Raw genomic sequence first — 72,089 nt, 5'->3', positions numbered from 1 at the left:
GTGGAGTGAATCGAATTGGCTGACAACCGGCTTTTGAGATGATTGCAAATACTTTAGCCTTGTCTTTTGCACTCACGTGCTGGGCTCCACCATCATTGAGGATGGGGATATTCATGGTGCCTCCTCCTCCCGTTAGTCTTTTAATTGTCCACCACCATTCACGACTGGATGTAGCAGGACTGCAGAGCTTTGATCTGATTCATTGATTGTGGGACTGCTTAGCTCTGTCTGTAGCATGTTGCTTCTGCTGTTTAGCTTGTATGTAGAAATACCACCAACGATGCCTCCGCCAGATCCTACAAATCTCCTGGGAGGACAGGCGCACCAACATTAGCGTCCTCAACCAGGCCATCATCCCTTGCATTGAAGCACTGACCACACTTGATCAGCTCTGCTGGGCAGGCCATATCGTTCGCATGCCAGACACGAGACTCCCAAAGCAAGTGCTCCACTGGAAACTCCTTTACGGCAAACGAGCCAAAGGTGGGGAGCGGAAACATTACAAGGACATCCTCAAAGCTTTCCAAGAAAAAGTGTAACATCCCCACTGACACCTGGGAGTGAGCTCCTCGCCAAAGTCCGCCCTAAGTGGAGGAAGTGCATCCGGGAGGGCACTGAGCACCTCGAGTCTCATTGCCAAAAGCATGCAGAAACCAAGCGCAGGTGGCGCAAGGAGCGTGCGGCAAACCTATCCCACCCACCCTTTCCCTTAATGACTATCTGTCCCACCTGTGACAGGGACTGTGGCTCTCGTATTGGACTGTTCAGCCACCTAAGGACTCATTTTAAAAGTGGAAGCAAGTCTTCCTCGAATCCGAGGGACTGCCTATGATGATGATGATGATGAGTCCTGTGTTGTAGCTTCCCAGGTTGGCACTTCACTTTTAGGTACGCCTGGTGCTGTTCCTGGCATGCTCTTTTGCACTCCTCATTGAACCAGGGTTGGTCCCCTAGCTTGATGGTAATGGTTGAGTGAGAGATATGCCGGGCCGGTGAGGTAACAAATTGTGGTGAACTACAACTCTGCAGCTGCTGATGGCCCACAGCTCCTCATTGATGCCCAGTTCTGAGCTGTTAGATCTGTTCTGAATCCATTTAGCAGGGTGGTAGTGCCACACAATAAGATGGAGGGTGTCCTCAGTGTGAAGATGGGACTTCGTCACAACAAGGACCGTGCCATGTTCACTGCTACCAATGCTGTCTTGGACAGATGCGTCTGCGACATTTAGTTTGGTGAGGATAAGGTCAACTAGATTTTTTTCCTCATGTTGGTTCTCTCACCACCTGCCACAGTCCCAGTCTGCAGCTATGTCCCTCAGGACTCAGTCAGCTCGGTCAGTATTGGTGCTAATGAGCCACTCTTAGTGATGGACATTGAAGTCCCCCAACCAGAGTACATTCTGTGCCTTTACTACTCTCAGTGCTTCTTCCAAGTGGTGTTCAACATGGCGAAGTATTGATTCATCAGCTGAAGGAGAGCGGCAGATGGTAATCAGCAGGAGGTTTCGTTGCCATGCTTGACTTGAAGCCATGAGACTTCATAGGGTCAGGAGGCGATGTTGAGGACTCCCAGGGCCACTCCCTCCCGACTGTGTACCACTCTGCCACCACCTCTGGTGGGTCTTTCCTGCCGGTGGGACAGGACATACCCAGGGATTGTGAGGGAGTACTCTGGGACATTGAATGAAAGGTATGATTCTGTGAGTATAGCTATGTCACGCTGTTGTTAGTTTGTTTTATCTTGTGTCGTAGGCTCTTACACCTGTTCACCCAATCTCTCACATGGCAGCACTAGGGCTATTTTTTACTCAGTTTCCTAATTTTAGCAGAACACTACAGAACATCTTTTTCTTTCACTAATAACAACCACAGAAAAATATATCCCTTAACCATACAAATATTAATAGTGGTTTAACATCCCCGGCAATAAGTAGAGATCACATCACAAAATAATGTTGGATATTCATCTGGATATTGAATCCAGTTTAATAATGCATTTATTGTCTAGATTTGCTGTGGTTGGGGGACTTCAATGTCCATTTGCTGTGATAAACCAATCAGTGGCTCTGCTATTTAACCTCCCTTGTACCTCCAGTGTTTTATAGTAATTAAGCCATTCTTGGGTAATGGGTTAGAATAAAGGTATATTCTAAAATTTTGAGAAATATGGATATTTCAAAATAGTAGAATTGCTTTTCCAACTTATAGTTTATCTGACACATCAACTATGTTATCATATTAATGGAAAGCACAGAGTAAAGAGTTTCATTATTTCTTGCTGACTACCAAATTCAGTTTGCAAATATAGCCACTTTTACCAGAAAATATTTTCTTTTTCTGAAAAACCTGCTCATAATGTAGGAAAATTTATATCTTATTTTTGAATTTTAATGCCTTTCAATTATCTGGAGCATTTTGGAGTGCTTGTTCCTAATTATATTGTTTCTTGCAAGACATTGGGAGGAATTTGTCACAAAATTGTCAATTACCCAAGCAATGGCTGCGTGATATTTGTATTTAGCGATCGTGGATGTGGATGTGTGTGTTCAGCATTCTGCTTAATTTAAAGGGAATCAACTTTCAGGATTCCACCAGTGGATGCATCAGTGTATTTCTCACTTCAAAGTATTGAGTGTAATTTTGACTTTGGGTGACAGTGTAAAACAGGTGATATTGATTCAGCTCTCTGTTATACATCCCTCCTGATTTTCATTCCTATCGATTTCCATGGCAATGAAAATCAGGAGAGATGTATAATGGGCGGCTGAATCGATATCGTCCGTTTTACACTGTCGCCCAAAGTCAAAATTACCCACATCATTGCGACAGTGAAAACATGTGCAAGAGCTAACTTTTCAGTGAAATGTCACACTATTTAGTAAATATGGATTTCATGTTGATGTTTGCTACTTTATACATATGCAAAGTTATCCAAATAGTTTTACCAATCTCAGAGCCAGAATCTTTCATTTGATTGCATTGCCACTTAAAAGTGAAGGTTTAGTTTCACGGTTTAATTCATGGTGACGTGTATTGACTTTGAAAATAAGACAAGTACATGCCATTTGTGCAAACTGCAGCAATGAATGATGTCATTTATCCCCACAACAAGCTGGTCTTTCAGGTCGAAGTTCATTGCCGAGACCAAGCTCATTATTCCAAATGAAGGAGAAGATGTATGGGTGAAAAACCTGTGATTGAAAAATATCTGTATTTTGGGAAACGAATGAGAGAGTAAACAGTCAATTATTTTTTTTAAGTTACAGCAATGGTGCATTACCAGCTTAGTACTTAGGGGGTCCTTCTAGCTACAGCAAAAAGTCTCCATTAAGACTGCGTTTAAGACTCTAGAAAGTGTACAATAACACCATTCATTACTCACGAGCAAAAATGAATTACATAACGGTGCTATAAACTGACATTTGTACTCATCAATCAATGACTATTATGAAAAGTATGGCATATGGAAATCACTTTTAAATTGTTAGTATAATATTAACAAAATCTGTTTAATGCATGAATCAGTAAGATTCTCCTGGTCTCTGTAGAGGTAAAATTATCTTGATGTAGATACTAGTAAATCTCTCTTCAACTGCTTGCATTGGTGAGTCTTTCTTTAAATATCTGAGCAAAGTCATAGTTTGTCTAACGTTCGATTTGGGTCACATTAGTCTCACAGCTTATGCTGGCAACACTTGTGTGAACTCTAAACAATAAAATAAAACACCTGTATAATTTCACTTACTGGAATTTTTCAAAATTCTTGTTGATGATACATCAAGACTGTGTGTTAAAAGCTGGAAATGCTGGGAATCCAAAGTAAAACAGAGAATGCTGGAAATATATAGCAAATCTGACAGTCCATCTTCAACTGAAAAAAAGAGATTGGTTAATAATTTGGGAGTAGTTCTGATGAAGGGTCTACAGACAAAATGTTAAACTGTCTCTTCTTTTCAGATGATGATGGATTTATTCTGGTAGGGTAGAAGAATTTGCCCACCCAGTACATAGATCCACGGGATGGGGATGTGAATCTGTAAAATTGATCCTGACACATATTTCCAGAGAAACTACAAAAGGCAATCATTGGCTATGGTGATATCACAAACTGTGAAAATGAAATGAGAATAGTTTAAATGGCCACGAGAAAGTTAGAACTTTGTTACAGCCCATTGCTCATCCTTAGCTATATTTTTAATTGTATTTTTACATTTTTGTGGAATTCTTCTCCTTTCTTGGTTCTTATAAGAACATAAGGAATAGGAGCAGGAGAAGGCCATTTCGCCCCTCGAGCTTGCTCTGCCATTCAATAAGATCATGGCTGATCTGATCATGGACTCAGCTCCACTTCCCTGCCTGCTCCCCATAACCTTTTATTCCCTTATCACTCAAAAATCTGTCTATCTCCGCCTTAAATATATACAGCTCTCTGAGGCAGAGAATTCCATAGATTTACAATCCTCTGAGAGAAGACATTTCTTCTCATCTCATTTTTAAATGGGCGGTCCCTTATTCTAAGACCATGGGCTAGATTTTCCACTTTTTTGGCATGCATAACACCCACTTAAGGTCCATTTTACCGCTGAAATGAAGTATAATGCACAGATGTCACCCATTTAGCCACAAAATGGAAACTGACACCCATTTTTCAGAGCATTACTTTCCCCATGTGCGTAACGCCGGGAATAAATAATACCGCCCGCCCACTTTTTTTTGGGCTGAATCATCAGAATGGGCGAAATCAATGCCCATAATACCGCCCGGTGTTAGTTTCCGCACATAATTAACGCCGAGATTCAATAATACCGACCGCCCACTTTTTTGTGTCGTAAAGATCACATTTGCCAAAATTAACGCCCAGGAGATCACCCACTGTCGCTTTCACCACCTCGTACACATCTCAACCACAATATCGCTTGCCCAAAACATTGCTCAGAAAAAGTCGAACTGTTCTGAACGATTCACAGCGGTGTGGGCGCCATTTTTTAAATCGCAGGTTGTTTCATTGAAAAGGCTGCTTCAACTTCGGGGGCGTTTGGATTGATCCTGGAATTTTTCTCAGGTGAAGTGACCATCTCAACAGACATATTTTCAGACTCTGGACTATTGAGGGTTTACTGCAGGTGTATTTTAGTGTGGAAATTATTGCTTCTGATCAATCGCTATTAAACTTTCAATGCAATGGGGCCAGCCATTTCTCAGCCTGCATCGATTAATACGCAGATGCTGCAGAGTGCAAATGGCTCAATGTCTGATGCACATTATGTGCCCATTTTAAGACGTGCCAGAATGAGGGTTATACACCCCACACTTACAGGGAAAAGAGGTCTTACCTCAACGTGTCTGCCTTTGGAGACTGCGGTTCCACAAGGTGATAATCAATGAAATATGCGAGCTCATCAGGTCAGATATGCAGCCTGCCATCAGGACATCAGTGTCGGTCAAGCTCACCACGGCAATGTCTTTCGACGCGTCCGGTTCCTTTCGGGCCTCCGCGGACGAGATTTCCCCTCTATCTCACCATGCCACACATCGCTGCATTAGACAGGTCACGGAGGCCCTGTACGCGCAAAGAATGGACTTTGTCAGCTTCCCCATGACCACGGAGGCTCAAACTGACAGGGCTGGAGCATTCTACCGCATTGCTAGCTTCCCCAGGTGCAGAGAGCACTCACATCGTCATGTGGTCATTTTTTCAGGACCCAGAGCTTTTTCACAATAGAAAAGGATTTCACTCCCTGAAGGTCCAACTAGTTGTCGACCACAAGCAGATCATAATGGCAGTGAATGCCAAATGTCCAGGCAGCTTCAATGAGGCTCACATCCTGCGTGAGAGCTCTGTCTCTGACATGTTTAAGAGTCAGCCACAAGGACAATGCTGGATGCTTGGTGACAACCGATATGGCCTAGCCACCTGGCTGATGACCCCACTGTGTGACATCCACAATGAGGCAGAGAAACGATACGACCAGAGCTGCAGAGATACACACAATGTGGTCCAGAAAACAATAACTGTGCTTAAGCAGCACTTCAGATGTCTGGACCACTCAGGAGGGGAGCTGCATTACAACGCTGAGCAAGTAGCTAAATTTATGGCCATGTGCTCCATGCTGCACAACCTGGCTATCACGAGCAGCCAAGAATTGCCAGAAGGGACTGATGGTCCATCTCAGGAGGGACAGAAAGAGAAGGACGAGGGGCTGGACGCTGACCTAGGGGCAGACTATCAGGCTGGCTATGCAACCATGCCCACGGCCCCCTCCAGACCACAGGAAAGGGCCCGTGGTGGCTACATAGCTGCAAGACTCTTACGTCAGGAACTGAGATCTGAATGATTTGCCTGAAAGAACGTTGCTGTGAGTGACAACGCTGACACACTGCTGTGTGTGTGCAGCTCAGACATCACTGGTGCCCATCAACTTGGTGAAAGTTAAACTTTACGTTGATTGAAGTTGTTTTATTTAAACCTTTCATGTTAAGGAATCACCAGTGTGTAACCGTCCAGCTATCTGAGACAGTGCGCAACAAGGTTATGTTCAATGAAAAATTTTTAATACCAATATTGGTCTGAAATCATAAGTATCACAGGCAAAAAGATCCCACCCCGGCCCACATCCCACATTTTTCACCATTGACATCAATCAAATGGTCAACATGTCCAGCAACACAGAATAGAAATGCAAAGCAGAAGGGTGTTCCCCTCCCCCACCATACATTACAACAAATTGCATACACTCAGATGGAGATATAACATAGTCATCACCTGCGGACATGCACCTCATTTTCCTTTCCCCCTCTACTTCTTCTCCCCACCTCTACACTTAACCCTCATCGCTTCACGCCGCCTGGCTGAAGAGCTCCTCAGGCGGTGCCTCACTGGGGGGATGAAGGCAGAGGCGGTGGTTGGACAAGTACGACAGCAGGCAGTGCCGAGAGGGGAACATTCTCTGATGCAGAAGCAGGATCTTGGTCCTGCCTCTCATCTGTCGTTGGCAGTGGTGCTGCGGAACCTAGGGATGGAGTGCCGCGCTCTGGGACCACTGGGAGGCCTGTGTCAGCAGTGTTCCTACCAATCGTCTCCAGGGCCTCCACCATCCGCGGAATGTACTTAGTCATGGTGGCCAGGTGTTGGGATATGCCCCCAATGCATCGGGGCGCTGGTCACCAATGTCTACAGTCCTCCTGGACAACTGTACCATCTCTCCGCTCTCATGTCGTGCTTGTGGACCAGACCTGCCGAGTCCACGAAACCGGCGCGGGGTTGGCATCGTCCTGGGGACAAATGGGGTGCCCTGTGGCGAGGTGCTTGGGGCCGGTACCTCCAAAGTGGAGGCGGGAATGACCGGAGGAGCACTAGATGGCCTTGGGATGGAATGGCATCTGGAGCGTGGCGATGCAGGTTCCTCAAAGTCTGCACTGTCATCCGTAGAGAACAGACCCAGCTGATTGACGGGCGAGAATCGGAGCTCCTCAGGATCATCCAGAGAGTCGTGACCCGCGCCCCCACCTTCTGGCTTCTGTGGTCTTTCCTGCGGCCGCGCTGCTGGCTGAGCTGCAAAACACAAATGAGGTTATTGGAGGAGAAGGAGGTTCTAGGGTCACAAGGTGATTCCAGCACTACACACAGCATATGCACGACAAAAGCACCATTGCTTTCAAGATTATCACAGACATCACATATCATGACTATCAACACATTGTGCATTGCAATGATTTTCATTAGGCCAGCATTATTTCTAGGGCAATTTTATAAAGCATCTATCATATATAACTGTTCCAAAAGAGTGTGTGTAGCATCTATTGACTTTACATCACGCAATGATGTAAGCTTTACTCACGTGGCATCACTTCATGGTCTGCAGATGACCCGTGGCTGTCCGTGTGTGCTTCCCCACGAGTGCGAGCATCTGCTCCTCCATCTCAGTGATGGCGCTGGGGACTGGTGGCCCCCCACCAATTCGCCTCTGCACGGACCTCATCATCGACAGCTTCTTCTGTAAAAGGAAAGGACGACATGGCATGAAATCGTTGCGTGATATCATTGCTAGGTATTATCACAGAGACTGATACAACACATAACCGACAGATGTATTCATGATTATTATGATAATTAGCATTCTTTACCTAAAGACGTGCACTGTGACGGCAGGCTTTGAGTATAACATTCCCGGTAAAAGTGAAAGACCTCACATCTGCTGATAGTCACTCATGGCTGTTACAAATCAAATTATATAAATACATAAGTACATGTAAATAAATGTAATACTTACTCTTGCGGATCCGACAAGGTCGTTCCATCGTTTGCGGCATTAGTTGCCCTCACGCTCCTCGTTGGTCGCTGACGAGATCATCTCTGCTATCTCGGCCCATATCTTCTGGTAGGCCTTTGGGGTGGGCCTCCCATGCCTTCCCTGGATCAAATCATCCCAGCGTGTCTCGACCTTCTGCAGGAGCGAGGATTTGCCTCGTCCAAGAACCTCCTCGCTCTTTTGCGCCCTCCAACGTGCTCCTCTCCCAGCTCACTGCTCTCGCTACCCTCAGTCTCCACAGCGTACTGTGACGCCTCCTTCTCCCTCCATTATAGAACAATTTCGGGGAAATACCTGGCTGGTAACAGCTAATTTTTGTTTCCCTATTTGCTGTAAAGCTCTAAAGTCTCCCTCCTTCCTCCCAAAGCAGCCACACCAAACCCACACACGCCTTCAGTCCCTCTCAGTCTCTTTCTCTCGGTCTCCTCTTCTGCGCATGTCATGATGACATTTGACCTCCTGAATGGCGGGAATTGAGCGTTGCCATGCCATTGCTGAGGACGGCCACACTTTACGGCAGAAGGTCAGAGAGATTTAATGATAACGGCCATTTCATATCGCTCGCGGTAACACCCAATTTCAAAAATGGAGACAAGGGGCTTTGAGAATGGACGACAAGCCGGCAATCTGAAAACCCATTTTACTGCTCATGCCGGAAATACTGCCCATTTTTGGGCAATCTGCACAAAAGTGTAAAATCTAGCCCCATGTCCCCTAGTTTTAGTTTCCCCAATGAGTGGAAAGTTCCTCTCTGCATCCACCTTGTCGAGTCCCCTTATTATCTTAAAAGTTTCAATAAAATCACCTCTCATTCTTCTGAACTCTATTGTGTATAGGCCCAACCTATTCAACCTATCCTCATACGTCAAACCCCTCATCTCCGGAATCAACCTAGTGAACCTTTTCTGAACAGCCTCCAATGCAAGTAAATCCTTCCTTAAATATGGAGACCAAAACTGGATGCAGTACTCCAAGTGTGGCCCCACCAATACCCTGTACAGTTGTAGCAAGACTTCACTGCTTTTATACTCCATCCTCTTTGCAATAAAGGCCAACATTCCATTTGCCTTCCTGATTACTGGCTATACCTGCATACTAATCTTTTGTGTTTCATGCACAAGTACCCCAAGTCCCTCTGTACTGCAGCACTTTGCAATTTTTCTCCATTTAAATTATAATTTGCTTTTCTATTATTTCTGCCAAAGTGCATAACCTCACATTTTCCAACATTATACTCCATCTGCCATATTTTTGCCCACTCACTTCAACAGTCTATATCCCTTTGCAGATTTTTTTTGTCCTCCTCACAATTTGCTTTCCCACCCATCTTTGTATCATCAGAAAACTTGGCTACATTGCATTCGGTCCCTTCATTATTATAGATTATAAGTAGTTGAGGCCCCAGCACCGATCCCTGCGGCACCCAACTAGTTACTGTTTGCCAACAGGAAAATGACCCATTTATCCCGACTCTCTGTTTTCTGTTTGTTAGCCAATCCTCTACCCATGCTAATATATTATCCCCAACCCCGTGAGCTTTCATTTGTGCAGTAACCATTTATGTGGCACCTTATCGAATGCCTTCTGGAAATCCAAATACACCACATCCACTGGTTCCCCCTTATCCCCCTGCTCGTTACATCCTCAAAGAGTTCGAGCAAATTTGTCAAAAATGGTTTCTCTTTCATAAAACCATGCTGACTCTGCTTGATTGAGTCATGCTTTTCCAAATGTCCCGCTATTGCTTCCTTAATAATGGACTCCAGCATTTTCCCAATGACAGATGTTAGGCGAACTGGTCTATAGTTTCCTGCTTTTTGTCTGCTTCCTTTTTTAAATAGGGGCATTACATTTGCAGTTTTCCATTCTACTGGGACCTCCACAGAATCCAGGGAATTTTGGCTCCTGCGTTTACTTTGTGTTTATCCATAATTATACTAAAACTACCTGAGTGATGATCAGTGCCACACAATGCAGTCCCACTGAGAATCTGTCCAGCAGCCCAGCGCCATTGCCCAGCCTGGGGAGGGTGTGGGAGCAGGGCGGTGCCCGGGACAGTGGCTGGTAGTCTGGGGCCTGCGGGAGGGGCCTGCGGCTCAGGATATGGTCCCGGGCCGGGCCTCGCACACCCCCGCCCTACCCCAACCTGCTGTCCGCCCCCAGGCCCTCTCTCTCCCTCCCCAACCACCCCTGCCGCCACCCCCCTGAGCCGTGTAGTCCCTTTCGCTGCCCCCCGGCATCAACAAGCCTGTTGCCCGCCGCCTCTCTCTGGCCTTCCTGCCCCAACAGCCCGGCATGCTGCCTGCCAATCATGCCACACAACTTCATTGCCCAAGAAGGTAGGTATTGAACAAAACTCTAAAACCTGTTATTATGCTTAGGATGAATCTCTTTTCAATTTTCTCTCCAGCTCTGTGAGGATTACATGGTTACCACTCTATAGCTTTGTCTGGCAGCCAAGTTGAGCTGGGATACTCAAAGTGTGAAGAACTACAAAGTGCGAATCCACCCCATGTTGCAGATTTGTTATTTGACTTTCATATTTCCTGTTGCTAGTGCCAGTCACAATTAAGGAACTCAGTTTAGTGATATCACACATCAGAAAGAGGGTAATTTTCAAGGGGGAAAGAGGGTTTTGCCTTCAGTTGGCTAGGCTCTAACATAAGAATATAAGAACGTAAGAAATAGGAGCAGGAGTAGGCCATTTAGCCTCTCAGGCCTGCTCTGCCATTCAATAAGACCATGGTTGATCTGGTCTTGGCCTCAACTCCATTGCCCTGCCTGCTCTCCCTAACCCGTGACTCCCTTATCATTCAAAAATGTGTCTATCTCCATCAAATATATTCAATGACCCAGCCGCCACAACTCTCTGAGGTAGAGAATTCCAAAGATTTACGACCGTCAGAGAAAAAAGTCCACCTCATTTCTGTCTTAAATGGGTGACCGCTTATTCTGAAACTATGATCCCTAGTTCTAGATACGCCACGAGAGGAAACATTCTCTCTGCATCTACCCTGTCAAACCCCCTCAGAATCTTATATGTGTCAAATAGATGAAAGCAGTGACAGGATCAGTCCAAGTCAGCACAGATTTATGAACGGGAAATCATGCTTAACAAATCTTCTGGAATTTTTTGAGGATGTAACTAGTAGAGTGGACAAGGGAGAACCAGTGGATGTGGTTTATTTGGACTTTCAAAAGGTTTTTGTCAAGGTCCCACACAAGAGATTGGTGTGCAAAATCAAAGCACATGGTATTGGGGGTAATGTACTGACGTGGATAGAGAACTGGTTGGTAGACAGGAAGCAGAGAATCGGGATAAATGGGTCCTTTTCAGAATGGCAGGCAGTAACTCGTGGGGTGCCGCAGGGCTCAGTGCTGGGACCTCAGCTCTTTACAATATACATTAATAATTTAGATGAAGGAATTGAGTGTAATATCTCCAAGTTTGCAGATGACACTAAACTGGGTGGCGGTGTGAGCTGTGAGGGGGCCGCGAGAAGACTGCGGGGTGACTTGGACAGGTTAGGTGAGTGGGCAAAGGCATGGCAGATGCAGTATAATGTGGATAAATGTGAGGTTATTCACTGTGGGAGCAAAAACTCGAAGGCAGAATATAATCTGAATGGCGCCAAATTAGGAAAGGGGGAGGTGCAACGAGATCTGGGTGCCATGGTTCATCAGTCATTGAAAGTTGGCATACAGGTACAGCAGGCGGTGAAGAAGTCAAATGGTATGTTGGCCTTCATAGCTAGGGGTTTTGAGTATAGGAGCTTGGAGGTCTTACTGCAGTTGCACAGGGCCTTGGTGAGGCCTCACCTGGAATATTGTGTTCAGTTTTGATTTCCTAATCTGAGGAAGGATGTTCTTGCTATTGAGGGAGTGCAATGAAGGTTCACCAGACTGATACCCGGGATGGCGGTACTGACATATGAGGAGAGACTGGATCAACTGGGCCTTTATACACTGGAGTTTAGAAGGATGAGAGGGGATCTCATAGAAACTTATAAGATTCTGACGGGACTGGACAAGTTAGATGCGGGAAGAATGTTCCCGATGATGGGGAAGTCCAGAACCAGGGGACACAGACTTAGGATAAGGGGTAAGCCATTTAGGACTGAGATGAGGAGAAACTTCTTCACTCAGAGAGTTGTTAACCTGTGGAATTCCCTACCGCAGAGAGTTGTTGATGCCAGTTCATTGGATATATTCAAAAGGAAGTTAGATATGGCCCTTATGGCTAAAGGGATCAAGAGGTAGGGAGAGAAAGCAGGAAAGGGGTACTGAGGGAATGATCAGCCATGATCTTATTGAATGGTGGTGCAGGCTCGAGGGGCCGAATGGCCTACTCCTGCACCTATTCCCCCATTATTTCTTGATTTATACTCTGTCCTTCAGTGTACCTACTGATAGGGGGGGGCCTATCGACTACTCCCACCAGTGACTTCTTTCCATTCTTGTTATGAATGTTGCATATATTCAGATAAAGAACCTTTAATTTTGTCTTGTTACCATTTTTCCCTCCTCTGACCCCACTTTCTGATGCGCTCTTATGTTTATACACTCTGTCCCTTCCTGTTACACTCTGGTTATCATTACCCCTACCACTACCCTGCACTATTGCCTTCTCCTTTCGCCTTGACTTTTTAATTTCCACTGACTTGATCCTCCCCCCCCACTATTTAGTTTAATGCCCTATCTGCAGCCCTAGTTATTCAATTTGCCAGCATACTGGTCCCAACATGGTTCAAGTGAAGCCCGCCGCAACAGAACAGCTCCCTCTTATCCCAGCACTGGTGCCAGTGCCCCATGAATCGAAACCCATTCCTCCCACACCAATCTTCAGCAGACGGATGGCCTTTTCTACCTCATGCTGGCTGGGGTTGTGCTGAGATGGTGGTGGGTAGCATGCTGCGGAATGGAGTTGAGGGGTATTTGACAATTCAGAAAGACAGATACAGAAAGGAAAAGGAGGTGGGGTAGCTCTGTTAATAAAGAATGAAATCAGTGCGTTAGTGAGAAACAATATTGACTCAGAAGATCAAGATGTTTCATCAGTTTGGGTGGAGATATGAAACAATAAGGGGAAAAGTCGCTGGTGGGCATGGTCTATAGACCTCCTAACAGTAGCTACACTGTAGGGCGGAGTATAAATCAAGAAATAATGGAAGCTTGTAGAAAAGGAACGGCAATAATCATGGGTGATTTTAAACTTCATATTGATTGGACAAAGCAAATTGGCCAGGATAACCTTGAGGAAGAATTCAGAGAGTATCCGGGATAGTTTCCTTGAACAGTATGTTGCAGAACCAACCAGGGAGCAGGTGATCTTAGATCTAGTACTGTGTAATGAGACAGGATTAATAAACAATTTCCCAGTAAAGGATCCTCGAGGAATGAGTGACCATTAAATGGTTGAATTTCAAAGTCAGTTGGAGGGTGAGAAATTTGTATCTCTCACCAGTGTCCTATGCTTAAATAAAGGAGACTACAAAGGAATGAATTCAGAATTGGCTAAAGTGGGCTGGGAAAATAGACGGTTGATGAGCAGTGGCAGACATTTAAGGAGATATTTCATAAATCTCAACAAAAATATATCCCAATGAGAAGGAAAGGCTGTAAGAGAAGGAATAACCATTCGTGGCTAACTAAGGAAATAAGGGATGGTATCAAATTGAAAACAAGGGCATAAAATGTGGCCAAGACTAATGGGAGGCCAAAGGATTGGGAAACTTTTAAAAGCCAGCAAAGAACTAAAAAATTAATAAAGAGAGGGAATATAGATTATGAAAGTAAACTAGCACGAAATATAAAAAGAGATAGTAATAGTTTCTACAGATACATAAAAAGGAAAAGAGTGGCTAAAGTAAATGTTAGTCCCCAAGAGGATGAAACTGGGGAATTAATAATGGGGAACAGGGAAATGGCAGAGGCTTTGAACAAATATTTTGTATCGGTCTTCACGGTAGAAGACACTAAAAACATCCCAATAGTGGATAATCAAGGGACTATAGGGAGGGAGGAACTTAATACAATCACTATCAGTAAAGAAGTAGTACTCGTTAAATAATGGGACTAAAGGCGGACAAGTCCCCTGGACCTGATGGCTTGCATCCTAGGGTAGTAAAAGAAGTGACTGCAGAGATAGTGGATACATTGGTTGTAATCTACCAAATTTCCCTGGATTCTGGGGAGGTCCCAGCAGATTGGAAAACCGCAAATGTAACGCCCCTATTTAAAAAAGGAGGAAGACAGAAAGAAGGAAACTATCGACCAGTTAGCCTAACATCTGTCGTTTGGGAAAATGCTAGAGTTCATTATTAAGGAAGCAGTAGCAGGACATTAGGAAAAGCATAATTCAATCAATGGTTTTAAGAAAAGGAAACCATGTTTGACAAATTTGCTGGAGTTCCTCGAGGATGTAACGAGCAGGGTAGATAAGGGGATGTGGTATATTTGGATTTCCAGAAGACATTCGAGAAGGTGCCACATAAAAGGTTACTGCACAAGTTAAAAGTTCATGGGGATGGGGGTAATACATTAGCATGGATTAAGGATTGGCTAACTAACAGAAAACAGAGAGTTGGGATAAACGGGTCATTTTCCAGTTGGCAAATAATAACTAGTGGGGTGCCATAGGGATCGATGCTGGGGCCTCATCTGTTTACAATTTATATTAATGATTTGGATGAAGGGACCGAATGTAATGTAGCCAAGTTTGCTGATGATACAAAGATGGGTGGCAAAGAAAATTGTGAGGAGGACACAAAAAATTTGCAAAGGGATATAGGGTCAGACTTTCCATAAGTTTTACATCGCGACTGCCCACTTAACGTCCATTTTAATGCTGAGATGAGGTATAACGTCCAGATATCGCCCATTTAGCAAAAAAAATGGAAACTTAGGCCCATTTATAGCTCATTTAACGCAAAGCGTTACTTTCGGCATATAGTTATGAATGAATAATACTGCCCGCTTATTTTTTTTTGCCGTAAACATCCGAAAAATGGAAATAGCGCCCATTAGATCGTCGAGCGTTACTTTCGGCATCTCGCCCTCATATCGCCGAAAATATCGCTCACCGAAACAAACGCTGAAAAAAAGTTGCCCTCACCTGACCTTTACCCAGTGGTATGGACGCCATTTTGTAAATCGGAGGACTTTTCATATAAAAGACTGCTTCAACTTCTGGGGAGTTTTGATATAATCTGGAGTTATTTTAAGGTAATTTGAAAATCTGAACAAACATCTTATCACACTGTGGACAAATTGAATTTATTTTAGATGTTTTAGTAGGTAAATTATTAGTTTGTGAACAATAGGTATAATACTGTTTGCTATTGTAATGGGGCCTGTAATTTCTCATCCTGTCTTGATGATTACGCACATGCTGCAGACTAGAGACGGCAGAAGGTATATTGAAGACATTATGTGCCCAATCAAAGAGGTGGCAGACTGCAGAGGAGGACGAGAACTTACACCCGACGCACTTACATGGAGAAGCAGTCTTACCTGAACTTGTCCAATAACACGTGCCTTTGGAGACTGCACTTCTGGAAAGAGGTCATCAGTGAGATATGCCAGCTCATTAGGACAGATCTACAGCCTACCAGCAACATCAGGACCGCACTGTCCGTTGAGGTCAAGGTAACTGTGGCTCTTTCCTTCTATGCATCGGGTTCCTTTTGGGCTTCAGCTGGCGACATTTGCACTCTATCTCAGCATGCCACACACTGCTGCATTCGACAGGTGACTGAAGCCCTTTACACACGCAGGATGAACAGGGAGCCACAGACTGAGAGGGCTTTAGGATTCTCCAGATTGAAAACTTCCCCAAGGTACAGGGAGCAATAGACTGTACGTACCTCGCCATGCGGGCACCTTTTCAGGATGCAGAGTTTTTTCGGAACCGAAAGGGATTCCACTCCCTGAATGTGCAACTCGTTGTCGACCACAAACAAATTATAATGGCAGTAAATGCAAAATTTCCAGGCAGCATCCATGATGCTTACACCCTGTGTGAGATCGCTGTATCTGACACGTTTACCAATCAGCCACAAGGTCAATGCTGGATGCTTGGTGACAAAGGATATGGCATTGCCACCTGGCTGATGACCCCCCTGCGTAACACCCAGACAGAAGCCGAGAAGTGATTCAACGAAAGCAACATAGCCACACGCAATATCATCGAAAAGACCATTAGAGTGCTTAAGCAGTGCTTTAGATGCCCGGACCACTCCGGAGGTGAGTTACAATACCACCCAGAGCAGGTAGCTCAATTCGTGGTGGTGTGCTGCATGCTGTACATCTTGGCTATCAGGAGGGGACAAGAATTGCCAGAAGGGACTGCCGGTCCATCTCAGGAGAGAGAGAGAGAAAGAGGAGGATGAGGAGGTGGACGATGACCATGGGACAGGCAATAAGGCTGATGATGAAACCATGCCCCCACCCCCCAGTGGAACGCAGGAAAAGGCCTGTGGTGGCTACATAGCTGCAAGACTCTTACGTCAGCAGCTCATAAATGAGTGCTTTGCTTGAAATAACGTTGGTGGTATTTACAAAGCTGTAAGACTGCTGTGTCTGCAGTTCAGTTAAAGTTTAAGTTGATTCAAGTGACGTTGAATAATCCACTTTCATGTTAAGGAATCACCAGTGTTTAACATTATAGCTATCTAAGAAAATGTGCAACAATGTTATGTTAAATTTTTAAAAATTAATGATAACACTTGTGTAAATTTATAAGTATAACTTTAAAAAAACACCTCACCCCACCGCCACCCAACCCCACAACAAATTTATAACATTTATAACATTTTACCATTTCCAATAACACTAATAACACAAAAAACACAAATGCAAATACAACAAGGTACACCCCTCCCCCTCTTCCCTTCCCCCAAACCTCCCAACATTTATTAACTAGCAACAAAAGCAAGAACAATACTGTCACAACTCGAACTCCTGCGGCCATGCACCTCATTTTCTTCCCCCCCCCCCCACCCCCACGTCTTCTCCCCACCTCTACCCCTTCCCCTTCCCTTCCCGACTCCAAGCCACCTTGCCGCAGTGCTCCTCAGGCACTGCTTCATTGGGAGGGATGACGGCAGATCCGCTGGTTGACCAGATGCTGGAGAGGATGTTCCCGTGGAGGAAACGTCCTCTGAGCCAGAAGGAAGAGCTTCCTCCTGGCTCTCATGTCTCATTAGCAATGGGGCTGCAGCACCTTGGGGTTTAGTGCCGCATTCCGGGACCACTGGGAGCCCTCTGGCACCAGTGTTCCTGGCTATCACCTCCAGGGCCACCGTCATCTGCAAACATATACTTGGTCATGTTTGCGGAAATGGTGGCCAGCTGTTGGGATATAGCCCCCCTATTATCTGGAGGATCTGCTGAACTATGTCAACACTCCTCCTGGACAAATGTACCATGTACCCGCTGAGATCTGCCAATCGTGGAGCAGTCCTGCTGTGTCGAACCAATCTCCACGGGAACGTCCTCTCCAGCATCCGGCCAACCAGCGGATCTGCCATCATCCCCCCCAATGAAGCAGTGCCTGAGGAGCACTGCGGCAAGGCGGCTTGGAGTCGGGAAGGGAAGGTGAAGGGGAAGGGGTAGAGGTGGGGAGAAGACGCGGGGGGGAAAGGAAAATGAGGTGCATGGCCGCAGGAGTTGGAGTCGGAGACACTTGGGGTGCCCTGCGGCAAAGGGCTTGGGCCCGCTACCTCCACGGTGGAGGAGGACATGGCTGCAGGAGCACTGAATGTAATCAGTGTGTTTGATATGGAACTTGTTGCTGCAGCCTCCTCCAACTGCTCATTGTCGTCAATGAAGAGGCCAACCTGCAGCTCAACGGGCGACATTCGGGGCTCTTCACCACCAGAAGCACGATCCACTGCAGACGCCGCCACAGGCTCATCACCTCACCTCAGTGTTGTAGGCAGTCTTGGCTGAGCTACAAAACATAATGAGGTAATTAGAGGAGAAGTGGGTGCTCGGGTCACAGCGTGATTCAAACGCTACACACAGCATATGCACAAGATCAGCACTACCGCTATCAAAAGAATCACAGACATCACATTTAATGAACATAAACAAATTCTGGATCACAATGATTTTCATGAGCCCATCATTAATTACATTACACTTTCATCAATCATCTATCATATATTGTACGGATATGAGTGGGTGTGGCATCTATTGACTTCACGTAATGGTGTATACTTTACTCACGTGGCATACTGCTGCTGCACGCGTGACCTACTGGGTGTGGATCCCCACTAGTGTCAACGCCCGCGCCGCAATGTCGGTCAGCTCACACATCACTGGTGGGCTGCCTTATTCTTCGAAAGCCTCTTCCGCAAAAAGTAACAACAGCATGACATGGCATAAGTTCATTGCATAAGATCATTGCTAGGTACTATCACAGATACTGATACAACACATAACGACAGATGTTGTTATTATTATTATCATTATTAACCTAAACACATACACCGTAAACGTACGATTTGAGTAAAACATTACTGGTCTAACTGCAACACATCAGATCTAAATTTATTTGCTCATTATACTTACAATTCAAATTATATAAATATATAAGTAAATGTAAATAAATGTAATACTTACTCTGCCGGAGTCAACAAGGTTGTTCCATCACTTGCGGCACTGGTTGCCCTCACGCACCTCGTGCGTCACTGACGGGACGTCAGTGATCTCGGCCCAAATTTTCTGGTAAACCTTCGGGGTAGACTTCCCACGGCCACCCTGGGTCAATTGACCCCAATGTGACTCCACCTCCTGCAGGAGGGCAGCACTTGCCTCGTTCAAGAATCTCCTCGCTCTTTTTCATCCTCCCATCTCCAAATCCTCTCCAACCTCATTGCTCTCACCAGCCTCCTCCACCTCCACATCATGATCTCTCACCTCCTCCATGCCTTCCATGTTATTTTTGTTTTTGTGACTGATATTTCTATGTCACAAAACTAAATAGTGCTTTTTTATATTTTTGCTCCTCAGAAAAATTGTTCCAAACTCCCACACCTGCCAAACAAACCACAATCACCTACACAACACATACACACAAGCTGTCTCTTCCTCTCTGCTCTCTCTCTCTCTTTTTCTCTCTCCTCTTCTGCGCATTTATTGATAACGCCCGACCTCCTAAAACACGGGAAAAGACCGTTGCTATGGATGCTGACATTTTACAACAGAAGAAACAAAAACGCTAACGCCCATTTTATAAAGTTGAAACTAGGGGGTTTGATAATCCGACGATCTCAAAACCCATAATAAACGCCAATGCTGAAAACAATGCTCATTTTTGGGCGATCTGCACAATAATGGAAAGTCTAGCCCATAGACTGGCTAAGTGAGTATAATGTAGGAAATTGTGAGGTTATCTACTTTGGCAGAAAAAATAGAAAATCAAATTATAATTTAAATGGAGAAAAATTGCAAAGTACTGCAGTACAGAGGGACCTGGGGGTCCTTGTGCATAAAGCACAAAAAGTTAGCATGCAGGTACAGCAAGTGATCAGGAAGGCAAATGGAATGTTGGCCTTTATTGCAAGGGGGGTAGAGTATAAAAGCAGAGAAGTCCTGCTACAACTGTACAGGGTATTGGTGAGGTCACACCTGGAGTACTGTGTATAGCTTTGGTCTCCGTATTTAAGGAACAATATACTTACATTGGACGCTGTTCGGAGAAGATTTATTCGGTTGATTCCGGAGAAGAGGGGGTTGACTTATGAAGATAGGTTGAGTAGGTTGGGACTCTACTCATTGGAGTTCAGAAGAATGAGAGGTGATCTTATCGAAATATATAAGATAATGAGAGGGCTCGACAAGGTGGATGCAGAGAGGATATTTCCACTCATAGAGGAAACTAAAACTCGGGGGCACAGTCTCAAAATAAGGGACCGCCCATTTAAAACTGAGATGAGGAGGAATTTCTTCTCTCAGAGGATTGTAAATCTGTGGATTTCTCTGCCCCTGAGAGCTGTGGAACCTGGGTCATTAAATATATTTAAGGCGGAGATAGACAGATTTTTGAGCAATAAGGAAATAATGGGTTATGGGGACCGGGCAGGGAAGTGGAACTGAGTCCATGATGAGATCAGCTATGATCTTATTAAATGGCGGTGCAGGCTCGAGGGGGTCAAATGGCCTACTCCTGCTCCTATTTCTTGTGTTCTTGTGCTTGCTTCGAAGACAGAGTCTCGGTTAAGGAGATCTTCAAAATGCTCCTTCCAACAGGCACGGACTGTCTCTCTGTCCTTGATGAGTACCTCACCGTTTTTGGCCAGCAGTGGGATAGGGCCTTGTATGCTTGGGCTGTAGGTGGTCTTGACTGCACTGAAGAATCCTCACACGTCGTGGTTCTCGGCTAGTTGCTGGATCTCCTGCGCTTTCTCCACCCACCATCTGTTTTTTAAGTTGCGATTTTTATGTTGGACCCAGGCCTTCAGCCATCTGTAGAGCTGCTTTCTTGCTCTTGAGCTGGGTTTAGCTCCTGGATCTACTGGTCGTTCTCGTCAAATCAGACTTGATGTTTCCTGGTCAAGTGACAGAGCGTTTCTCCACAGGTGCTGATTATGGAGGCCTTGAGGACAGACCAGGTCCTGTGGACAATCTGCGTCTCTGGGTCAGCGGGAGTCGCCAGGTTGGCAGTGGGTGCTGGCTGAATAGGACTTTCTTATCAGGGTCTTTAAGTGCCTCAGCCTTGATTTTTCTGTGGCATTGTTTCTGTTGCTGTCGCTGCCTTGGCACTAACATCTCAACACCAGCGTGCAGAAATCAAGCGCAGGCAGCGGAAAGAGCGTGCGGTAAACCAGTCCCACCCACCCCTTCCCTCAACGACTATCTGTCCCACCCGTGATATAGTTTGTGGCTCTCGTATTGGACTGTTAAGCCACCAAAGAACTCATTTCAGGAGTGGAAACAAGTCTTCCTCGATTCCGAGGGACTGCCTATGATGATGGCTTTGGGGCTATATTGATGTTGATGACAGAGTAGATTAGGCAGTGGTCCATCCAGCAGTCATCAGCTCCTGTCATGGCGCGGGTGATGCGCATGTCCTTGCGGTCCCTCGCTCAGACGATGACGTAGTCGAGCAGATGCCAGTGTTTGGAGCGAGGGTGCTACAATGAGGCCTTGCACTTGCCGTTACGAGGTTGTTGACTGAAGGAACATGGCATACTGCTAGTGCCGGCAGTATGTACTGTCAGAAGTGACTGCTGAGAATTAGATGGTTCACTGAGATGTGATTGCAAGGTGACCAGGACTGGGAATTAAATATTCAGGGGTATTTGACAATCCGGAAGGACAGTCAGAAAGGAAAAGAAGGTGGGATAGCTCTATTGATAAAGGATGAAATCACTGCAATAGTGAGAAACGATATTGGCTCAAATGATCAGGATGTTGAAACAGCTTGGGTGGAGATAAGGAATAATAAGGGGAAATAGTCTGTAGGCCCCCGAACAGTAGTAACTCTGTTGGTCGATGCATAAACCAGGAAATAATGGGGGCTTGTAAAAAGGGAACAGCAATAATCATGGGTGATTTTAACCTCCGTATTGATTGGACAAATCAAATTGGTCAGGGTAGCATTGAGGAGGAATTCATAGAGTGCATAAGAGACGGGTTCCTTGAGCAATATGTAACTGAACCAACCAGGGGACAGGCTATCTTAGATCTGGTCCTGTGTAATGAGACGGGATTATTAAATAATCTCCTACTAAAGGATTCCCTTTGAATGAGTGATCATAGCATGATTGAATTTCAAATTCAGAAATAGGGTGAGAAAGTTGGATCTCTAACCAGAGTACTAAGCTTAAATAAAGGAGACGATGACGGTATGAGGGCGAAGATAGCTAAAGTGGACTAGGAAAACAGATTAAAGTGTAGGTCGGTTGATGAACAGTGGTGTACATTTTAGGATATATTTCACAACTCTCAAGAAAAATATATTCCAGTGAGGAGGAAAGGGTATAAGAGAAAAGATAGCCATCCGTGGCTAACTAAAGAAATAAAGAACGGTATCCAATTAAAAACAAGGACATACAGAGTGGCCAAAACTAGTGGGAGGACAGAAGATTAGGAGGCTTTTAAAAGCCAGCAAAGAATGACTAAAAAAATGATTAAGAAAGGGAAGATAAACTATGGGCTAGATTTTACACTTTTGTGCAGATCACCTAAAAATGGGCATTATTTCCGGCGTGGGTGGTAAAATGGGTTTTCAGATCACCGGCTTCTTGCCCATTCTCAAAGTCCCTAGTCTCCATTTTTGAAATTGGGCATTACTGCGAGCGATATGAAATGGGTGGTAGCGTTAAATCTCTCTGACCTTTTGCTGTAAAGTATCGCCGTCCTTAGCAACAACATGGCAATGCTCGATTCCCAAGATTCAGGAGGTCAAGGGTCATCACGACATGCGCAGAAGAGGAGACAGAGAGAGAGGGAGCTGAATGAGACTGAAGGCGTATGTGGGTGTGGTGTGGCTGCTTTTGGAGTAACGAGGGAGAGTTTCGAGCTTTAGAGCAAATAGCGAAACAAAAATTAGCTGTTACCAGCCAGATATTTGGCTTATAATGGAGGGAGAGGAGGAGGCAACACAGCATACTGTAGAGACTGACGCTGGCAAGAGCAGTGAGGTGGGAGAGGAGCACATTGGAGGGTGCAAAAGAGTGAGGAGGTTCTCGGACGAGACAAATGCCTCCCTCCTGCAGGAGGTTGAGTTACGCTGGGGTGATTTAACACAGGGAGGGTGTGGGAAGCCCACCCCAAAGGCCTACCAGAAGATATGGGCCGAGATAGCAGAGGTGGTCTCGTCGGTGACCAATGAGGTGTGTGAGGGCAACCAATGCCGCAAATGATGGAACGACCTTGTGGGATCCGCAAGAGTAAGTATTACATTTATTTACATGTACTTATGTATTTATATAATTTGATTTGTAAGAGCCATGGGTGACTATCAGCAGATGTGAGGTCTTTCACTATTACTAAGAATGTTGTACTCAAAGCCTGTGGTCACGGTGTACGTCTTTAGCTAAAGAATGATAATTCTCATAATAATCATGATTACATCTGTCGGTTATGTGTTGTATCAGTCTATGTGACAGTAACTAGCAATGATATCACGCAATGATCTCATGCCATGTCGTCCTGTCACCTTTTACAGAAGAAGTTCTCGACGATGAGGTCCATGCAGAGGCAAACCGGTGGAGGCCCACCAGTTATCAGCGATATCACTGACATGGAGGAGCGGGTGCTCACACTCACGGGGAAGCAACCCCGGACAGCCATGGAAGCATCTGCAGACCCTGAAGTGAAGCGTTATGAGTAAAATTGACACCATTCCGTGATGTTAAGTCAATAGATGCCACACCACTCATATTCGAACAATCATATAGATGATTTCTAAAATTGTCCTGGAAATAATGCTGACCGAATGAAAATCATTGCAATGCACCATGTGTTGACGGTCATGAAATGTGATGTCTGTGATGATCTTGATAGTGGTGGTACTTTTGTTGTGCATATGCTGTGTGTAGCACTGGAATCACCTTGTGACCCTGCACCCCCTTCTCCTCTAATAAGCTCATTTGTGTTTTGCAGCTCAGCCAGCAGCGCAGCTGCAGGGAAGACCACAGAGGCCAGAAGGTGGAGGCGCGGGGCCAGAATCACCGGACGATCCTACATCTGTTGACGAGCTCCGATTCTCGCCCGTCAATCCGCTGGGTCTGTTCTCTATGGATGAGAGCGCGGATTTTGAGGAACCTGCATTGCCAGGCTCCAGAAGCCATTCCACCCCAAGTCCATCTAGTGCACCTCCAATCATTCCCGCCTCCATTCTGGAGGTACTGGCCCCAAGCACCTCGCCACAGGGCACCCCATTTGTCCCCAGGACGGCGCTGACCCCACGGAGATTTCGTGGACTCGGCAGGTCTGGTCCATGAGCACCACATGAGAGCGGAGAGATGGTACAGTTGTCCAGGAGGACTGTAGACATTGGTGACCAGTGCCTCGATGCATTGGGGGGCATATCCTGACAGTTGGTCACCATGACTGAGTACGTTCCGCGGAAGCGGAGGCCCCAGAGGTGATAGCCAGGAACACTGCTGGCAGAGGCCCCCCAGTGGTCCCGGAGCGCGCCACTCCTCACCTAGGTTCCGCACCACCACTACGAATGACAGATGAGAGGCAGGACCAAGATCCTGCTTCTGCATCAGAGAATGTTCCTTTTAAGTATCGAATAACTCCACGAGGCTCAGTACGGTGAGCTAGATCAGGCATGACCTTATTCCAGTTTATTTATTCTCAAAGTGAGGATTCAACATGGCTGCCAACATTATATACACGGCTTGCACATGTCTGCCAGTGACCATTAGGACTCCGACAGTCACGACCTCCGGTGGCAGGTAAAACCCAGTTATCATACATAACATCATTCCCCCCAAATTCCTTGGTACTGGTTGTATTTACAAGTTGAGACGGTCCAGGGCCTTCCGTTCCCTGGTTTATCTTCTCAGTTAGAACCCAAACTTGGGTGAGTTAATAGGACCATTGCTGCATTGCGGAGCAGTCGGTCTGACAGGACTGTTGGGGATGGTAGGTTCGTCTTCGTGAATGACACAAGGGTCAACTGATGGTTGGATGTGTGTTGGTTGGTTGATGATGATGTCATCTTCAATTTGCTCTGGGTTGTCTGTGAATCGCAGTTTGGTTTGGTCGATGTGCCTCTTGCACGTTTGGCCATTTAACAGTTTGACTACAAACACCCTGTTCCCCTCCTTGGCCAAAACCGTGCCAGCAACCCACTTTGGACCATGACCATAATTCAGGACAGGGTCATGAACAGCAATGTCACATGATATGGCCGCATGATCGTGGTACCATTGCTTCCATTGCCTTCTGGTTTTGACATGATTATTGAGATCTGGGTGTACAAGGGAGAGCCTGGTTTTGAGGCCTCTTTTCATTAACAGCTCGGCAGAGGGACCCCGGTGAGCGAGTGGAGTTTCGTCCGGTAACTGAGTAGAATGCGGGACAAGCGGGGCTGTAGGAGCTGTGAGTCACGCGTTTTAGGCTCTGCTTAATGGTTTGGGCAGCCCGCTCTGCTTGATCATTAGATGCGCGTTTGAAAGGGGCAGACCTGACATGCTTGATCCCATTACGGGTCATTAACTCGTGGAACTCCGAACTCGTGAAACACAGTCCGTTGTCGCTGACAAGGACGTCGGGCAGGACAAAGGTGGTGAACATGGCCCGGAGGCTTTCAATAGTGGCTGTGGACATGCTGGATGACATGATTACGCATTCAATCCATTTTGCGTAAGCATCCACAACCACTAAAAACATTTTGCCGAGAAAGGGGCGGCAAAATCTATGTGGATCCTTGACCACAGTTTGCCATGACCACAGACTCAGCAGAGCCTCCACAGGTGCGTTATTCAGTTGCATGCAAGTGTTGCACTGATGCACGCATGACTCCAAGTCCGAGTCAATGCCGGGCCACCAAACGTGAGACCTGGCAATGGCTTTCATCATGACAATGCCTGTGTGGGTACTGTGTAAATTTCGCACAAAAGTTTCCCTGCCTTTTTTTGGCATATCATCATGATTACCCTGTTATATATGTGGACTTATATTTACTCTGTACAGCCACCAGAGGGCTCATCCCCTGGAGTCCCAAGGGATCCCATAATCCCTTGGAAGCACAGGTATTTAAGGAGGCTTCACAGGTTGGAGAGGCACTCTGGAGACCTGCAACAAAAGACTAAGGTCACACTTTACTTTGAGCTCACAGTTTTCAATCTGACTCTTTCTCCATACACAATATACCCCATAACAGACAATCAGACTGAATAGACAATTCATCATTGCGGCGGCTATAAGGCTTAATTTCATCCTGCATTTCCCTGGGAATGGCAGACCAATTTCCACTTAGGACACACCTTTTTACGCTTGACAGTACAGGATCCTGGCTGGTCCAGGTCCTAATTTGGCGAACCATGACGGGTGACCGCTCGTTCTCGAAGGCATCCATGACCAGCAGCAAGTCTGTGGGCTGCGTCATTTCCACCCCGGTTGTGGGCAATGGTAGCCGGCTAAGCGCATCAGCACAGTTTTCAGTGCCTGGTCTGTGGGGGAAGACAGAATCATAAGCGGATAATGTTAGTGCCCATCTTGGGATGGGGGACGAGACATTGGTGTTTATATCTTTGCTCTCGGTAAAAAATAAAATGAGCGGCTTGTGGTCTGTTTCAAGTTCAAACCGAAGCCCAAAGAGGTATTGGTGCAATTTCCTAACCCCATATACGCATGCTAAAGCTTCTTTCTCTACCATACTATAGGCTCTTTCAGCCGTAGACAGACGTCTGGATGCGTATGCAACTGATTGGAGTTTGCCTAATACATTGGCTTGCTGGAGCACACAACCGACCCCATATGATGAAGCATCGCAGGACAGCACTAACTGCTTGCATGGGTCATAGTGTACAAGTAATTTATTGGAACATAGCAGGTTCCTAGCTTTCTCAAAGGCTCTGTCTTGAGATTTGCCCCAAACCTAGTCATTACTCTTTCTCAGCAACATGTGCAAGGACTCTAGCAATGTGTTCAAATTGGGGGAAAGTTACCAAAATAGTTGAGAAGACCCAGGAACGAACGCAGCTCCGTCACACTCTGGGGTCTGGGTGCATTCTTGATGGCCTCTGTCTTCGAGTCCATAGGCCTAATGACGTCTGCTGCAATCTTTCTCCCAGGAATTTGACTTCTGGTGCCACGAAAAAGCACTTGGAGCGTTTTAGCCTGAGTCCCACTCAGTCCAGACGACATGGAAACTCTTCCAGGTTGTGCAGGTATTCGATGATGTCGCGACCAGTGATCAGGATGTCATCTTAGAACATGACGGTTCTCGGGACGGACTTCAGCAAACTTTCCATGCTTCTCTGAAATATGACTGCCGCCGAGCGAATTCTGAAAGGACATCTGCGGTATATAAACAGTCCTTTGTGCGTGTTGATGTACGTCAGTTTTTTCGATGATTCAACCAGCTCCTGTGTCATGTAAGCAGAGGTCAGGTCCATTTTGATGAACGACTTCCCCCCTGCTAGCGTTGCAAACATGTCGTCAGCTTTGGGTAACGGGTACTGATCCTGTATCGAGACTCGGTTGATCGTTACCTTATCGTCGCGCAGAACCTGACCGTGCCATCACTTTTCAACACTGGGACAATTGGACTGGCACATTCGCTGAACTTGATTGGTGATGAGGTGTCCTTACAGCTCACTATAGAATCACACGAGGCATGTACTGCAGACAAGATCATTACGTGACCTGAACCTTTATTCCCAGGACCAAGAAGTGCTGACCCTGCGTGGGACCTCCCTTTATATACCTGGATGACCAGGTGAGGAGTGTCTCCCACAAGTTCACCCCCTGTGGTCAAGGTGTGCATTTCTCAGGTGCATACAGTGTACAGTGTTGTTACATAAAGGTTACAGTTATGTGAAGGTTACAAACATGACATCACCTCCCCCCAACGTCTTTGGGTCAAAGATTAAGTCTTTCAGGCGGTCGACGCTCTCTCGTGGAGCGTCGCAGTTGGGGCTCTGGTGGTTGAGCCTTGGCATGCGTCTCTATCGCCTGAGGTGATTCCGGCCTGTCTGGGCTGGCCACGGGGACTGTGCATGCTGGTGAATGTCCTTGTTGCTCATTCACTGGCAGTGGTGTGGGTAACATCTCATGATCTTCCTCAGGTTCCTCAGTATCCATGCTGAACCTTTCTTTACTTGGTCCAGATGTTTGCGGCATATCGGCCCATTGTTAAGTCTGACCACTATGACCCTATTCCCTTCTTTGCCAATTACAGAACCCTCAAGCCACTTGGATCCCAAAGCTTGATTGAGAACAAATAAAGGGTCATCAATTTCTATGCATCTCCCCACTGAGTTGCGATCATGGCACTCGATTTGGGACTGGCGCTTGCCCTCAACAATGTCTGACGGGGCTGGATGAATGAGGGACAGCCGAGTTTTAAGCGTGCATTTCATGAGTAGTTCCGCGGGCAGGACTCCCGTAAGCGAATGCGGGCGGGAACTATAGGCCAGCAAGAGGCGCAATAGGCGGCACTGAAGGGAGGGTCCTTGAATCCGAAGCATGCCCTGTTTTATGATTTGAACCGCACGTTCCGCCTGGCCATTGGAAGCCGGCTTGAACGGTGCTGTCCTAATGTGTTTGATACCATTACCCGACATAAACTCCTGGAATTCATAGCGAGTGAAACACGGGCCGTTGTCGCTAACCAGGATGTCCGGCAAGCCGTGGGTTGCAAAGACCATACGCAGACTCTCCACAGTGGTGGATGTCGTGCACAAATTCAATATGATGCACTCGATCCATTTCGAGTATGAATCGAAAACAATCAGGAACATTTTTCCCATGAACAGGCCCGTGTAGTCTACGTGAATACATGACCATGGCCTGGTGGGCCAGGGCCATGGGCTGAGTGAGGCCTCCCTTGGAGCATTTCCCAGCTGAGCACACGTATGCACCTGCGAACCCAGTGTTCAGGTCTGAGTCAATTCCCGGCCACCATACATGTGACCAGGCAATGGCCTTCATTAGCACGATGCCTGGGTGCTCGCTGTGGAGTTCCCTGATGAATGCTTCCCTTCCTTTCTGGGGCATGACTACCCGGCTGCCTCATAGCAGGCAGTCGGCTTGGATGGAGAGCTCATCCATCCATCTGTGAAACGGTCTGACCTCCTCGGGGCACGCTCCGTGTGCGGGCACCCAATCCCCAGTCAGGGCACATTTCTTTATCAGGGATCAGAGGGGATCTCTGTTGGTCCAGATTTTGATCTGGTGGGCTGTGATGGGGGAGCCTGCAGTGTCGAAAGCCTCAACGGCCATGACCATCTCCGCGCTTTGCTCCGACGCCCCCTCAGTGGTCGCCAGTGGGAGCCTGCTGAGCACGTCAGATCAATTTTCGGTGCCTGGCCGGTACCGTATGGTGTAGTCATACGCAGCCAGCGTGAGGGCCCACCGCTGTATGCGAGCTGATGCATTGGCATTGACAGCCTTGCTGTCGGACAACAGGGATGTTAACGGCTTGTGGTCCATTTCTAACTTGAACCTTCTGCCGAAAAGGTACTGGTACATCTTTTTCACCCCATAGACACATGCGAGTGCTTCCTTTTCAACCATCCCATATCCCCATTCTACCTGGGAGAGCGACCTGAAGACATAAGCCACAGGTTGGAGTTGGCCCTCATCATTACTCTGCTGCAACACGCACCCAACCCCATAGGATGATGCATCACACATTAAAACCAGTTTCTTACAGGGGTTGTACAAGGTCAACAGCTTGTTAGAACATAGCAGGTTCCGCGCCCAATTGAAAGCCCGTTCTTGACAGTCCCCCCAAAACCATTCACAACCCTTATGCAGGAGCACGTGTAGCAGCTCCAACAATGTGCTTAAGTTCGGCAGAAAGTTCCCTAAGTAGTTCAAGAGTCCCAGGAATGACCGCAACTCCAATGTGTTGCCTGGCCTGGGCGCACGACGGATTGCCTCCGTTTTGGATTCGGTAGGCCGGATCCCGTCTGCGGCAACCCTCCTGCCCAAAAACTCGACCTCTGGGGCCAAAAACACACACTTGGACTTCTTTAGTCGCAAGCCTACCCGGTCCAGTCGGCGTAGCCCCTCCTCCAGGTTGTGGAAGTGTTCCTCGGTGTCTCGACCTCTGATTAGGATGTCATCTTGGAATACGATTGTTCCAGGAATGGACTTAAGCAAGCTTTCCATGCTCCTCTGGAAGATAGTGGCCGCTGAACGAATGCCAAATGGACACCTGTTGTAAACAAATAGCCCCTTGTGCGTAGTGATGGTGGTCAGAAGCTGAGATTCTTCAGCCAGTTCCTGAGTCATGTAGGCTGAAGTGAGGTCCAACTTGATGAACAGCTTGCTACCTACCAGCGTGTCAAAAGGATCCTCCACTTTCGGAAGCGGGTATTGGTCCTGTAGTGACACTCCATTGATGGTGGCCTTGTAGCCGCCACAAATCCTGACCGAGCCATCAGTTTTAAGGACAGGAACGATGGGGCTTGCCCAGTCACTGAATTCAACAGGCGAAATGATGCCCTCTCTTAGCAGCCTGTCCAACTCACTCTCAATTCTCTCACTCATCACATACGGCACAGCTCTGGCTTTGTGGTGCACTGGTCTGGCGTCCGGGGTGATGCGTATCACTACTTTGGTGCCCTTAAAAGTCCCGACACCTGGTTGAAAAAGTGACTCGAATTTCTGTAGGACCTGTGAGCATGAACTTCGCTCCACAGATGAAATGGCGTGCACATCCCCCCATTTCCAGTTCATCCCTGCTAACCAGCTCCTCCCCAAGAGCGCGGGACCATTCCCCGGTACAATCCAGAGTGGCAGCCGGTTCTCCGATCCATTGTGTGTGACCACCAAGTTTGCACAGCCTAGCACTGGGATGATCTCTCTGGTGTACGTCCGTAACTGCATGTCAATGCGTTCCAGTTTAGGCCTGTTAGCTTTGAGTGGCCATAGTTTTTCAAATTGTTAGGCACTCATAAGTGACTGGCTGGCTCCATGCGTACCGGGATGCCATTTAATAGGACTTTCATCATCATAGGTGGCGTTTTGGTATACGAGCTGTGGATGTCTGCCACATGAACCCGCTGGACTTCAGTGTTCATAGATTTGCCCCAAGCATCAACCTGCCTTGCAGACCCCTCATCTGGTTCCTCTGCCTCGTAAACTTCTGGCCAAATGTCCACTGAAGTTACAGTTTCTTCAGATAAATTGTTGAAACCTACAGGTTTTCGCAGCATGTCTGCCACCGCACCTCCAGCATAAGCTGAGATTGTTGTGAATAAAAGAACTGTTATCAGGCATTCCTCTCTGATTGTCTCTTTGATTACTCCTGAGCACTCTGTTGCTGAGTGTCAATGGTCCCATCCCGGACGCATTGTCCCTTGTGATGGTGTGAATTGCCATTGTCTCTGTTGCTGGCTCACCCTAGAGTCTGTTGCTGCCTGGACGGTGTCGAATTGCCCTTGCCTGCCTGCGGGATTCTGAGTCGCGTTTACAATGTTAACTCCCTGGTCCATTGGAACCAGGGCTGCGCGCATAAATTATCTTGGTCTCCTCTTCCCCTTCCATGAAGGTCTGAGCTACCAACATTGCCCTTTCCAAAGTCAAGTCCTTGGTCTCAATAAGCTTCCTGAAAAGCCCGGCATGACCAATGCCCTCAATGAAGAAATCCCTTAACATCCCCCCCCTGCAGGCATCTGTGAACTTACAGAGGCTGGCCAAACGTCGAAGGTCCGCAACGAAGTCCAATATGCTTTGTCCCTCCCGACGCCGGTGTATATAGAACCGGTGCCGGGCCATATGTATATTGCTCACCGGTTTGAGGTGCTCACCGATCAGCATGCTGAGCTCTTCAAAGGACTTGTATGCCGGCTTCTCGGGTGCGAGCATGTCTTTCATCAACGCATAAGTCTTGGATCCACAGCTGGTCAGTAGATGCGCCCTCCGCTTGTCAGCCGCTTCCTCTCCCAGCCAGTCCTTCGTGACAAAGCTCTGCTGGAGCCTCCCAACGAAATCGGCCCAGTCCTCACCAACACAGTACCGTTCCTCTGTGCTACTAGTGGCCATTCTCGTGGGTCATTGATTCCCGTTTCTCGTCACCAAATGTAGTGTCCTTACGCCTTACTATAGAATCACACGAGGCATGTACTGCAGACAAGATCATTACGTGACCTGAACCTTTATTCCCAGGACCAAGAAGTGCTGACCCTGCGTGGGACCTCCCTTTATATACCTGGATGACCAGGTGAGGAGTGTCTCCCACAAGTTCACCCCTTGTGGTCAAGGTGTGCACTTCTCAGGTGTATACAGTGTACAGTGTTGTTACATAAAGGTTACAGTTATGTGAAGGTTACAAACATGACAAGAGATATGATTCCTTCACTTTGAAGCTTGTCCAGTTCGATCTCGACCTGTAAGGGGTGGTTTGCAGTGGGTCAGCTTTCCCTTCTGACCTTATATGAGCGGTTCCAAATCGCTCCCACACCCTTGGTTCTGGACACTGGAATTATGAAGGGACTGTGACAGACTTGGACAGACAATCGGTTTCAAGGTAGGAAGCAGGTATGGCTTTATTGTGTTTAAAAAGAAGTAAAAGGCACACCTTTAATAACACACACAGACCAATACACACTGAGGGGTACATTGAATAAAATGTCAAATTACAGCCTGTGGGGAAAAGAATACAGCTTAAACTCTAAATGGGGTAAAGAGGAGACTGCAGATACATTTACACAAGTTATCCCAGCGTCCCCCCCTCCCAATTCCCCTAACTAACTGAGTTATAGCTCTGAGGGTTCAGGGGCTATGCTCACCAACCACTTTAGACAGTTGCCAGTGAATCACGGTTTCAGGGTTTGCTGCACTTGGCCTTCTAGGCGAGGCCGCACCCCGGAAGGAGGAGAGGACTTCGGACTGTGTAGTCTTCGGTTGGGGTGCGTCCATTGATGCGCTAAGTTGCGTTTTGGATGTATGGGGTAAGTACCCATTTTCTTTGGTTAGGAATAGTTTTAGTTAGTCCCTTTTGGTAATTTCTCACCCGTTGGGTCATTCAGAAGTAGATTGTAGAGTGGTTGTCAATTTGGTTCCTGACAACCTTCTGTTTCATGGGCCTCATGCTCGGTCGGTCCTTGACGATTTCTTGTAGTTTCCTTCACAACTCCATTTCTTCACTCCCCAGCTCCAGCTGCTTGTTTCTGTCTGTGTTCAAGTCTGTGCGAGTTCCAGTCTGTGTTTTGCTAGCTTTTGTGTTCTGCTAGTCTTGAGTTCTGCTAGTCTGTGTTCTGCTAGTTTTTCCTTGTAAAACTGGGGGATAGATATATCCCAAAAAAAGGCTCCGTTATCTCCATCAAATCTCTTGGGCTCTGTTTAAATTATTCTGTCCATTGATTTTCAAATGTCTCCTTTGTCAGCAGTAACTCGATTAGGGTGTGAGAATGTGCTATCACTGGTTTTGCATTGTTTTAGGATTGTCCAGTTTTTCTGACCATGATTTCCATTGTGCTTGATTGGGTAATTCGATTATCTCTTAGGGGGTGAATAGTTCCCCCAGACAGTCTGGGATCCTTAATACACGAATTTGCTTCAGATGTTGGCTCCACCTCCTGTATTTGGTAACTCTTTTTTGCAGCCAAAATGTTGTGGAATCTTAAAATTGATATGCTCCTTCCCATAGATGTTTAGGGGATCTCAAGCTTCTGTAATTTAGGTCCATTTTGAAATCCCTTTCTTATGAGTCCAAACACTGGGGGGGGGGGTCTCCATGAATGCGTCCCCTTTTATCCCCCGCAGGCTTCGTCTGCCCCTTTAAACTCATTTTAAAAACCCAGAAAGGGATTTTTCTCCTCTGTAGGGGAAAGGTACCTGGAATCTTTGCGAGATATTGGTAAATTCTACAGACCTTCTCCCTCATTATTTACGGAACTGCCCGAAGTTTGTGATGGACGAGTCTTGCATCCAGGCATAGGTGTATCTGCACCTTGGCTCCCATGAAGTTGCTGATGCCTGGTTCGAACAACGAGGGAAATTTGCTCAGCACTTGAGCACACGAAGCGTCATCCACTGATGATAAGGCTTTAATATCGTTCCAGTTCCATTTAATTTTCTCAAGCTAACCCCTGCCGAACAATGCTGGGCCTGTGCCTGGAATGATCCACAACGATAAATCATGCACAGCTCCATCATACGATACCTTTACTGCCGCGCTACCAATGACTAGTATGAGCTCTTTGGTGTAGGTATGCAGCTTCACATTGATTGGGCTCAGTTTGGGTCTTTTTGCCTTAGTGCCCCACAACTTTTTGAAAGCCCTCTGGCTCATTATTGACTGATTCGCACCCGTTTCCAATTCCATGGATACTGGAACCCCATTTAATTTAAATTCCAGCATTATCGGAGGACTTTTGGTAAAAGAATGTACCCCATACACTTCTTCATCCTGTACCTCGGGTTGAGTCGCCTGTGCCACTTGATCAACGCTGGATCGATCATCCTCAGCCACGTGATGTGTCGTAGCACGCTTGCTCAATTATGGACACATTTGCTGAAGGTGCCCCATTGTTGTACAGTCTTTGCACCCATACTGCTTGAATCGGCATTGATGGGCCCGATAATAGCCCCTGCAACGCCAACATTTGATTCACCCCCGATGGCGGACTTTGGGCAGTTATGAGTTGTACGAACGTGGACGAGTAGGCCCTGCCATGTGCAGCTCTCCTGCCGATTATATTATTTTATGCACAGTACTTGTCGGTGAGTTTCGATACTGGGAAAATATCTGTTTCAAGTTTTCGTCCGTGGACATGCATGCCTGGGCGATCGTGATGGCCCTGCTCAGGTCTAGAGATTCAGCTGCTAGCAGCTTTTAAAGGATGACCTCGTGGCCAATGCCAAGCACAAAAAAGTCCCGCAGCATTTCCTCCAATGCAGCTACGAAGTTGCACGGCCCAGCGAGGCGTCTCACGTCGGTGACAAATTCCGCCACGTCCTGATCCTCGGAGCGATTGTGCGTATAGAAACGATACCTCGCCAAGATGATGCTTTCCTTCGGTTTAAAGTGGTTCCGAACCAGCGTACACAATTCATCGTAAGTCTTATCCATTGGTCGAGTCGGTGAGAGTAAATTCTTGATAAGGCCATAAATCTTTGACCCACAAACGATGAGGACAATGCTTAATTGCGTTATCGGTTCCTTCCGATCTGTTGGCTATGAAATACTGGTCGAGTCAATCAGTGAAATCCTCCCAGTCTTCCCCTTCCACAAATCTCTCCAAAATTCCAACAGACATGGTTGCGTGAAAGTTCGTAATTTTAAATCGTCGTCAATTGTTAAGTATCGAATAACTCCACGAGGCTAAGTACGGTGAGCTAGTTCAGGCATGACCTTTCTACAGTTTATTTATTCTCAAAGTGAAGATTCAACATGGCTGCCAAAATTATATACAAGGCTTGCACGTGTCTGCCAGTGACCATTAGGACTATTACAGTCGCGCCCTCCGGTGGCTGGTAAAACCCAGTTAACATACATAACCGTTCCCCCCTCGGCACCCCCCGCTCCCGTACCCATGCAACGACCACCTCTGCCTTCATCCCCCCCCATCCTCCCCCAATGAGGCACTACCTGAGGAGCTCTTCGGCCATTGCCGCGGAGCGAGAAGGGGAAGGGGTAGATGTGGAGAGAAGAAGGTGAGGGGGGAAGGAAAGTGAGCTGCATGTCTGCAGGTGAATGCTGTGTTATATCTCCATCTGGGTGTATGCAATTTGTTATAATGTATGGGGGGAAGGGGACCACCCTCCTGCTTTGCCTTTGTATTCTGTGTTGCTGGACATGTTGAACATTTGATTGATGTCAATGGTGGAAAAAGTGGGGTGTGGGCAGGGGTTGGGTGTTTTTGCCCATGATACTTATGATTTCAGACCAATGTTGGTATAATTTTTTTTTTATTGAACATAATCTTGTTGCGCATTGTCTCAGATAGCTGGATCGTTACAGACTGGTGATTCCTTAACATGAAAGGGTTAAATAAAACTTAACTTCAATCAACCTCAATTTTAACTGGCATCAAGGTGATGCCCACCATTGATGTCTGAGCTGCACACACACAGAAGTGTGTCACCATTGTCACTCACAGCAACATTCTTTCAGAGAAATTGTTCAAATATCAGCTCCTGACATCAGAGTCTTGCAGCTATGTAGCCACCATGGGCCCTTTCCTGCGGTCTGGAGGGGCGTGGGTATGGTTGCATAGCCAGCCTGATTGTCTGACCTTAGATCAGCATCCAGCCCCACGTCCTCCTCTTCGTCTCTCTCCTGAGGTGGAGCATCAGTCCCTTCTGGCAATTGTTGTTCCCTCCTGATAGCCAGGTTGTACAGCATGGAGCATTTACCTACTTGCTCAGGGTTGTATTGTAGCTCCCCTCCTGAGTGGTCCAGACATCTGAAGCATTGCTTAAGCACAGTTATTGTTTTCTGGACCACATTGCGAGTGTCTGTGTGGCTCTGGTTGTATCACTTCTCGGTCTCGGTGTGGGTGTCACGCAGGGAGGTCATCAGCCAGGTGGCTAGGCCATATCGGTTGTCACCAAGCATTCAATATTGTCCTTGTGACTGACTCTTAAACATGTCAGAGACAGCGCTCTCACGCAGGATGTGAGCTTCATTGAAGCTGCCCGGACATTTGGCATTCATTGCTGAAGGGGGAGTTATGATCTGGTTGTGGTCGACAATTAGTTGGACCTTCAGGAAGTGAAATCCTTTTCTGTTACGAAAAAGCTCTGGGTCCTGAGAAGGTGCCCACATGGCGATGTGAGTGCACTGTATTGCTCCCTGCACCCTGGGGAAGTTAGCAACGCGGTAGAATGCTCCAGCCCTGTCAGTCTGAGCCTCCATGGTCATAGGGAAGCGCAGTCTCCGAAGGCAGGTGCGCTCAGACACGTCGAGGTAAGACCTCTTTTCCTGTACATGCGGGGTGTGTATGGTCTGGCCCTGCTCATTCCTGCATGTCTTAAATTGGGCACATAATGATGTGCATCACACATTGAGCCATCTGCACTCTGCAGCATCTGCGTATTAATCGATGCAGGCTGAGAAATGGCTGGCCCCATTACAATGAAAGTATAACAGCGATTGATCAGAAGGAATAATTTCCTCACTAAAATACACCTCCACTAAACTCCGAATAGTCCAGAGTCTGAAAATATGTCTGTTGAGATGGTCACTTCATCTGAGAAGAACTCCAGAGTCAATCCAAACTGCCCCGAAGTTGAAGCAGCATTTTGAATGAAGCGACCTGCGATTTTAAAAATGGCACCCATACTGTTCACAACAGTTCCACTTTTTCAGGGCGTTTTTTTGGGCGAGTGATATTGTGGGCGATATGTGTGCGAGGTGGTGAAAGTGATGGTGGGCAATCTCCTGGGCGTTAGTTTCACCAAATGTGGTCTTTACGACAAAAAAAAGTGGGCGGGCAGTATTATTGAATCTCGGCATTAATTCCGTGTGGAAACTAACGCTGGGCAATATTATGGATGCTGATTTCGCCCATTCTGATGAGTCCACCCAAAAAAAGTGGGCGTGCGGTGTTATTTTTTTTCCCAACATTACGCATGGGGAAAGTAACACTCGGCGATAAGTTTCTGAAAAATGCCCGTCAGTTTCTATTTTGTGGCTGACTGGGTGATATATGGGCGTTATACGACATTTCAGCGGTAAAATGGACGTTAAGTGGGTGTTAAGCCTGCAAAAAATGTGGAAAATCTAGCCCTATGAAAGTAAACTAGCACAAAATATAAAAGCAGATAGCAAGAGTTTCTATCGGTATATAAAAAGGAAAAGAGTGGCTAAAGTAAATGTTGGTCCTTTAGAGGAAGAGACCAGGGAATTAGTAATGGGGAACATGGAGATGGCAGAAACTCTGAACAAATATTTTGTATCAGCCTTTAAGGTAGAGGACACTAACAATATTCCAACAGTGGATAGTCAAGGGGCTATGGGGGGAGGAACTTAACACAATCACAATCACTAAGGATGTGGTACTCAGTAAGATAATAGAACTAAAGGCTGATAAATCCCCTGGACCTGATGCCTTGCATCCTAGGGTCTTAAGAGAAGTAATGGCAGAGAGTGTGGATGCATTGGTTGTAATTTACCAAAATTCCCTGGATTCTGGGGAGGTCCCAGCAGATTGGAAAACTGCAAATGTAACGCCCCTATTTAAAAAAGGAGGCAGACAAAAAGCAGGAAACTATAGACCAGTTAGCCTAACATCTGTCGTTGGGAAGGTGGATGCAGAGAGGATGTTTTCACTGATAGGGGAGACTAGAACTAGATGGCATGGTTTTAGAATAAAGGGCCGCCTATTTAAAACTGAGAGGAGGAGAAATTTCTTCTCTCAGAGGGTTGTAAATCTGTGGAATTCGTTGCTTCGGAGACATGTGGAAACTGGGGCATAGAATAAATTTAAGACAGAAATAGAGAGTTTCTTAAATGATAAGGGATAAGGGGTTATGGGAAGCGGGCAAGGAAGTGGAGCTGAGTCCATGATCAGATCAGCCATAATCTTATTGAATGGCGGAGCAGGCTCGAGGGGCCGTATGGCCTACTCCTGCTTCTATTTCTTATGTTCTTTTATTCTTATGATAATATCACCAATGAAACAATCTCAAACAATGTTTTTCAAACAACTGCACATGCATAAGCTTGTAAGCATGCACTTATTTTAAAATCAATCCATTGTAGAACAATGTTAATTCACTGGGCCCTAATGAAATTCACCATCGGTTGTTCGAATAAGTCAGAAAGGAGACAGCAGAGTTTGTGGCCATGGGTAATTTAATCTCCTTAAATATGCAATTTGTACTGTGGGACTGACAGACATCCAATGTAACACCCCTGAACAAGTTGGGAGAGAAGGATAAACCACATAACTAATGATCAGTTTTTCTGAGACAATTTGGACATAGAATCCTAATAATAAATTCGTAATGTTAGAAGTTTTGGATGACCCATTATAAAAAGGATATTGCCGCTATAGAGACCATACAGCACAGATTCACCAGGATGATACCAGGGATGGGAAACTATAGTTAAGAATGTAAGAGTACACACCTATTTTTCTTGGAACAAGGCACAGGAAGAGGCCACGAACAAACAGTTTCAAAGTAAAAATTTTGGACTACCTGGGAGAGGAAAAAAGGCGGCAGCCTGAGGCAAGTGATGACTCATCATCCAATAAAAGCAATCACTGTGGTCAAGGACGAAACTTGGTTAAGCATACAGACAAAGATACTATCTATCAGAAGAGCCCCAAAGTTGGTTGGCCCATGGGGTAAAACAGTTCACCCAGAGACTACAAGTCTGCAAGAAACCAGGAGCTAGACTTTCCACTTGGTGGCCAAAAAAATGGGCCTTGTTCCAGTGATGTGGGACGTCTCAGCCTTGCTGATCGCTGGTACAAGGCCCATTTTTGTTTTTTGCGATTTTCCACTCGGCCTTAGCCCAGTGATGTCGAATGGGCAATGTGATTTTTTGGCGATCTCACTATTGCCCACCGAAAATGGAAGTCAAAGAAAAAAACGCTTCCCTAGCACATGTGTGGGATTTTTTTTTTCCAGCTGAATGTCTTTGCCGCATTTTGGGAGGTCAGGGGTCATCACACATGCTCAGAATGCACAGGCAGGGTCAGAGAGAGAGAGAGTAGAGATAGAGCAAGAGAAGGAAGGCACAGTTGCAAAGGAGAGAGAAAAATGTGTTTTTGGAGTTGTTTGGAGTTATAAAAGTTATTTGGAGTTAGAAAAGCTATATAAATATTGTTAGTGGTAAAGAGGCAAATTGTCCTGACATAGAAACTAATATAGTTAAATTTAATATTAAATTTAATATCGTAAAATGGAGGGTGACTCTGAAAGGAAAAGGGAAAAACCCTTCAGTGATGAGGCGAACGAGGCCCTGGTCAATGTGGTGCATGCTAGGTGAGACGACTTGACATGGGGTGGGCATGGGGAACCTCCATCTTGTGTCTACAGAAAAATTAGGCAGGAGATTGCAGACGTGGTAACCTGACCAGTGCCGGAAACGATGGAATAGGTTGTTGGTAGCATGTTCTATTTCAAATGTTATATGTAATATTTTAATGATGCATGCCAATTTTGATTAGAACATTGAATTTTCTGTATTGAATTTAAGTTTGTCTTTCTTTATTGTATTAATTAATTAAGCCATGCTAACAGTATGTTGCATTTTCCATTTCTAAAATATTGTACTGATGCAATGCAAAATTTTAATCGAACATTGAATCTCCTGCATTGAATTTAAGTCTGTCATTCTTAAATGTTAATTACCAAGTCCATTAGCTTATGCCATGCCATGCTCTCTTCCCATTTGCAGAAGAAGTTATCTGTCAACTGGGCGGAGCAGAGGAGGATGGAGGGCTGCTCTGCTCAGCTGCAACCATGAACAGAAATTGAGGAGCTTGCGGTAGCGCTGGTGGGACATAACAGCCGTTCGGTCACCACCCGTGGTCTGGCCGAACCCAGCCTTGAGTCTCGTGAGTAATATGAACTGTGTAATGTGTCAAACAGTATTAACAACATTTTTTAAATCTTAAAATCTTAAATTAGTTACGCATGTAATGTCCTGTAATTATAATGCAATCTGCAATATACTTGTGATGTACTCTTAATATACTAATGATGTAATGGCAGCCCTGGTGCAGCCTCTGTGCATATGGGGTAGTGAAAAGTATTGATATGTAATGTCTCCTAGTAATGATCACCGTTATGTTCAGGAACAGGAGCGGGAGGATCGAGAGGCCCATGAAAGGGGCCCGAGAGTTGGAGGAGACACAGGAGCAGGAGCGGGAGGATCGAGAGGCCCATAAAAGGGGCCCGAGAGTTGGAGGAGCCAGCTGGTGCAGGGACAAAAAGTTTTAAAAAAAAATCTAAATTAAAGAGTGACATCACAGCCAAGCAGGTAAGTGATTGGCTGGTGGACTGGTGAGTATTTTTATTTTTCCTTTCAGTAGGAAACCTTTGGCATTGTTGCCAAATTAAGTTAATTTAAAGGTTAAGTCATGGCAGGAGAGCCCAGACCCATGTCATGCTCCTCCGGTGCTATGTGGGAAATCAGGGACACACTGACTACTATGTCTGTGGGAAGTGTACCCAGCTGCAGCTCCTGTCAGACCACATTGCGGCACTGGAGCTGCGCACGGATTCACTCTGGGGCATCCACGATGCTGAGGATGTCATGAATAGCACGTTCAGTGAATTGGTCACACCACAAGTAAAGATTACAAACTCAGATAGGGAATGGGTGACCATCAGGCAGAGCAGGAGTAGGAAGGTAGTGCAGGGATCCCCTGCGGTCATCTCCCTGCAAAACAGATATACCACTTTGGATACTTTTGGGGGAGATGGCTCATCAGGGCAAGGCAGCAACAGCCATATTCATGGCACCATGGGTGGCTCTGCTGCACAGGAGGACAGGAAAAAGAGTGGGAGAGCTGTAGTGGTAGGGGATTCTATTGTAAAGGGAATAGGTAGGCATTTCTGCGGCCACAATCAAGACTCCAGGATGGTATGTTGCCTCCCTGGTTCAAGGGTCAAGGATGTCCCGGAGCGGCTGCAGGGCATTCTGGAGGGGGAGGGTGAACAGCCAGTTGTCGTGGTGCATATAGGTGCCAACAATACAGGAAAAATAATGGGATGAGGTCCTACAAGCTGAATTTAGGGAGCTAGGAGTTAAATTAAAAAGTAGGACCTCAAAGGTAGTAATTTCAGGATTGCTACCAGTGCCACATGCTAGTCAGAGTAGAAATAGCAAGATAGTTAAGATAGTGGCTTGAGGAATGGTGCAAGAGGGAGGGATTCAAATTACTGGGATATTGGAACCGGTTCTGGGGAAGGAGGGACCAGTACAAACTGGACAGTTGCACCTGGGCAGGACCGGAACCGATGTCCTAGGGGGAGTGTTTGCTCGTGCTGTTGAGGAGGGTTTAAACTAATATGGCAGGGGGATGGGAATCTATGCAACGAGACAGAGAGAAGTAAAATGGAAACTGAAATAAAGGTAGAAAGGAGATAAGGAGAAGTGGAGGGCAGAGAAATCAAAGGCAAAAATCAAAAAGGGCCACAGTACAACATCATTCTAAAAGAACAAAGAGTGGTAAAAAAACAAGCCTGAAGGCTCAGTGTCTCAATGCGAGGAACATTCATAATAAGATGGATGAATTAACTGCCCAGATAGCTGTTAACGGATATGATGTAATTGGGATTACGGAGACATGGCTCCAGGGTGACCAAGGCTGGGTAATCAATATTCAGGAAGGCTAGACAAAAAGGAAAAGAGATGGGGTAGCGTTGCTGGTTAAAGAGGAGATTAATACAATAGTAAGGATCCATTAGCTTGGATGATGTGGAATCTGTATGGGTAGAGCTGTGGAACACCAAAGGGCAGAAAATGCTCGTGGGAGTTGTGTACCGACCATCAAACAGTAGTGGTGAGGTTGGGGATGGCATCAAACAGGAAATTAGGGATGCTTGCAATAAAGGTACAGCAGTTATCATGGGTGACTTTAATCTACATATAGATTGGGCTAACCAAGCTGGTAGCAACCCTGTGGAGGAGGATTTCCTGGAGTGTATAAGCAATGGTTTTCTAGACCAATATATCGAGGAACCAACTCAAGAGCTGGCCATCTTAGACTGGGTGTTGTGTAATGAGAGAGAATTAATTAGCAATCTTGTTGTGCGAGGCCCCTTGGGGAAGAGTGACCATAATATGGTAGAATTTTTCATTAAGATGGAGAGTGACAGTTAATTCAGAGACTAGGGTCCTGAACTTAAAGAAAGGTATCTTTGATGGTATTAGACGTGAATTGGCTAGGATAGACTAGCGACTGGTACTTAAAGGGTTGACGGTGCATAGGCACTGGATGAACTTCAACAATTGTACATCCCCGTCTGGCATAAAAATAAAACAGGGAAGATAGCTCAACCGTGGCTAACAAGGGAAATTAGGGATAGCGTTAAATCCAAGGAAGAGACCTATAAATTGGCCAGAAAAAGCAGCAAACCTGAGGACTGGGAGAAATTTAGAATTCAGCAGAGGAGTACAAAGGGTTTAATTTGGAGGGGGAAAATAAAGTATGAGGGTAAGCTTGCAGGGAACATAAAAACTGAATGCAAAGCTTCTATAGATATGTGAAGAGAAAAAGATTAGTGAAGAAAAATGTGGGTCCCTTGCAGTCAGAATCAGGTGAATTTATAATGGGGAACAAAGAAATGGCAGACCAATTGAACAAATACTTTGGTTCTGTCTTCAGGAAGGAAGACACATATAACCTTCCGGAAATACTAGGGGACCGAGGGTGTCGTGAAAAGGAGGAACTGAAGGAAATCCTTATTAGTCAGGAAATTGTGTTTGGGAAATTGATGGGATTGAAGGCCAATAACTCCCTGGGGCCTGATAGTTTGCATCCCATAGTACTTAAGGAAGTGGCCCTAGAAATAGTGGATGCATTGGTGGTCATTTTCCAACATTCTATAGACTCTGGATCAGTTCCTATGGATTGGAGGGTAGTTCATGTAACCCCACTTTTAAAAAAATGAGGGGGAGAGAAAACAGGGAATTATAGACTCGTTAGCCTGACATTGGTAGTGGGGAAAATGTTAGAATCAATTATTAAAGATGTAATAGCAGCGCATTTGGAATGCAGTAACAGGATTGGTCCAAGTTAGCATGGATTTATGAAAGAGAAATCATGCGTGACAAATCTTCAAAATTTTTTGAGGATGTAACTAGTAGAGTGAACAAGGGAGAACCAGTGGATGTGGTGTATTTGGACTTTCAAAATGCTTTTGACAAGGTCCCACACAAGAGATTCGTGTGCAAAATTAAAGCACATGGTATTGGAGGTAATGTGGATAGAGAACTGGTTAGCAGACAGGAAGCAAAGAGGAGGAATAAACGGGTCCTTTTCAGAATGGCAGGCAGTGACTAGTGGTGTACCACAAGGGTCAGTGCTGGGACCCCAGCTATTTACAATATACATTAATGATTTAAACAAAGGAATTGAATGTAAAATATCTCCAAGTTTTCAGATGACACTAAGCTGGGTGTCAGTGTGAGCTGTGAGGAGGGTGCTAAGAGGCTGCAGGGTGACTGGGACTGTTTAGGTGAGTGGGCAAATGCATGGCAGATGCAGTATTATGTAGATAAATGCGAGGTTATCCACTTTGGTGGCAAAAACAGGAAAGCAGAATATTATCTGAATGATGACAGATTAGGAAAAGGGGAGGTGCAACGAGACCTGGGTGTCATGGTACATCAGTCATTGAAAGTTGGCATGCAGGTACAGCAGGTGGTGAAGAAGGCAAATGGCATGTTGGCCTTCATAGCGAGAGGATTTGAGTATAGGAGCAGGGATGTCTTACTGCAGTTGTACAGGGCCTTGGTGAGACCACACCTTGAATATTGTGTACAGTTTTGGTCTCCTAATCTGAGGAAGGACATTCTTGCTATTGAGGGAGTGCAGCGAAGGTTCACCAGACTGATTCTTGGGATGGAAGGACTGACATATGAAGAAAGACTGGATCGACTAGGCTTATATTCACTGGAGTTTAGAAGAATGAGAGAGAATCATAGAAACACATAAAATTCTGACGGGACTGGACAGGTTAGATGCAGGAAGAATGTTCCCGATGTTGGGGAAGTCCAGAACCAGTGGTCACAGTCTAAGGATAAGGGCCGTGATGAGAAGAAACTTCTTGTGAACCTGTGGAACTCTCTACCACAGAAAGTTGTTGAGGCCAGTTCGTTAGATATATTCAAATGGGAGTTAGATGTGGCCCTTACGGCTAAAGGGATCAAGCGGTATGGAGAGAAAGCAGGAATGGGGTACTGAAATTGCATGATCAGCTATGATCATATTGAATGGTGGTGCAGACTCGAAGGGCCGAATGGCCTACTCCTGCACCTATTTTCTATGTTTCTATGTTTTTATAAGTTCTTTAAAAATGTCTTTCGTGTTTTTAAGGTCAACATGAGAAGCTAGTGGCACTGCAGCCGTCCCCTGCACCTGCACCTTCAACAGTCACCTCAGAGGAGTAAGAGGAGGAGCATTCAAGCGAAGAGGAAGAAAACTTTCCTCACCTCCAGGGGGAGGACGAAGAGCAGGAGGAAGTTGAAGAGGAATCGACCATTGTTGTCGGTGGGGATGAACCCGAGGTCTTTTCTCTTAAGAGGGATGTGACACCGGGACCAAGCAGTGTGCAGCTGGTGACGCTAAGGCGCAACATTTTGCACACGCCGACCCCACGGAGGTCGGGTCAGCGAGGTGAGCAATCGCCTAACTCGGACGGGCAGGCGGAATACTTGACCTCCCTGGGAGGCAGTCACGATAGGTCGCAACCTTATCCAGGGGTTCGATGGGTTCTCCATGAACTGGAGCCAGTCCTCAAGAACCTGGAGTCAGTTCAACACGAACTTCTCCAACTGGTCTTCCGTGCAAATAGAGATAGCACGGGAGACCTTGTAGGCGATGCATGAACAGACCGCCGCAACCAATGCAGTTCAGCAAGCGTTGCTGGCTGGACACGGCGCTGCACTCCAAGGTGTCGTGTCGGCTCGGAGTGTGACCCCAGCACTCAAACGAGTACTGAGGACACAGTTCCTCCTGACTCGGAAGTGGAGCCTCAGGCTTCTGCTTCCACTCCATCACCTCCACCACGGCAGGAAGTCTTGCCATCCCACGCTGCACACCACGTTCATGTCGGTCTGCGTAGACCAAAACGGGTGGGTGGTGTAAAAACACGGGATGGGAAAGGACCTGGAGGGAAATGTGGCTGCAGGTAGGGAGGGGGGTTTATTTTTCAATTAAATTGTTAATATTTTTACAAGTTTGTTATTTTATTCATGGTTGTTTGGGGTGGGGGGGAAAGGGTGGTTTGGGGGATGGGGGGGAGGGTGTTGATAAAAAAAATGTGAATAATTTGTTGTGTTAACTTTAAAAATGTATTGTGCCTTCTCTCTTCGTTACATTAAGCATAACATATTTACAGTTGTTCTGCATTACTTGTTGATTCTTTTATTATAGCATCACTTTACTGAAGCTAAGCATTAATGCAGATGCCAGGCCAGTGCAGACAAGGCAAAAATGTAACCCCACACAAATGTAACTTTTGCTTAACTGTAACTGTAAATGCAAATGTGAATATCCACAATGTAAGTTCATGCAAAGCGTTCATAAATGAGCTGCTGACGCAACAGCTTAGCAGTTATGTAACTGCCACTGAGTACTGGTATTCGGGAGGGGCGTAGTGGTGCCAGGGCTAGATCGCCAGGCTGAGTGCCCTCCCCAAGGTCCTCACCAGCCTCTTCTTCCGCCTCTTCCTCCTCTTGCTCCTCGCCGGCTGGCTCTTCTATCTCCCCTCCTTCTGGAGGTGGACCTGCAGCCCCATCTGGCATTACTTGTCCTCTCCTTATAGCTAGGTTATGCAGCATGCAACACACCACAATAAACTCAGCGACCTAGTCAGGGTGGTACTGCAGGCTGCCACCAGAATGATCCAGGCATCTGAAGCGCTGCTTTAGGACTCCAATTGTCTTTTCAATGATGTTGCATGTCGCTCTGTGACTTTCATTGTAACTCTTCTCTGCTTCAGTGACGGAATTACGCAGAGGGGTCCTAAGCCAACTGGCAAGTCCATATCCCTTATTCCCCAACATCCAACCATGACCTTCTGGCTGATTGACAAACAGGTCAGGGATAGCACTCTCACGTAGGATGTGCGCACCATGGATGCTGCCAGAAAATGTTGCATTTACTGTCATGATTATTTGGTTGTGGTCGACAACAAGTTGCACATTTGGGGAGTGGAACCCCTTTCTGTTACGAGCCACCTCTGTGTTCTTTAAGGGGGCTTTCAGGGCAATGTGCGTGCAGTCTATTGCTCCCTGCACCTTGGGGAAGTGTGATATTCTGTAGAAACCAAAAGCCCTTTCGGTCTGTGCCTCCCTGGTCATTGGGAAGCTTATAAAGTCCATCCTGTGAGCGTAAAGGGCTTCAGTCACCTGCCGAATGCAGCAGTGTGTGGCATGCTGAGAGATATGGCAGATGTCGCCATCTGAAACCTGAAAGGATCCCAATGCGTAGAAGGCTAGGGCGGCAGTAACCTTCACCTCAATGGACAGTGTGGTTCTGATGGTGCTGAAGGCTGCAGATCACCCTTGACGAGCTGGCAAATCTCATCGATGACCTCCTTCCGGAAGCGCAGCCTCCTAAGACAAGCATTTTCAGACAAGTTGAGATAAGATTGCGTTTCCAAGTACCTTTGTTGGTAGTACGCTCGTCTCCTCTGTCTCTTCTGTCTCTCTCTATGCATTACTCTGCCACCTTTTCGATTGATCTTTTCAGAAACCAGCATGTGAGCAGTTACGTAATGGCAGAGAAAGCATAGGCCCCATCACTATCAATAATTACTTTCACTAAATTAATCTAACATCTCTACTCTCTACTCTCTGCTCTCTCTACATCAACCCCAGTCTAACACTGTATACCAGTCAGTGTAATAGGCCCCAACAATATCAACAATTGTTTTCACTATCTATAAATTCACTTTTCACAAAAGATTGCCTATACACTAGCTACTATCAATATATATACCATAATATAATATTCTGAGTTGATCCATCTATAAATAACTAAATAACTCACAACTATCTAGCTCGTTGTTTTCAGTTGCCTCCACCCTTCCCCCAATCTTCAAAATGGCGTCCGTAGTGCCCATTTCCTTCTGTAAGGCCCGGGAACAGCAACTATTTCTCAGTGATGTTTTCGGCCTACCATCAGCCCGGCGAAGTGCCGGCGATGTGCCGAAAGTTGGGATCGGCCTTGTGTGGGCGATCAGTTCAGCAATCATTTCGGCGAAGTGAGCCGAAACTTGGGGGTCTATTTTTCCAGCGATGTTTTGGGCCTAGTTTCCATTTTTTGGTGAAAATGGATGATAGAGGTCCGTTTTGGGTGATAGATGGGCCTTAGATGGGCGATGTGAAGTGGAAAGTCTAGCCCCAGGACTACAAAGGACCCTATGAAATACACATTTTTGGATAATAGGGCATTAAGGATAAGGAGTTATCTTTTGCACTGTCGACTCTGTGTGCAAATTAGTAGCCATTCAAACTCATCACCACAGCCAGTTAAATAAATCACCACATCGACCCAGATGCATTAATCGGACCCTGGCCCAGCAGGAAACTTATTCATACTATGGATATAATTATACAAACACAGAAACACAGAACCTCAGAAGCAGGAAGAAAGACGACGAAGAAGGACAAACAGAAGGACAGGGACAGGAGCAGCACTGCAGAGAACGGACAGAAGAAGAACCAACAGGTCACAGAATCAACGACCACGAACCTACAATAGCTACAGCCAGGGCTGGTGATTGTATGTCCTCAGTCAATTTCTCTCAGAAGTCTAGTCCGGTAGTTTTAATTGGTTTTTGTTGCGTAATAAAACTGACATTGGGTTAAGCCTAAATTTTGTGCCACATGTTGTCCTTTCCCACTATAAGTTCTGAGGTCTAAGAATTAGAGTAGAGTGAAAAAACAAATACCCTAAAGAAGGAACACACACTATTTCCAGTATGGAAAGACAAGAGGAGATTTAATTCCATGTTTTTGTAAATAGTGAATTTTAATAGAGTGACAAGGGAGACCCTATTTCCTTTGCTTGGGGAGTCATTGAATAAAGGGTCATCAATTTAAAGATTCTCACTAAGAGAATTAGTGGAGACGTTAAAAGAAATGTATTTATACCAAGGATTGCTGGAGAATAGTTGAAGTAGAGACCATTGCACCCTTTCAGGGAAAATTGGATAAATATTTGAACCAGAAGAAGTTATATGGCCATGGGGATTGAGTGGAGCAGTGGATGGCTCTGCAAAAGGCCAACCAGATGTAATGAGTCAAATGATCTCCTCCTGTGCTGTAAACTTCTATGATCTTATGCTGTAGAAATTTCTCTCTCCTGTCCCGGTTATTGGGGCCAGATTTGGTAAAGGCCAAGTCTCACCCAAGTGCTGCCCAAAAGGCCGCTGATGGCCACTGAGAGACCGGGCGGCAATTTGGGCGGGAAATTGTTGAAAAATAAATTAAAAGTTGGGCCGGCGGCAAACGAGCGATGTACGCTGTCAAACTGGGAGGGAGCGGGCGATATTCCCAATCTTGGCAGCAAAGGTTCTTGCCGCCAAAGTGCCGCTGAGGATGGAGTCGGATCTATGGAGGGTCAAAGATGTTCAAATAAAAATGATTGGAAAAAAAAATACCCGAAAGATCTTCAGGGGAACTCATTAAGGTAAGTCGCTGTGAAAAAAATGTATTAAAAAGTTCGCTAAACTTTTTTTTGAGTTTTTTAAACTTACCTTGGGGGTTAGACCAGCCTCCTTCTGGCCTTCCCTCTGCTGGCGCCAATTCCCACCGACTCCCGCCCGCACCAATCTGGCATCTCGGCGGGCGGGAGGACACTTGCGCCGTTTGCTGACATCAGCAGGCAGTTCCCAGCAGTTCTCCCCCCCACCTGCGCGCTCCAGCCCAAGTGCAAACTGGCACTGGGCGCAACCCGGAGAGAAATGTCTGCGGATCTCGGCAGAAGTCGGCAGCAGTGAGTGATAAGGCCATCAATTTCGGCCCCATTGACTCATGTGAAGTACACTGACACAGGTGCCAAGTGTGAGCCCAGGAAATGATAATTGTCAGACTTTTGAACAGTGGGGAATATCATAAACCAATCTTTACTCAACGTCGACAAAAGAGCACCTTCCTGCAGAGATCACCTGATAACAATTAAAAGCATCATCGCTGGTTGATTTAACATCCGCCCCCCGACCTTGCCTAACCCAGAGACACTAAGGCCAATGTAGCATTCCTCCTGACATCAAAACTAGGATCAGCTAACTCAATTAAAAAAACATCCATTCTACTTGAAACCTTCCTAGTCTGTATGCCTCAGTACAGAACTAGATGGTGAGTGTTTACCCAGTAAACCACCAGGGGAGCTTACTGTAAAATATATAAGGAGTGACTTGTGCAGCAGCAGGACTTCAAAGAGTAGTTCATAGGAGCATAGGAACATAGCAACAGGAGTAGGCCATTTAGCCCCTCGAGCATGTTCCGCCATTCAATCAGATCATGGCTGATCTGCGACCTAACCCCATATACCCACCTTTGCCCCATATCCCTTAATGTTCTCCAATATAAATGGGCCATCAAACCAGCTTCCAGAATTTAGTGGAATTTAAAACTGCATCCAACCAGCTTTGGTCAGCTTCCTGAGGCACTGAACCTTTCATTAAGGGAAATAAAGAGAAAAGAAAGAGATGGTACTGCAACTTTAAGTGGTATTATACTGGAAAATAGATGATATGACTGATGCTCTGAAGAGGCTGTTTCATCATGATTAATTAAGCATTTAAATTTGGGCAGTTTACCAACTGAAATGGTTTGAGATATCTAATTGAAAGCTCATGAGTTCACAAGGTTGAATAGCTTCAGTTTTACTTGCTTTAGTTGTGTGTTTTTCGCTGTGCCAACAGATAACTAAACACACACTGGAAATGCAATGCTTTATCTCCTGGAATCGAAAGTAGAGCTAATTGCTGTTTTCCCTGATTAATTATTTAACAGTAGGGGTGATGTCACGCACCAGTCCATATCCCAATCTTTTTTCCCCATCTAAGAGAGCTCAAATAGAAATTGAGAAATTTATGGAAATTCAAATTATATAAATTATTACTTTTTAACTTCAATTTTCTCACTTTCACATCTGATGATGCTGATTCACATTCGGATACAGGGTGGTTCCCTAGGTAGCGCCAGCCTTCTGGTATCTCTTCCATATTGGTTAGTCTTTATATGTGAACATAGGAACAGGAGAAGTATTCCACCATTCAATATGATCATATCTAATCTGCGACCAAACTCGATATAACCGCCTTTGCCACATATCCCTTAATAGCTTTGGTTAATAAAAATCTATCAATCTCAGATTTAAAATTAACAATTGATCAAGCATCAATTGTCATTTGCAGAAGAAAGTTCTAAATTTCTACCAGCCTTTGTGTGCAGCAATGTTTCCTAATTTCACTCCTGAAAGGTCTTTTTGTGTTCCTAACGCAAATGAGGCTGCACACAGGGAGGTTAAAGTAACAGTGACCTCAGTCTTTAATAAGATACTCCAGAGTGAGGAACAGGCCTTAGGGGCCGGCTTATATACAGTGCTCCCAAGGTATGCTGGGATCCCTTGGGACTTCAGGGGATGAGCTCCCTGGTGGCGGAACATGGGAGTGCATGCTTTACAGATACACAAAATCACTCCCCCGCCGCCAAAGTCAAAGTGAAAACTATTTACAAGGTGAGGCGGTCGGGAGCCTTTCTTTCCCTGGTGGACCGCCTCGGTACAAATGTCTGTTCTGGTGTGTTGGCTGTGCCCTCGCTGGGCTGGCATGTTGTTGGCCTTGCAGGGCTGCGAGGTGAGCCTGGCCTTGTTGGGTTGTTGGGCATGATGGGTTCAATTTCCTGGTCCGGCGTGGTGTCATTGATCCTTTGGGTGTGTGTTGTGGGCTCAAAAAAGGTTGTGTCTGCTGTGGGTTGTTCAGGGTAGTCTGTGAACCGCAGCCTCGTTTGGTCCAGGTGCTTTCTGAAAATTTGTCCATTGTCTAGTTTGACTACAAACAACCTATTCCCTTCTTCAGCTATCACTGTGCCGCGATCCACTTGGGACCATGCCCATAGTTTAGCACATACACAGGGTCATTCAGATCAATTTCCCGTGACACAGTGGTGCGACCATTGTTTACATTTTGTTGCTGCCACCTGCTCTCTACCTGATCATGCAGGTTGGGGGGAACCAGCGAGAGCCTGGTTTTAAGTGTCTTTTTCATGAGTAGCTCAGCCGGGGGCACCCCTGTGAGCGAGTGGAGTCTCGTGCGGTAGCTAAGCAGTACTCGGGACAGGCGGATTTGGAGTGAGCCTTCGGTGACTCATTTAAGGCTCTGCTTGATGGTTTGTACTGCCCGCTCTGCCTACCCATTGGAGGCTGGTTTAAACGCGGCCGAGGTGACATGTTTGATCCCATTGCAGGTCATGAATTCTTTAAATTCGACACTGGTGAAGCATGGCCCGCTGTCACTGACCAGTATGTCAGGCAGGCCATGGGTGGCAAACATGTCCCTCAGGATTGCAATGGTGGCAGTGGCGGTGCTTCCCGACATTATTTCTCATTCAATCCATTTTGAAAAAGCATCCACCACCACCAGGAACATTTTACCGAGAAACGGGCCTGCATAGTCGACATGGATCCTCGACCATGGTCTGGAGGGCCAGGACCACAAACTTAGTGGTGTCTCTCTGGGCGTGTTGCTCAACTGAGCACATACGCTGCATTGCCATACACAGACCTCTAAGTCAAAGTCGATACCAGGCCACTACACATGGGATCTGGCTATTGCTTTCATCATTACTATACCCGGGTGTGTGCTGTGGAGATCCGAGATGAACGTCTCCAGCCCTTTTTTGGTAGTACTACGCAGTTACTCCACAACAGGCAGTCTGCCTGAATGGACAACTCGTCCTTTCACCGCTGGAACGGCTTGATTAGCTCTTGCATTTCAACGGGGATGCTGGCCCAGCTCCCATGTAGTACACAGTTTTTTACTAGGGACAGCAGAGGATCTTGACTGGTCCAAATCCTAATCTGGCGGGCCGTGACAGGTGATTTATCATTTTCAAACACTTCCATGACTATCAACAAGTCTGCGGGCTGCGCCACCATCAGCAAGTTTGCAGGCTGCGCCATTTCCACCCCCGTGGTGGGCAATGGTAACCGGCACAGTTCTCGGTGACTGGCCTGTGGCGGATGGTATAGTTATACGCTGATGGCGCGAGTGCCCACCTTTGTATGTGGGCTGAGGCATTAGTATTTATCCCATTGTTTTCAGCGAACAGGGATGTGAGGGGCTTGTGATCGGTTTCCAGCTCACATTTGAGGTCGAACAGGTACTGATGCATTTTCTTTACCCCGAACACACATGCTGATGCCTCTTTCTCAATCATGCTGCAGGCTCTCTCGGCGTTAGACAAGCTCCTGGAAGCATAAGCGACAGGTTGCAACTTCCCCACAATGTTAGCTTGTTGTAATACACACCCGACTCCCTACGACAACGCGTCACATGCTAGCACAAGCCTTTTACACGGGTTATACAATACAAGCAGCTTGTTGGAGCATAAAATGTATCTGGCTTTCTCAAAAGCAATGACTTCATTTTTTCCCCCATACCCAGTTCTCACCTTTGCGCAATATCACATGTAGTGGCTCAAGGCTGGCCTGAATGCCTTGTTGCACCACAGTCTCTCAAACATCTTTTTACTCATGATGGATTGGCTAGTGCCAGTGTCCAGTTCCATGGCTACGGGTAAGCCATTCAATTTTACGTTTAGCATTATAGGTGAACATTTCATCGAAAATGTGTGCACCCCATGTACTTCAGCATCTGCCTACTCTATCTGAGGCTCAAAATTGCTTTGATCCATCATGGACCGATCTTCCTCTGCTACGTGGTGGTTACGGAGACGTGGCTCCAGGATGATCAGGGCTGGGAACTCAACATCCAGGGGTATTCAACATTCAGAAAGGATAGAATAAAAGGAAAAGGAGGTGGGGTAGCATTGCTGGTTATAGAGGAGATTAATGCAATAGTTAGGAAAGACATTAGCTTGGATAATGTGGAATCTATATGGGTAGAGCTGCAGAACACTAAAGGGCAAAAATCGTTAGTGGGAGTTGTGTACAGACCTCCAAACAGTAGTAGTGATGTTGGGGAGGGCATCAAACAGGAAATTAGGAGTGCATGCAATAAAGGTGCAGCAGTTATAATGGGTGACTTTAACATGCACATAGATTGGGCTAGCCAAACTGGAAGCAATACGGTGGAGGAGGATTTCCTGGAGTGCATAAGGGATGGTTATCTAGACCAATATGTCGAGGAACCAACTAGGGGGGAGGCCATCTTAGACTGGGTGTTGTGTAATGAGAGAGGATTAATTAGCAATCTCATTGTGCGAGGCCCCTTGGGGAAGAGTGACAATAATATGGTGGAATTCTGCATTAGGATGGAGAATGAAACAGTTAATTCAGAGACCATGGTCCAGAACTTAAAGAAGGGTAACTTTGAAGGTATGAGGCATGAATTGGCTAAGATAAATTGGCTAATGATACTTAAGGGGTTGACTGTGGATGGGCAATGGCAGACATTTAGAGACCGCATGGATGAATTACAACAATTGTACATTCCTGTCTGGCGTAAAAATAAAAAAGGGAAGGTGGCTCAACCGTGGCTATCTAGGGAAATCAGGGATAGTATTAAAGCCAAGGAAATGGCATACAAATTGGCCAGAAATAGCAGCGAACCTGGGGACTGGGAGAAATTTAGAATTCAGCAGAGGAGGACAAAGGGTTTGATTAGGGCAGGGAAAATGGAGTACGAGAAGAAGCTTGCAGGGAACATTAAGGCGGATTGCAAAAGTTTCTATAGGTATGTAAAGAGAAAAAGGTTAGTAAAGACAAATGTAGGTCCCCTGCAGTCAGAATCAGGGGAAGTCATAACGGGGAACAAAGAAATGGCAGACCAATTGAACAAGTACTTTGGTTCAGTATTCACTAAGGAGGACACAAACAACCTTCCGGATATAAAAGTGGTCAGAGGGTCTAGTAAGGAGGAGGAACTGAGAGAAATCTTTATTAGTGGGGAAATTGTGTTGGGGAAATTGATGGGATTGAAGGCCGATAAATCCCCAGGGCCTGATGGACTGCATCCCAGAGTAATTAAGGAGATGGCCTTGGAAATAGCGGATGCATTGACAGTCATTTTCCAACATTCCATTGACTCTGGATCAGTTCCTATCGAGTGGAGGGTAGCCAATGTAACCCCACTTTTTAAAAAAGGAGGGAGAGAGAAAGCAAGGAATTATAGACCGGTCAGCCTGACTTCAGTAGTTGGTAAAATGATGGAATCAATTATTAAGGATATCATAGCAGCGCAGTTGGAAAATGGTGACATGATAGGTCCAAGTCAGCATGGATTTGTGAAAGGGAGATCATGCTTGACAAATCTTCTGGAATTTTTTGAGGATGTTTCCAATAAAGTGGACAAAGAAGTACCAGTTGATGTGGTATATTTGGACTTTCAGAAGGCTTTCAACAAGGTCCCACACAGGAGATTAATGTGCAAAGTTAAAGCACATGGGATTGGGGGTAGTGTGCTGATGTGGATTTAGAACTGGTTGTCAGACAGGAAGCAAAGAGTAGGAGTAAATGGGTACTTTTCGGAATGGCAGGCAGTGACTAGTGGGGTACCGCAGGGTTCTGTGCTGGGGCCCCAGCTGTTTACATTGTACATTAATGATTTAGACGAGGGGATTAAATGTAGTATTTCCAAATTTGCGGATGACACTAAGTTGGGTGGCAGTGTGAGCTGCGAGGAGGATGCTATGAGGCTGCAGAGTGACTTGGATAGGTTAGGTGAGTGGGCAAATGCGTGGCAGATGAAGTATAATGTGGATAAATGTGAGGTTATCCACTTTGGTGGTAAAAACAGAGAGACAGACTATTATCTGAATGGTGACAGATTAGGAAAAGGGAAGGTGCAACGAGACCTGGGTGTCATGGTACATCAGTCATTGAAGGTTGGCATGCAGGTACAGCAGGCGGTTAAGAAAGCAAATGGCATGTTGGCCTTCATAGCGAGGGGATTTGAGTACAGGGGCAGGGAGGTGTTGCTACAGTTGTACAGGGCTTTGGTGAGGCCACACCTGGAGTATTGTGTACAGTTTTGGTCTCCTAACTTGAGGAAGGACATTCTTGCTATTGAGGGAGTGCAGCGAAGATTCACCAGACTGATTCCCGGGATGGTGGGACTGACCTATCAAGAAAGACTGGATCAGCTGGGCTTGTATTCACTGGAGTTCAGAAGAGTGAGAGGGGACCTCATAGAAACGTTTAAAATTCTGACGGGTTGGACAGGTTGGATGCAGGAAGAATGTTCCCAATGTTGGGGAAGTCCAGAACCAGGGGTCACAGTCTAAGGATAAGGGGTAAGCCATTTAGGACCGAGATAAGGAGAAATTTCTTCACCCAGAGAGTGGTGAACCTGTGGAATTCTCTACCACAGAAAGTAGTTGAGACCAATTCACTAAATATATTCAAAAGGGAGTTAGATGAAGTCCTTACTACTCGGGGGATCAAGGGGTATGGCGTGAAAGCAGGAAGGGGGTACTGAAGTTTCATGTTCAGCCATGAACTCATTGAATGGCGGTGCAGGCTAGAAGGGCTGAATGGCCTGCTCCTGCACCTATTTTCTATGTTTCTATGTTTCTATGTTAGCAGGTTTTGCAGAGCTTGCAGCTCGTTTGCAAGATCGTTGGAGGTGCCCCATTGTTCCACAGCTCTTGCAAACATACCCTTTGAAGCGGCATGAATAGGTTGAATGGAAGCCTCCACAACTCCAACAAGGTGTGAATTGCCTTGCATTCATCCTTTGTTGGGGACTCTGAGTCATCTGGGTCACCTGTGGCCTGCTAGCAGTTTCAGACTTGTGTGTTGTGCCCTGTACATTTCTGCTCGCAAACACAGTTCCAGTTAATTTATGAACATTGCTAGCACTTGTGAGCTGAGAGATTTGTTTGGTGTTATCACTGGTGGACATAAACATCTGTGCTATCGCAATGGCCTTACTGAAGGTCGGTGTCTCTACAGTCAAAAGTATTCGTAGGATGGTCTCGTGGCCAATGCCCAGTCCAAAAAAGCCTCTGAGCATTTGCTCCAGGTAGCCGTCAAACTCACATTGTCCTGCAAGTCGCCTTAGCTCAGCGACGTAGCTCGCCACTTCCTGACCTTCAGATCGCTGGCACGTGTAGAACCGATACCTCACCTTCAGCACGTTCTCCCTCGGGTTGAGATGCTCCCGAACCAGTGTACACAGCTCCTCATACGACTTATCTGTGGGTTTCACCGGAGCCAGAAGATTCTTCATGAGGCTGTAGGTTGGTGCCCCGCAGACTGTGAGGAGGACCGCTCTCCTTTTTGCAGCGCTTCCTTCTCCGTCCAGCTCGTTGGCTACAAATTACTGGTCGAGCCGTTCAACATAGGCTTCCCAGTCCTCAACCTCCGAGAACTTCTCCAGGATGCCCACAGTTTGCTGCATCTTTGCGTTGGATTCATATTCTCGTCACCAGTTATTGTGTTCCGAACACAGATGAGGTTGCACACAGGGAGGTTAAAGTAACAGTGACCTCAGTCTTTAATAAGACACTCCAGAGTGAGGAACAGGCCTTAGGGGCCTGTTAGGAACGGCTTATATACAGTGCTCCGAAGGGATGCTGGATGCCCCCCGAGTCCAAGATTCCCCCAACCAGCAGAAATAGTTTCTCTCTATCTACCTTATCTGCTCCCCTTAATATCTTGAAATTACTTTGATCAAATCAACCCTTAACTGTCTAAATTATCAGTAATTCAACCTTAATTCGTGTAACCTCTTGCCTTACTTTAACCCTTGAAGTCCAGATATCCTCTGGTAAACCTACGCAGCACTTTCTTAAAGACCAATATATCCATCCTAAGGTGTGGTACCTCGAACTTCTCACAGTACTCCAGAGGTGGTCTAACCAGGGCTTTGTATAGCTGCAGCATAACTTCTACCCCCTTGTATTCTACCCCCCTTGTATTCTAGTCCTCTCGATATAAAGGCCAGCATTCCATTCGCCTTTTTGTTTATTTTCTGCACATGTTCATAACATTTTAATGATCTTTGTAACTGGACCCCCAAGACTCTTTGGACCTCCACTGTTTTTAGCTTTCACCATTTAGAAAGTACCCTGTTCTATCCGTTTTAAGTCCAAAGTGGATGACCTCACATTTGCCTGCATTGAAATCCATTTGCCACAGTTTTGCCCATTTGCTTAATCTATCAATATCCCTTTACAATTTTATGCTTTCATTTATACAGCCTACAATGCCACCTCATCATCATATGCAGTCCCTCGGAATCGAGGAAGACTTGCTTCCACTCCTAAAGTGAGTTCTTTGGTGGCTGAACAGTCCAACACGAGAGCCACAGACCCTGTCACAGGTGGGACAGATAGTCGGCAGGGGAAGGGAGGGGTGGCACTGATTTACCACACACTCCTTCCGCTGCCTGCGCCTGATCTCTTCACACTCGCAGCGTTGAGATTCGAAGAGCTCAACGCCCTCCCGGATGCACTTTCTCCACCTAGGGCGGTCTTCGGCCAGGGTCTCCCAGGCATCAGTGTTGATGTCACACTTCACAAGGGAGGCTTTGAGGGTGTCTTGGAACGTTTCCGCTGCCCACCTTTGGCTCGTTTGCCATGAAGGAACTCCGCATATAGCAGTTGCTTAGGGAGTCTCGTGTCTGGCATGCGAACTAAATGGCCTGCCCAGCGAAGCTGATCTAGTGTAGTTAGTGATTCAATGCTGGGGATGTTAGCCTGGGCGAGGACACTGATGTTGGTGCGTCTGTTCTCCCAGGGGATTTGTAGGATCTTGCAGAGACATCGTTGGTGATATATCTGCAGCTACTTGATGTGTCTTCTGTAAGTCATCCATGCCTCTGATCCATACAGGAGGGTGGCTATTACTACAGCCTTGTAAACCATGAGCTTGGTGGTAGGTTTGAGGGCTTGGTCTTCAAACAGTCTTTTCCTCAAGCAGCCGAAGGCTGCACTGGTGCACTGGAGGCGATGTTGAATCTTCGCATCAATGTCTGCCTTTGTTGACAAGGGGCTCCCGAGGTATGGGAAGTGGTCCACGTTGTCAAGGGCTGCGACGTGAATCTTGATGACTGGGGGCAGTGCTGTGCGGCGAGGACAGGCTGGTGGAGGACCTTTGTCTTATGGATGTTAAGCATAAGGCCCATGCTTTCATATGCCTCGGTGAATACATCAACTATATCCTGGAGTTCAGTCTCCGAATGTGCGCAGATGCAGGCGTCGTCCGCGTCCTGCAGTTCAACAACAGAGGTTTGAGTCATCTTGGACTTGATTTGGAGGCAGCATAGGTTAAAAAGCTGCCCACTGGTTCTGTAACATAGAAACATAGAAATTTACAGCACAGAAGGAGGCCATTTCGGCCCATCGTGTCCGCGCCGGCCGACAAAGAGCCGCACGGCCCTTGGTCAGCAGCCCGAAAGGTTACATATAAACCTATGAACAATGATGGAAAAGCAAAGAGCACCCAGCCCAACCAATCCGCCCCACCACAACTGTGACACCCCTTATACTAAAACATTCTACACTTCACCCCAACCAGAGCCATGTGATCTCCTGGGAGAGGCAAAAACCAGATAAAAACCCAGGTCAATTTAGGGAGAAAAAAATCTGGGAAAATTCCTCTCTGATCCATCCAGGCGATCGAAACTAGTCCAGGAGATCACTCTGGCTGTATTCTATTCCCTGTAGTACTTACTATTATATCTGCTCTGTCAAACAAAAGGTCATCCAGTCTAATTCCAATTACCAGCTCTAGGTCCGTAACCCTGCAGCTTGCTGCACTTTTAGTGCCCATCCAACCACTTCTTAAAAGTGATGAGGGTTTCTGCATCCACCACTCTTCCAGACAGTGAGTTCCAGATCCCCACAACCCTCTGCGTAAAGAAGCCCCCCCTCAAATCGCTTCTAAACCTTCCACTAACCACCTTAAACCTATGCCCCCTTCGTAATAGACTCCTCCACCAATGGAAATAGACCCTTACTATCTGTAAAGTCCTGTCCCTGCAGTACAGACTCACACGAGGCACATGCTGAAGTCAAGGTCACTCAGGACCTGCACCTTTATTTCACAGCTCTCGAATGACTCACTTGCCTGAGACCTGTCTTTATATACCTGTGTGGAACAGATATGCAGTGTCTCCTGCAAGTGCACCCCTGGTGGTAAGGTTTGCTAGTGGTTACAGGTCATGATTAATTACAGTCATGTATAGCATGGTAAGATACAGTTATGTACAGTAATGTGAGATACATGACATCACCCTCCCCCAAGGTCTTATTGTTTTTATAGGTTCAGTCTTTCAGGTGGTCTACACTCTCATGTGGAGCGTCTTAGTTGTGGCCCAGTTGTTTGTTTTGGTGCCTGTTTTTCTTTCGGTGTGATTGTTGGTATCTCGCCTGGGCTGTCTGTTTCGTTCAGTATGATTGTTGGTATCTCGCCTGGGCTGTCTGTTGAGATAGCCCTTTCCTCAGGTTGTTCCCTCTGTCTGTCCACCAGGTGTGGTGTGAGTTCCACATTGTAGTCTGCCTCTGGTTCTGCAGTGTTGTTGGTGAATCTACTTTTTACTTGGTCTACATGCCTCCGGCAGGTTTGGCCATTGTCAATTTGTACCACCAGTAGCCTGTTTCCTTCCCTTCCTGTTACTGTCCGTGCAAGCCATTTGGGACCCCTGCCATTGTTTAGCACAAACACTTTGTCCCCTACCTAATTCCACCTCCTCCTCGAATTTCGGTCATGGTACTCGGTTAGCTTACGGCACTTTGCCTCAACGATTTCATGCATGTCAGGGAGGATTAACGAGAGCCTTGTCTTTAAGATCCGTTTCATCAATAGTTGCATGGGGGGAACCCCAGTCAATGAATGCGGACGAGATCTGTATGCCAGCAGCAGTCGCGACAGGCGGCCCTGCAGCGTGGGACCTTGGATTTTAAGCATGCCTTGCTTAATGATTTGCACTGCTCGCTCCACCTGGCCATTGGGGGCCGGCTTGAACGGTGCTGTCTTAACGTAATTTATGCCGTGGTCAACTGTAAAATCTTGGAATTCTGCGCTGGTGAATTCTGCGCTGGTGAAGCACGGACCATTATCACTGACCAATATGTCAGGAATTCCATGCGTTGCAAACATGGTTCTAATGCTCTCCACAGTGGTGGAGGTGGTGCTTGAGTTTAAAATGGTGCACTCGATCCACTTTGAAAATGCATCGACGACTACGAGGAACATTTTGCCCATGAATGGGCCCGCATAATCTACGTGCACCCGCGACCACGGTTTGGTGGGCCAGGGGCTCAGGGGGGCCTCCCTGGGGGCATTAATGAGTTGGGCACAAATGGTGCAATGTTGGACGTAAGTCCACGTCAATGCCAGGCCACCAGACGTGGGATCTGGCGATGGCCTTCATGAGAACGATCCCCGGGTGCTCGCTGTGGAGCTCCCGGACAAATGCCTCTCTGCCTCGCAGAGGCATAACTACTCGGCTGCCCTACATCAGGCAGTCTGCCTGTAGTGACAGTTCACGCATGCGCCTATGGAAAGGTTTGATCTCCTCGGGGCAGGCATCGCGAGCCTCTGCCCAGTCACCGGTAAAGACACATCGTTTGACTAAGAATAGCATGCGGTCGCTGGTCGTACAAGCACTGATTTGGCAAGCTGTCATGGGTGAACCTGTGGACTCAAAGGCATTGATTGCCATGACTATCTCACAGTCCTGTTCGTCAGACCCTTCCGTGGTCGCCAGGGGTAGCCTGCTAAGCGCGTCGGCACAGTTGTCTGTGCCTTATTGTGTAGTCGTAAGATGCCAGCATGAGTGCCCACCGTTGAATGCGCGCCGAGGCGTTGGCGTTTATTGCCTTGCTCTCGGATAGCAGGGATGTGGGGGGCTTGTGGTCAGTTTCTAACGCGAACTTGGCCCTGAAAAGGTATTGGTGCATCTTTTTGACACCGTACACGCACGCGAGCACCTCTTTCTCCACCATACCGTATCCGTGCTCCGCCCGCGAAAGGGACCTGGAGGCATAAGCTATGGGTTGTAATTTACCCGCACCATTGACATGCTGTAAAACGCACCCGACCCCGTACGCTGACGCATCACATGTAAGAACTAGCTTTTTACCTGGATCAAAGAAAGCCAAAACACTGTTGGAACATAGAAGGTTGCGTGCCTTATTGAAGGCGCGTTCCTGGGCGTCCCCCCAAAACCAATCGCACCCCTTTCTGAGTAGCACGTCGAGAGGCTCCAGCTTAAATTCTGCATAAAGTTCCCAAAGTAATTGAGTAGCCCGAGAAAGGTGCGCAGTTCCAAGACATTCCGGGGCCTGGGTGCCAGACGAATTGTTTCGGTTTTGGATTCTGTTGGGCGGATTCCATCAGCGGCAATCTTTCTGCCCAAAAATTGAATTTCGGGCGTGAGAAACAGACACTTGGATTTCATAACTCTTAGGCCTACCTGATCCATCCGCTTTAATACTTACTCCAAATTGCGGAGATTGGAGTCGGTGTCCCTGCCCATGATAAGTGTGTCGTCTTGAAACACAACCGAGCCTGGGATGGACTTGAGCAGACTCTCCATGTTGCGCTGGAATATAGCAGCTGCCAACCTGATGCCGAATGGGCATCGATTGTACATATGAAGGCCTCGATGTGTATTGATGGTGGTGAGTAGCTTAGATTCTTCGGTCAGTTCTTGCGTCATGTACGCAGATGTGAGGTCTAGTTTCGAGAAAAGATTTCCTCCAGCCAATGTGGCATATAGGTCCTCCATTCTGGGCAGCGGGTATTGGTCCTGTAGGGAGACTCTGTTTATGGTAGATTTGTAATCCCCACAGATTCGTACGGATCCATCAGGCTTCATGACTGGGACGATGGGACTTGCCCAGTCGCTAAATTCCACGGGTGAGATAATGTCTTCCCACAGAAGCCTGTCCAGTTCATGTTCAATCTTTTCCCTCATCACATAGGGCACAGCTCTAGCCTTGTGATGGACCGGTCTAGCATCCTGTGTGATGTAGATTTTAACTTTAGCCCCTTTGAAAGTGCCCACACCTGGCTGAAAGAGATGTTCAAATCGACTTAGAACTGTTGAGCAGGAGGTCCGTTCCTCTGACGACATGATGTGAACATCATCCCATTTCCAATTTAGTTTTGCCAGCCAGCTTCTCCCCAGCAGTGCTGGGAGATCTCCGGGGACAATCCACAGGGGAAGTCGGTTCACTGTGCCTTTGTGTGTGACTGAGAGCATGGTGCTGCCAAGGACTGGGATGATTTCTTTGGTATGGGTCCTTAGTTTGGTGTCGACTCTTGTGAGTTTTGGTCTGTTGCTTTTGTGCCGCCACAGCTGTTCAAATTGTTCAGCGCTCATGAGAGATTGACCCGCTCCCGTATCCAGTTCCATGTTGACGGGTATCCCGTTGAGTAGGACCCTCATCAATATTGGAGGCGTCTTGATGTAAGAACAGAGTCCATTGATCGTGTTGACCCGCTGTACCTCGGTGTCCTGGGCACTGTCCCCACCGTCTTGTGGTCCGCTTTCCGACCCTTTCGATTCGTATACCAGCCGAGCTGCTGTTTTTCTGCACATGCGAGCCAGATGCCCTGTACAGTTGCAGTTCCTACAAATGGACTGCTGAAATCGACATTCCCTTGATGAGTGCCTTCCCCCACATCTCCAGCACAGACCACTTCCATTGTTTCCGAAGGATGAGCTGCGTCTGGCTGATCTCACTTGAGCTTCTCTCAATTTGTAGTTGATTGCTCGCATTGTGGGTTGATGAGGTGTGAACGGCCGTTCATGTGGCCCTTGATGGCTTCTGGCGTCACTGCCTGCTGTTGAGGGCCTGCTTTCCTGCCTTTGTCTGTGTGTGGGGGTAGCAGCTTGTTTCATGCTGTGAACCCCTTGTTCCGATGTTTCGTTAGTTGTCGTACCCGCAGTGTAGATCAACCTCGTTTCTTCTTCTGCTGCCAAGAATGTCTGTGCAACCAGTGCTGCTGCCTCCAGGGTCAAGCTCTTGGTCTCTATGAGCTTTCGGAATATGCTTGCGTGGCCTATTCCTTCAATAAAAAAGTATCTCAGTACTTCTTCCCTTAGTTCATCGGAGAACTCACATAAACTAGCCAGCCTCCGAAGTTCTGCCACAAAGTCGGGTATGCTCTGGCCCACACAGCATCTGTAGTTGTAGAACCTGTGTCTGGCCATGTGTAGCCTGCTCTCTGGCTTCAGGTGGTCTCTTACCAGTGTGCTCAACTCTTCAAACAACTTGCTTGCTGGTTTCTTGGGTGCCAGCCGGTCCTTCAATAAGGCGTATGTTTTCGAGCCACAGCTGGTCAAGAGATGGGCTCTTCTCTTGTCTGCCTTATCATTGCCTAACCAGTCTTTGGTTACAAAGCTTTGCAGGAGCCTTTCTATAAAGTCCTCCCAATTATCTCCAGCATTGTATTATTTCATCTGAGCCGTTGGTCTCCATTCTGTGGATTCTGTGATCCCGTAACTCGTCGCCACTGTAAAGTCCTGTCCCTGCAGTACAGACTCACATGAGGCACATGCTGAAGTCAAGGTCACTCAGGACCTACACCTTTACTTCACAGCTCTCAAATGACTCACTTGCGTGAGACCTGTCTTTATATACCTGTGTGGAACAGGTATGCAATATCTCCTGCAAGTGCACGCCTAGTGGTAAGGTATGCTAGTGGTTACAGGTCATTATTAGTTACAGTCATGTATAGCATGGTAAGATACAGTTATGTACAGTAATGTGAGATACATGATACTATCCACTATGTCCAGGCTCCTCAATATTTTGTACACCTCGATGTAGTTTAGTTCCATTCCAGCACGGAGCTTGTTGACAATGAGGTGGAGCATGGCAGTGAGGTAGATTGAAGAGGGTTGGAGCGATGACGCAGCCCTGTTTGACCCCCGTTCGGACATGGAATGGGTCTGTAACGGATCCGCTGGTAAGGATCACAGCCTGCATGTCGTTGGGGAGCAGGTGAAGGATGTTGACAAACTTTTGGGGGCATCCAAAACGGAAGAGGACGCTACATAAGCCCTCATGGTCGACAGTGTCAAAGGCTTTTGTAAGATCGAAAAAGGCCATGTATAAGTGCTGGCGCTGCTCCCTGCATTTTACCTGCAGTTGTCGTGCTACAAAGATGATGTCTGTTGTTCCCTGTCGGGGACGAAATCTGCACTGTGACTCTTTATGTCATCGATGAATTTGGATATGTGGCTGTCTATCCCCTCATCAAGTCGTTAATAAGTACAGTAAATAGTTGAGGCCCCAACACAGATCCTTGCTGGACACCACTAGTCATACCCTGCCACTTAGAGTACCTGCCCATTATCCCTAGTCTCTGTCTCCTGCCGCTCAACTAATTTCCTAACCAGGTCAATAATTTGCCTTCAGTTCCATGGGCTTCAACCTTAGTTAACAGACTCTGTGAGTGGTTTTGCCCCTGGTGATTTCGAATCACCCCTCTTACAACAGTTCTAGACACTGGAATTATAGTCATGAACAGTAATATATAGTCATAGACAGATCTTTTCAGTCCCAACCGTCACAATGCTTTTATTCAAGTTAAAGCACACACCTTCACACAATGCTTTTATTCAAGTTAAAGCACACACCAGTAAAACACACCCTGGTAGTGTAATACAAACAAACACAGTACAACACACAGTACAATACAGTACAAACAGGCACCTAATGTGAAGTACCGACGTCTAAAACACCCCTGCTCGGATTCAAAATTGCACCACTAAATCTGTCAAACAGAATGTGCATACGCTTATGATCCTTGCAAAAACCTCCCCTCTAAAATCCCCAAGGCTTGGTTGGGACAAACGACATCCTTTCACACTATGCGATTGTCTTAAAGATGTGTGGGCTCGAATAAATGCTCACCAATTACCCTTCTGGCTTACTCGCTGCTTCTCCCGATGAGGCGTATCTTCTGGGTCTTCAAGTCCAGTCTCAAGGTAAGCTTCCCAGTCGAAGTAACAAGGCTCTCTGGTTGTTCCTTCTCTCCATCCCAGAAGGAGTGCTCAGTCCTTGTGCGCTGAACATAGCAAGCGGGCATAAAAGAGGGGAGAGAGAGAGAGAGAGATGTCAGCCAAAACTGCCTCTCTTATACTTGCAAAAAGCTTCTTCTCACGCCAAAAGTCCAACTGTTCTACCCTTGAGGCTGTGCAACTGAAAAAGCAAAATCAAGTCACTCACCTGTTCCTTTGTCAACTGGACTGTACCTCGATGTCCGGAGGAGGCGGGGATCCCTGATGGTGTGTACTGTATGCGGGAGTCCTCCCACTATTTATCGGGGACTTGGCCTGGGGGTGGTGCACAGAGCAGTCCCATGCAACAAATTTTTAAGTCGGTTCACGGGCTCCCAGGCCGCCTGCAATTTCTGTGGTCTGGAAGAGTCCGTGTTCCATGTTTTTATAGAATGTGCGAGGTTGCAGCCCCTGTTCCATTATTTAAAGGGGCTGCACCTCAAATTTCTGGTTGCACTTCAGTCCCACACTCCTGATCTTTGGGCACCCTGTGCGGAGGGGAGCGGGTAGGTTCGAGGGCCTCCTCGTAGGACTGCTCCTGGGCACAGCCAAGGGTGCCATCAGCCGGTCCAGGCAGCAGGCGGTCGAGGGGGTCGTTCAGCCCGACTGCCTGCCTCTCTTCCGCGCTTACATCTGAGCCAGGGTGTCCCTGGAGATGGAGCACGCTGTGTCCACCGGTATGCTCGCAGTCTTCCGCGAGAGGTGGGCGCCAGAGGGACTGGAGTGCATCATCACCCCCAGCAACCAAATTTTAACTTGATTTTATATGTTTTAAAGTTTAATTTGTTTTATTGCCGGGTTTTAGTGTCCCCCTCCCCTCTTACAGGGGGCACTTGCATATATTTGTGGTTTTAGTGCCAAAAAAAAAGCAAAAAAAACCACCAAAAAAAACAAAAACAAAAACATAAAGGCACTTGTAAACTGTTTGGAGTGTCACCCCCTTTAATAAGGGGGCACTTGATTTAATGTTTATTTATTGTTTTGCAACAAAAGAGTTGTACCTCGATGACTCCAGGCCAGGTCCAAGACCACCCCAACCTCTATCATCGAGCTACAGTACGCGGACGATGCCTGCGTCTGCGCACATACAGAGGCTGAACTCCAGGACATAGTCGACGTATTTACTGAGGCGTACTAAAGCTGTAAGCGGTTTTGATCCTAGCCCAATTGCTAGGTGGATGGTTTGAATCGCCCCCGCCCTACAAAAGCTCTAGACCCAGGAATTATTATTCAGAGTGGAAATGAAATGAGTCACGGACAGGAATGCTTCGGTGAAAAATCGTACTTATATTTATTTGGTCTAACATACACTGGCTAAAACATGCACTACTAAACAAAATCACTGTCTCTGAGGTAGATGATCTGGTGCCATCACGTCCATGGTGCAATTGATAGGTTCCGCGCCTGCAGAAGCAAACCCACATTCTGATTGGACAAAAGCAGTCAAGTGCTGGGGACACAGTATTATGTGTGCACCCCGGCTCTGGCATCCAGAGAGGTCAGTGCCTGTCACAGCATGCTCCCACTTTATGACATATGACGGTTTAAAACGAACATGCACTCCTCCACGAATGACCCCGATATTATCAACCCTGTAAACCGATGCTGGTTGGGGTGACCCGCCCATTACCGGCATTCTTACGACAATTCCCATCACTGTATGTTTGGACCGCCCACAATCTACAGGGACAGGGTAGGCTTCAGAGGCGAAACGAAGCTGGCACGGGCTCAGCGAATTGCTATACAGGTGCAGTGCGGCGAGATGCTTGTTGCTTATCCATGAAGGGACGCGACCTTGCCTCAGGTCCTCCAGGTTACTGTGGCCCAGCAACCATGCTCCATACAGCACGCACACCTCATTCCGTGCAGCTTGCTCCGAGGTGTTCCTGTCCTCCCGTATCAAATCATTAACAGTTTTAGCGCGCCTCTCCAGCTCCGCAATGACCTCCTTTAAATGAATGGTTATTGCCTGGTCCTCATAAAGCTCTGAACCCACCACTGTATTCTCTTCCCCTAGAATCTTATGCAGTTGATTCTTTAACCCAGTGATCTGCATCTGGAGTTGTACACCATCCATACTATTAACAACACCCGTTCCTGTACTGAACACATAAGAACATAAGAACATAAGAACATAAGAATTAGGAACAGGAGTAGGTCATCTAGCCCCTTGAGCCTGCTCCGCTATTCAACAAGATCATGGCTGATCTGGCCGTGGACTCAGCTCCACTTACCCGCCCGCTGCCCGTAACCCTTAATTCCCTGATTGGTTAAAAATCTATCTATCTGTGACTTGAATACATTCAATGAGCTCCCCTCAACTGCTTCCTTGGGCAGAGAATTCCACAGATTCACAACCATCTGCGAGAAGAAATTCCTTCTCAACTCGGTCTTAAATTGGCCCCCCAATATTTTGAGGCTGTGCCCCCTGGTTCTAGTCTCCCCGACCAGTGGAAACAACCTCTCTGCCTCGATCTTGTCTTTCCCTTTCATTATTTTAAATGTTTCTATAAGATCACCGCTCATCCTTCTGAACTCCAACGAGTAAAGACCCAGTCTACTCAATCTATCATCATAAGGTAATCCCCTCATCTCCGGAATCAGCCCAGTGAATCGTCTCTGTACCCCCTCCAAAGCTAGTATATCCTTCCTTAAGTAAGGTGACCAAAACTGCACGCAGTACTCCAGGTGCAGCCTCACCAATACCCTATACAGTTGCAGCAGGACCTCCCTGCTTTTGTATTCCATCCCTCTCGCAATGAAGGCCAACATTCCATTTGCCTTTCTGATTACCTGCTGCACCTGCAAACTAACATTTTGGGATTCATGCACAAGGACCCCCAGGTCCCTCTGCATTTCTCCCCATTCAAATAATATTCCCTTTTACTGTTTTTTTTCCCAAGGTGGATGACCTCACACTTTCCGACATTGTATTCCATCTGCCAAATCTTAGCCCATTCGCTTAACCTATCTAAATCTCTTTGCAGCCTCTCTGTGTCCTCTACACAACCCGCTTTCCCACTAATCTTTGTGTCATCTGCAAATTTTGTTACACTACACTCTGTCCCCTCTTCCAGGTCATCTATGTATATTGTAAACAGTTGTGGTCCCAGCACCGATCCCTGTGGCATACCACTAACCACCGATTTCCAACCCGAAAAGGACCCGACTCTCTGCTTTCTGTTAGCCAGCCAATTCTCTATCCATGCTAATACATTTCCTCTGACTCCGCGTACCTTTATCTTCTGCAGTAACCTTTTGTGTGGTATCTTATCGAATTCCTTTTGGAAATCTAAATACACCACATCCATCGGTACACCTCTATCCACCATGCTCGTTATATCCTCAAAGAATTCCAGTAAATTAGTGAAACATGATTTCCCCTTCTTGAATCTATGCTGCGTCTGCTTGATTGCACTATTCCTATCTAGATGTCCCGCTATTTCTTCCTTAATGATAGTTTCAAGCATTTTCCCCACTACAAATGTTAAACTAACCAGCCTATTGTTACCTGTATTTTGTCTGCCCCCTTTTTTAAACAGAGGCGTTACATTAGCTGCTTTCCAATCCGCTGATACCTCCCCAGAGTCCAGAGAATTTTGGTAGATTATAACGAATGCATCTGCTATAACTTCCGCCATCTCTTTTAATACCCTGGGATGCATTTCATCAGGACATGGGGACTTGTCTACCTAGAGTCCCATTAGCCTGTCCAGCACTACCCACCTAGTGATAGTGATTGTCTCAAGGTCCTCCTTTCCCACATTCCTGTGACCAGCAATTTTTGGCATGGTTTTTGTATCTTCCACTGTGAAGACCGAAGCAAAATAATTGTTGAAGATCTCAGCCATTTCCACATTTCCCATTATTAAATCTCCCTTCTCATTTTCTAAGGGACCAACATTTACTTTTGTCACTCTTTTCTGTTTTATATATCTGTAAAAGCTTTTATTATCTGTTTTTATGTTTTGCGCAAGTTTACTTTCATAATCTATCTTTTCTTTCTTTATTGCTTTTTTAGTCATTCTTTGCTGTCGTTTAAAATTTTCCCAATCTTCTAGTTTCCCACTAACTTTGGCCACCTTATACGCATTGGTTTTTAATTTGATACTCTCCTTTATTTCCTTGGTTATCCACGGCTGGTTATCCCTTCTCTTACCGCCCTTCTTTTTCACTGGAATATATTTTTGTTGAGCACTATGAAAGAGCTCCTTAAAAGTCCTCCACTGTTCCTCAATTGTGCCACCGTTTAGTCTGTGTTTCCAGTCTACTTTAGCCAACTCTGCCCTCATCCCACTGTAGTCCCCTTTGTTTAAGCATAGTACACTCGTTTGAGACACTACTTCCTCACCCTCAATCTGTATTACAAATTCAACCACACTCTGGCTATATCGTTCCAGGTCCCTCTTCTCTGCCTCCCGGACCCCATGGTATTCCCAACATTCAGATCTACATTTCCATAGTCCAATTCATAAAATTCCTGAAACATCACTTTTAACAGCTTCATAAAGCTTCTCTGTCTTCTTCGGGCACCACACAGGCAGATGGACTTTCGTCAGATTCAGGGTCACGGATGCCATGGAGTAGTGCACGTTCTGAAACAAAACTTTGTCGGTAGGGATTAACACCAACCCATTCCCTGGACCACTGGTGGTGGTGGGACACCTATCAACAGTCGTCTGTACCATCGGGGCTCTGGGCGGGGGCTTCCTGGTGTGTGAGATGAGCTCTGTGGTGTTGATGATGTTCGGGGGATTTGGGATCACACAGGAGTCAACACTCCGATCCCAACCGATCCCACCCCCGGTGCCCTACCATCGCCTGCTAAACGCGATCGACACACCCGTTGGGCAGATCTTTACCGACCCCCACATACACACCTAAATCCCTTCCCCGGATTCGCACCACTTATCCCAACACACATTCACTCCTCCCTGAGAACCCGTGAACATCCAGTTCGTGTCGTTACTTAGTCTTTCCCAGTCAGCTGTCCGGTCCCCTGTGTGCGCTCAGTTTCCTGAGCCACCACCACCTTCCCAGTGGAATGTGTTTCCCACAGCTAAGGTACACCCGCTTACCCTCCGTTACCCTAACCCGGGAGGTGATAACCCCTATTCTCTGGCATGGGATGGACGCTTCACCATCGGTGAACTTGTCATGGCTGGAATACTGGTGGAATTCAACCCCAGCCATCCCGGCCATCTTCCCTCATGGAGATAGACGCTCGCCCCATCCTTCAAGCCACCTCCAGTGGTCACGGTCGGTCCGTCTCCGCCGGTGCAGCCGAAGACAACCAATTCCTCAGTGTCGCCCCTAGCTTCAATCATAGCGATCAGGATTAATATGGCTGACTTCATGCTGTTCTTCGGCGTTCCCTGAAAAACACACAGAATGCAACATTGTCCTTGGGTGATGCCTCACCTTTCCAGTCGCAGCTCCACATTGTTTCCTTTGGTAACCGTAATATATGTAAATTACAAGTTTTACAGACAAGCTAAGGCAATAGATCGGAGAGAAAGAAGTTATGTACAGTGCCACCCGTCTCTGAGTGGCCACACTTGGTCTCCTTGACCCTGGGCCTCTTACGACTCTGGCTTCCTTCGTTCACCGGTGTGTAAGGAGGCGTCCACAGCGCCCTTAGCCGTGGGATCCTGGCACCCCTCCTCACTCCTGCCCCCACAGGCAGAACGGCTGGTCCCTCTGTGGACTCCTCACAGTCCCAGATTCTGGGCTGGAGACCCACAGCTGTAGCGCAGCTCACCACTCCCTGCTGTTTCCTCCTCTTATCAGCTCTTTCCCCAGGGTTGAAATGCCTGCACTGATTGATATGGAACCACTTAGTGCGTTGGGGCATTTTGACCGCATATACCATCGACTTGCCTTATCCACAATACTATACGGTGCATATTTGGCAGTTCAAAAGTCCCTACCCTGCAAAGTTTCTGACCATTACTTGATCTCCGACCTTCCACTCATGGTGCTTCTGAGGCTGAAGCAATCAACGATTTCTACGATGTTGCTTCCCCATGTTACTGGCAGCTTGCCAATGGATGCTCAAACAGATTCTTAACAAATCTTTCCTGGTTCACCTCTCTCAACTGACCTCCGTGAAAACCGATGCCAGTACATGGCTGGGCGTTCTCATGATCCTGCCAGTCACAAGCTCATGCGGGGAATATCCTGTATTTCTAGACGGGCTGGCTCGGACCCCCATCAGAACTAATGGCAAGACCTCCACACATTTTCTAGGCAAGTCCCCAGTTTCCTTTCGTAACCTTTCCT

Source organism: Pristiophorus japonicus, chromosome 2, assembly GCF_044704955.1.
Source record: "Pristiophorus japonicus isolate sPriJap1 chromosome 2, sPriJap1.hap1, whole genome shotgun sequence".
Taxonomy (NCBI): Eukaryota; Metazoa; Chordata; class Chondrichthyes; family Pristiophoridae; genus Pristiophorus; species Pristiophorus japonicus.
This window is presented reverse-complemented; position numbering follows the sequence as displayed.